This window comes from Chenopodium album, chromosome 5 (genome assembly GCF_948465745.1).
Source record: "Chenopodium album chromosome 5, dcCheAlbu1.1, whole genome shotgun sequence".
NCBI lineage: Eukaryota > Viridiplantae > Streptophyta > Magnoliopsida > Caryophyllales > Amaranthaceae > Chenopodium > Chenopodium album.
Genome location: NC_137838.1, coordinates 30924778 through 30996866, shown reverse-complemented (window position 1 = coordinate 30996866; position 72089 = coordinate 30924778). Strand labels below are relative to the sequence as shown.

The 72089-nt window shown below is 36.3% G+C and overlaps 1 protein-coding gene across 3 annotated transcripts; it reads right to left on the bottom strand.

Annotated features, from left to right (window-relative positions):
• Positions 1-36720: 36720 nt before the first annotated feature.
• LOC145632051 (anaphase-promoting complex subunit 7-like) lies at positions 36721-65106 on the bottom strand. Of its 3 annotated transcripts, none has more exons than XM_081684319.1 (18): positions 64957-65106; positions 64757-64825; positions 64617-64667; positions 62378-62515; positions 62172-62234; positions 61115-61230; positions 50182-50266; positions 49540-49599; positions 43034-43082; positions 42147-42220; positions 39519-39569; positions 39242-39442; positions 39082-39126; positions 38853-38946; positions 38558-38703; positions 37208-37437; positions 37016-37076; positions 36721-36908 (listed from the first exon to the last, which is right to left on the bottom strand). In XM_081684319.1, the coding sequence occupies exons 1-18, from the start codon at positions 65023-65025 to the stop codon at positions 36822-36824; spliced, it is 1689 nt and encodes a 562-aa protein (XP_081540445.1). In that variant the 5' UTR covers positions 65026-65106; the 3' UTR covers positions 36721-36821. The 3 variants fall into 3 exon arrangements, with proteins under 3 accessions (XP_081540445.1, XP_081540446.1, XP_081540447.1); XM_081684320.1 differs by having other exon boundaries at positions 43034-43079; XM_081684321.1 differs by lacking the exon at positions 39519-39569.
• Positions 65107-72089: the final 6983 nt, after the last annotated feature.

Sequence of the window (72089 nt, the reverse complement as noted above, 5' to 3'; positions counted from 1 at the left end):
TAACCTTCTAGAAGATTCTAGAAGGCTATAACCAATCCTAATCACATTAGGAATGATAAATCATAATAGGCCTTCCTCTAGATCATTGGGCCGCATATAAAGATCAAAACGGGCCTAGTTTAGTAATTTGGCCATAACTTCCTCATTATTCATCCAAATTGGGCTTATAATATATCGCTGAAAAGCTATTTTAGAACCCGATCCAACTACACCATTATTGGACCCTTTCCATGGACCAAACTAAACTATTGGCTATTTTCATAAAACAGGTTTTCGAAAACAGAGAGAAAGAAGAGAATTTTAATAAAAACTAACCGCAACACTAGACTTTCCACACTTTCACTTCATTCGATTATGATTTGACATGAAAGGTATTCACCACTGGGCTTGGTTTTGGGAAGACACAAATGGGTGTCTACAGAAGCCCCCACTTTGATTGAGTTTGGAGAAACGCAAGTTTCGAAAACAAAAGTCAAGTATCGATAGGGACGGAGAATGATTCTGAATGTTCTGCAATCCTAAATCATTCTTGTAACGCTGATACCTACAAACTAGCGTTTTCGAAAACAGAGAGAAAGAAGAGAATTTTAATAAAAACTAACCGCAACACTAGACTTTCCACACTTTCACTCCATTCGATTATGATTTGACATGAAAGGTATTCATCACTGGGCTTGGTTTTGGGGAGACACAAATGGGTGTCTACAGAAGCCCCCACTTTGATTGAGTTCAGAGAAATGCAAGTTTCGAAAACAAAAGTCAAAGTATCGATAGGGACGGAGAATGATTCTGAACGTCTGCAATCTTAAATCATTCTTATAACGCCGATACCTGCAAACTAGCGTTAGTTTAAATCAGATAAAAGATTTAAGAAACGCGTATCTTGCACAGTCGAGCACATGTTTCTTGGAGTAACTGATTTGTTGTTGCATTGTCGTTGTGACAACCTTCCACCAACTAGGAAACGTCATCTCGTTGTTTTGATGTTGATATGTCCACGCGTCTCTAAACAAAGAGCTTTTCTGGATATGTTCACGCGTCACTGAACAAAGAGCTTTATTCTTGAATCATAGTGACAACCTTCTCAATCATAGCAAAAGTCGTCGAAGACCGCCTCATCACGAACCGCTCTTCTAAAATCTTGGTGACAACCTCCACAATCTTAGCGAATGTCATCGAAGACCGCCCATCTCGTGCTACCTTAAGAAATCTTGGTGACAACCTCCACCACTACTAAAATTAGGCCAAATTGCAACCGTCTCTGACGGTCGTAAGAAATAGCCCCACCACCCATGCCCACTCTAAAACGCCACCACCCACCCCCGATAAACCACCCAACCACCTCAAAAACACTAGCACACCCCTTAATCTAACCTGGCCACCCCCATAAATGCACCCTATAAAAAAAAAAAAACTGAAAAAAAAAATCCTAGTAGAAATCAAACAAAATCAATAAAAACTATAATAACGAATTAAATCAAACGAAAACGAACTAGAAATCTAACAATAGCAAGCTTAAAATCAAATCACCCACAAAAATTAACTAAATAAAAAATTAAAACAAGCAAAAAAATCGAACAAGGAAATTCAAACCCATAAACAAAATCTAAGCTAGAAAACCAAGCACAAAAAAAATAAAAAAAAATAAAAAATAAAAAAAAAACCAGGAAATCAAGCAAAAAATCAAGAAAATCAAGCAAAAAAAATCCAGAAAATTAAACCCATAAACATCAAGCAAAACAAATTATACCAGAAAAAGAATTCGAACAAGGAAATTAAAAAAAAAACAAGAAAATCAAACCCACATAAATTAACCCAAAAAATTTCGAACAAAGAAAATCAAATAAAAAATGCAATAAACCACTTACCTTTCCCAATATTTCTTCCTTTTTGAGTTTATATGGTCAAATTAGACCATAAAAACATCAGATCTGAAATTCGTCGTTTGTTCAACAAAAACCGAACACCCAAAACCGTTTGGTAACAAAAACTCAAAGAAAAAAAATTGCGACTGTTTCAAAAACGGTCGCAGATTTCATATTTTGCAACCGTTTTCTTAACAGTCATAGAAAAACGGTAGCAATTTAACCGAATTTTAGTAGTGCACAATCTTAGCGAATGCTGTCGAAGACCGCCCATCTCATGCTATCTTCTCAAATCATAGTGACAACCTCCACAATATTAGCCAATGGTATTGAAGATAACTTCACTTGAAGCCATCCTCAGTTGTTGCGATAATATTCCAAAGGAAACTACTGAAGACCAATGCTTGTTGATACTTAATGCTAATTGAATGTTGCTATTGTAGATACTTGCTGAAATTGCTTCTGTGCCAGTATGTCGCCGCTTTTGCTTTTTGTGAACCATTACGTGGTGCCTGCGATGAGCCAACGCTTAGGCATTTTAAGCTAAGTGAGACGATCTTTTGTCAGGTAGATCACTTATTGCAATTATATTCAATCCAACTACTCAATCATGTCAAATTGCTTATAGGGGCTAAATGGCGTACCAAGAAACCCGAAAATTGTTGCACTAGGTCCGCATAATCTAATATGGGGGCCACGCATTGTGTCACTGTACCAGCGCTCGCTGGAACTATCTAGCGCCGCGCTTTTCTTCTGTCGCCAGGCGACAGCCTTCTCATTTTGCGCTAGAGTCGGGTCTTCCCTATTTTGCCCTTGCTACTACTATTCATTGCTCGGTTTCGCTCCGAACATTGAACTTGGTCGTTTCCTTTCAACCAAATTTGCTCAAATCTTTTGTAAATTAAAGCTCTTCATCTCTAATTTACTAATCCATGTAATTTTTCTCAAACTCCTCTCATCTTGGAGGAATCTCATGTGGTCATATTTGAGATTTTTCGAAAAAAAATCCGAGAATATTCTTACTCGTTTGCTCTTTGGAATGTACCTGCACTTATATTTTGGACTACAGGACTTTGCTCATTTTTCTTTAGGGTTGACCAAAGACTTAGTGTTGCTTGACTCGTTGACTTGACATGACTCAAGGTATGACGACTCACTTCATGTGACTCGTGTGTGCAGACTTATCTCGATGTGATAACAAGACATGACTCAATGTGTACATAACTCGTGTGTGCATTGTAATGTGATCATGCGACTCGAAAATGCAAAAAAGCAAAAATTTTCCGTGGGCAAAAATTTTCCGGCATTTTTGTGGAGGGTATCGACTTTCTCCCGAAAAGAAAGACGCAATAAAGAATCAAAGTGTTTGATGGTGCATGTTGAATGAGCTTAATTCGTTAACGTTGTCTCTCATAGTATAAGGATTGTAACATCTTAGACTATCCTAGTTGACTCGATAATGAAGTAGGTAACTTAGGTGCGGAGGCTAATTACTTCATACTTTGTGATGCAATGATGATTGATCTTGATATGACAAGGCATGCTTCAGCTTCGTGTTAAGATTTCATGACAAAGGGTTCCTAAGAGAAGTATATGTGGTCATGTATCTGTGATGTGTGTGATGGTGACACTAAAGTTAGGCCACAAGGGCTAAGTGTGTGAAAGATAAATTGAAATGAGTCAAATGGTGGTGACTTTTAGGCTGGGTAAGCTAATAATGTAAGGATCAAGCCCCCAAGTCTAGCTCTAAGTGAATAGGGATGAGCACAGGGGATCCCTTGATATGATCATGGTGTGAGTGTGTGAATGTGAATATGAATCCATTTTTATTACGTTCTCACCTCGATGTGACGTTGCCTACGTAACCGTTAGGAATCAGGCCGAACGTAGCTCTACTCGAACCTCGCACAAGTGTGTGTATACCTCAAAGAGGTTTTTTAAAGATTGTAACGTGGTTAGGATAAAGATTTGAAGAAGAAGGGGATAAAGGATCAAGACCCTAGATAAGCCCCTAAGGTGTGCAACCTTACATTTGAATCTCCCTATTTTTATTCTTGAGGCTTTTAACTCTTTTCTTTTAGCTCTCTTTTCTTTTTTTGCTTTTTCATTTTTTTTATTTTTATAAGTGTGGAAAATCCCGATCATGCGGTCTATCACTCACTTGGCATTCATGTTTCTCAGGCACGGTACCGAGCACTCGATAAGAAACGCAATCTGAGACGTGTTCATATCAAAGACATTTTCATATCAAAGACATTGGAACACTTGCCCTTTTGTACACTTTTATTATTTTTTTTTTGCTATTTAAAATTTTTTTGAAATCATCAAGCTTTTGAAACTTCATAAGTTACACACCATCCCATCCCAAGGTTAGGTAGATGTGGGTTGAAGAAAGAAAAGTCAATCGTTAGATCAGGCTCAAAGTGGTGTATGAAGAAAGGATTGTATATTTGAAAGGGTGAAAGGGGATATGATATGACTACAAAGGGGTGCCTCAAATCATTGATATACCTTGTACTCAGTTCGACGATTTTTTTTTTCTATGTAATGAAATGATTATATGCAATAAAATAAATGCTCATTTTATTATAGGGAAAGAAAGGATGATCCTACAAAATAAATCTAGGGGGAATAAAAAAAAAAGGTGTCTATGATAGACTTATTGGGGAAAGGATAAACAAAAGACAAAGAAAAAAGGAGGTCATGAAATCTCGTCGTTGAAGCTCGCTCTTGTCTTGTGTCGTTTGCTTTATCATCACTCGCTCTTCTTGCTAGCTGGAAGTATGGGAAGCTTGTTATTATCAATCAAATGTTGGATAGCCTCTTTTAGCTTCCAACAGCTCTCAGTAGTATGACCCCTGCCTTGATGGTATTTGCAATGTGCGTCTGCATTCCAACTAGGCAATCTCTTTTCAGGTGCGGGATCTTGAATAGGTCCAATGGGAGTAATGAGTTCCTTAGTATGGAGTCGATCGAAGGCAGTATCGTAGCTCATCCCAATGGGGATGAATTCTTTCCTTAGTTGCTTTTGAGATCCTTGGTTATCCATGGCTAAAACTTCACTGAGATCAAAGGTACTAATATTATTACTAGAGTGGGCGTTTTCAAAAGAAGAAGGATTGTCGTTCTTCTTTTCTTTCCAGCCACTGTGGTTATTATTGTTAGTAGCTTTTTGTTTTGCGAGGTCATCTTTGATCTCAATGCCTATGTCATAGACAGCCTTGAAAGTATTCAAGTTGTGTTGATATTTCAAGTGCTTTGAATACTTTTCTTGTAAGTTTTTTATGAACATCCTCACGGATTCTTTTTCAGTAGGGACTTTAATCATGTTAGCGGAATTTTCCCTCCATTTGTTGAAGAAGGAGGTGAACCCTTTGTTCTATTTTTGCTTTAGCATCTCAAGTTGTCTATGATCGGTTTCGATTTGAATATTACACTTGTATCTATCAATGAAAGCTTTTTTTTATTCCATCCCAAGTAGAGGTCTTCTCTTTATCAAGGGAGAAAAACCAATGTTGACAAATGGTTTCAAGAGATAGTGAGAATAAAGAGTGAAAAATATTCTTATCAATCCCTTTAATATTCATTACAGTTTCAAAGGCCCTTAAATGAAAATAAGGATTGTCAATTGGCTTAAACTTAGGGATTTCATTGGCATTGAACTTCTACGAAAGAAGCTCCTTGTCAATTGAGACCCTTTGTGAGCTAATGCCCTGGAATCTATAATCATTGGATATTTTGCTCGGATTTCTTGCATGAGCTCCATTTGTTTTGCTTCACAGGGTCGTTGATTTGGAGGGTTAAGGTCATTAGCAACTCAGTAACACCAGCCATTTGCTTCTTGAGCTCATTGACTTCTTCTTGACTTGTCATTATCTTCTTAGCTTTCCTTTTCCGACTGACTGGTTTATCAAAAAGTTGTATTTGAATAAAGGTGTTGTCCTTGATTAATCGCCCTTCTCTCCTTGACCAAGTACTGTGGAAAGGGAAATTAGGGATATTCATTGTTAATTATTTGACTTAAACTCTATTCAACATGTATGGATGGAACAAGGTAGGAAGAATGAAGGTTGTGATATGGAGAAAGGATGTAGAAAATGGAAAGATGATGTACATGGAAAAAATTAGGAAAAGAATGTACCCCCAACTCAAATGACGGAAAAAAACCGACTCATGCATGAACTTAAGACATGGTCACGGTGACATATACACAAAGTGTGTGCTACGACTAGTGAGTGTCTGTGACATTCTTTAACTCTTGTGTAAGACCATGGGACTAAGTGCTTAGACTCAATTAAGGACTAAACAAGGTTACTCTCATTAACAAAATAACCAACTGTTTAATTAGACTCGTCGTGATGACTCGAGCAAAAATATGAACTGCCGCCAAAGCAACAGGACTGTCGCCGAACACTGCAGTGCAGCGCCAAACGAAAGGGTTGTCGCTTGGCGTTGCACAGCAGCGTTAGGCGCTACAGCCCAAATTTTTGCGCCATTGCTGGAGCATTAATCTGGGACTGCCTTCAGTATTTTTACTCTACGGGACAGGCCTAAAGTCGTACTAAGTCAGTTTTAATTAATTTATTAGAATTTAAATACTCAAATTCATTAATTAATTAATTAGGAAAAGTCATTTTAGTCATTAATTAGTTTATTTAAGGCTTAAACACAAGTAAAAAAAACGGTTAGGAAAAACACATAGAGTATGCACAACAAATAATGCACAAATAGTCAAGTAGGCACAATATGATGCAATGAGTTTGTAACCTAACCATGGCTCTAGTTCTGTAAAGTTTGGGATATGGGTTAGTCAAAGAGGGTCCATGGTTATGAGTCCAGATGCAGCGCGCGGAAGCCTTACCTTTGGAAGGGTTGGCGAGAGTGGGTGGGACCCCGCGAGTTAAACTCGCTTCCATGGTTTGGTGAATTCAACATTCTCAATGTACCCTTTGTTGCTCAGAGCGTTCAATCAGGTAGATAGAGCATGAATTCCTAGAGGGTTATGTCCATATGAAGAACACATATGGGTTTCAGAAAAGTGAGAAAAACTCAATCAGGAAGTAGAATCGAGCAAATAGTGCTAGAACTGGTCGAAAAAAGAACGCATATTTCTAGCTCGGTATTGGAAGAACGCAGCGCTAGCAAACAGGGACTGTCGTCGCGATAAGAGCCCTGTCGCCTGGCTCTGTTTTCACGATGCAAGTTCCTACAACAAATTGTCGCTCAGCGACAGGCTCTGTTTTCTAGACGCAAGTTCCTACATGCCTCAGCAGCTTTCTGTATTTTTAAATTTTCCAGATTTTCGTAGCATTATTTCGATTCTAATTGTGAAAGATATTCCTCAAATTTCCTACGCGTAAAAATCCTATGTTTTTTACTCATTACAGATGGTCTTTCCAATGAGATTCTTTTTTATGCATATGACAATAGTGTTAATCAAAATTACGCACATGAAATACTTAGAACTTTTCGAGTCTCATCCACTCATTCTAAATCATTGCCGAAATAAATTTCAGGAATTAAAATAGAAATCTTCCCCGGTGGAGTCGCCAAAAACGGTAGGGAATATTCAACCATTACCCCAAACTTGAACCCTACTGTGATCATAAACTAAAGTACGGTGGCGTCCAAAGGGAAGGAAACAAGAGAAAAAGAGTCGCCACCAAGTTTTAGGAACTTGTAAATCGTTCACAGGGTGAAGGTTACATCCCTTAATGATCCATGAGATCGTTAACTCCAATAGGTTTTGAACCAAGACTAGAAGTTCGGGTATGAAGGTACAAATCCAATCTAAAAGAGAAAGAACCTGCCCTAATTACAACAATAATCAAATTAACCTGAAATCATGTGCTTTATTCTGCTCTTATTCATGTGCGCTTTCTGACTAACATGAAATCATTAGGTTAACCCTAAACCTGTTTAATCTATGCTGGTTGAATATTAATGCACAAACAAAACTATTATTGGCGATCACTTGAATTATAATCAAATTAACCCTAAATAAGATTATTAACTATCTTATTAAGCGTGATTACGAGTACCAATTCTCTTTAATCATGCATAAAAGGATTAATCAAGCAATAACAATAATAATCATTAAGCAACATAATTACAACAATAATCATCATCATAATAATAAATCATCATCATAAAATTATAATCATAATTAACATAATCATGTTAAAGCATTATAATAGCAAGATCCTAGGCATGATACTAACAAGATTAATAACAAACCCTAGCATGTCACTAAACAATAAAAATCAAAGCTTTAACCCTAACATGATACTAACATGCTATTAGGATAGAAAATAGGAAGCATAATAACAATCATACTTAATATTAGGAATTTTTAGTTATTACCCTAAACATGATACTAGGAAGCAATAAAACATCCTAACATAATACTAAGAATCAAAATAACAATCTAAGCATGATTTCTATATCATAATATCAATAAAACAATTAAAGTACTTACTTGGATGTCTCGTACCTCTTTCTAATAACAAAATACACACGTTAGTAACATCAAGGAAAATAATAAAATAAAAGAATTAAATTAAATAATCAAAAGAAAGAAGTTAAGAAAGTTTAGACCAGATTTGGGACCAAACCCTCAGAAATTATCAAACCTTTCACGTCTAGGGCGAAGATAACTTCGAACTTGGCTAGGTGTGTCTAGATCTTGTAAATGTGGAATTTTGTGTTTGAAAAGTTGGTTTAGAATAAGAGAGAGAAAGTATCAAGAAATTCTCTATGAGAGTTGGTAATTATAAACGGAGATTAAGAAGGCTATTTATAAAGAAAATAAGCCGGAATATGATAAAAAAGAATCGGAGTTTTAAGAAGAATAAAACACGACGTTCGCATCGCACATGCCTCTCTCGGCGCGCGACAGGGCCTATCACCATGCGACAACCTTTGGTGCGGCGCTGCAGGCAGTTTTTTCATACGTTTTCATATTTTTAATAAAATTAAGCGTACGAGGGGTAAAACTGTAATTTCATTTAAAACACTTCTTTTATTCTAAATAAAACTCAATTATCAATGCTAATCACATTAGGATTCAAAATAACCTTCTAGAAGATTCTAGAAGGCTATAATCAATCCTAATCGCATTAGGAAGTATAAATCATAATAGGTCCTCCTCTAGATCATTGGGCCGCATATAGAGATCAAACCGGGCCTAGTTTAGTAATTTGGCCATAACTTCCTCATTATTCATCGGAATTGGGCTTATAATATATCGTTGGAAATCTCTTTTCGAACCCGATCAAACTACACCATTATTGGACCCTTGCCATAGACAAAACTAAATTGGATTGGCTATTTTCATAAAATGGGTTGCGAAAACAAAGAGAAAGAAGAGAATTTTAATAAAAACTAACCGCAACACTAGACTTTCCACACTTTCACTTCATTCGATTATGATTCGACGTGAAAGGTATTCATCACTGGGTTTGGTTTTGGGGAGACACAAATGGGTGTCTACAAATACCCATTTGTCATCTTGCAACATGAGAATCTCTTCATCCGGAAGATGAGTGGATTCTGCATGACTTGTTTTAATAGGATGTGTGGCCAAAAAATTAGATATGACTTTCCCTTTTATTGATTTTTCAAGGTATATTTTAGTTCGAATTCAGCCAACATTACCAACCACTTGGATATTCTTCCTTGTATGGGTGGTAGTTCAAACAAATACGTTATCGAATTTTGTTGTGAAATCACATGAGTAATGTGTGGTAGCATATAATGTCGTTATTTTTTAGTTTCCCACACTAATGATAAACTTGTTTTTTCCAAGGTGCTATATTTTGTTTTATATTGAAAGAATTTTTTCCTTATGTAATATATTGCACACTCGACTTTTTCTACCTCTTATGCTAACATGGCCCCTGTGGCCTTGTCTGTGACTATGATATATAGCCTAAGAGGTAGTTTGGGTACTGGTGGTGCTAAAGCTGGCGGACTTTTGAGATAACATTTTACTTTCTCAAAGGCCTTTTGGCATTGATCGTCCCATTCATGCTTTTCATCTTTTTTCAATTTTTTAAATATAGGTCACAAGTCATAGTAAATTTGTCGATAAATCGACTTATGTACTGTAGTTTACAAAGGAACCCCCTGATTTCTTTTTCTGTTTGAGGGGGGGGGGTATATTAACAATTGCCTTTATTTTATAGGGATCGATCTCAATACCATGTGTGCTTACTATGTATCCGAGTAACTTGCCAGAAGTTTCTCCGAAGGCGCATTTTTGTGGATTCAATCGCATTTTATATTCTTTTATGCGAGTGAAGAATTTGCGTAAAGCTTTTATATGTCCTATTCTACCTTTGGACTTTATAATCATATTATCCACATACACTTCTATTTTTTTATGCATCATATCATGCAAGATAGTCGTAGCCATTCTTTGGTACGTAGCTCCTGCCTTTTTTACACCAAATGGCATGACTGTATAGCAATATGTACCCCAAGGGATGATTAAGCATGTCTTTTCTTTGTCTTCTTTTTCCATTAGAATTTTGTTTTAAATTGTGTATCCATCCATAAAGGATAGCATCTCATGTTCATCCGTGTTATCTACCAATATGTCAATATGAGGTAGAGGAAAATCGTCTTTAGGGATAGCATTGTTAAGGTCCCTAAATTCGACATACATGCGAATTCATCCATCCTTTTTAGGGATAGGGACGATGTTCGCTGCCCATTCATGGTAATTACATACGCGAATGAAACCTGAGTCTAATTACTTTTGTACTTCTACATTTTTTTTCAGAGCGATATTAGGTTTCATGCGTCGATGTTTTTGTTTTACTGGTTTAGAAGTAGGGTTCAAGGGAATGGTATGTTCCGTAATTTCCCTATCTATTCCAGGCATGTCCTTGTATGACCAAGGGAACTTGTCTTCGAATTCTTTGAGCGTCGATATGAGGATCGATCGCTCTTCTTTATTTAAAGTTAAGCCAATTTTTACTTCCCTTTTGTTCTCATTAGTTCTTATATTAATTGTTTCAGTTTCTTCAATTATAGGGTTCTTTTGATCTCGTTCATTCATTAATTAAACTAATTTGTTAACGTTATCATCTTCAATAGATTGATTATTATAGCATTCAAAAGATTCAAGAGAAGACATATACTCAAAAATAGAGCTTATATTATTGAAATCAAAAGAAAGTACAACAAGAGAAGAATCCTTTTTGGGATCTTCGTCCTTAGAACTAGAAAATAAAGACTCACTAATGACCACAAGGCCTAAATTTTCAGCTTCCTTAAAATCTAAAGTGGACTCATCCTCAGATTCTTCAAACATCTTCTCTTCGCCAGTTATGATTTCCAGTTTATCACCTTTATGATTGGTCCATTTGAAAGATTTCCTCCAACCATGCTCAAAGGTCTCATTAGAAGGGGTGATCGACAAGGTTGGGTCAAAGGCTTCATCTTGGATGGCGTTCTGATTAGTCATTGTAGCAACATGGTTTTGCTCTAGTCCAAATAATAAGTTGAATGCTTGCCTATCATAGCACCCTAGAGTTGGGTGTTTTTATTAAACCATTTCAAAATCGTCATTCAAGAAGTAGCGATCATGGAATATTTCGAATCTAGGCTTCTTGATACCTTCAAGAACTAGTGGTTCTAGAATGTCATAGCATGGTTAGTCTTCTCCCTCCCTAATGAATTGTTCATTAAGGGTTGATTATGGGATGGGAGTAGAGTGATTATCCCTGTTTTATTATTGTTTCTAAGTGATTTGATTTTAGCATCGTGAGATTCTAGTTCTTCTTTGGTTTGTTTGTATCCCTATCCAAAAGAGAACCTTTTCTTTGGGAAAGGAAGTAAAAGAGATTTCTTCAATCCTATTTCCAAAGGCATCACCGGAAAGTAACTACTCTTTAAAAAGATGTTGTTTACTATTGAGGTAGAGTATGGATCAAGCTTGAATGGTTCTTCAAGGCTTTCCTCCATTTTCAGTGTGCAAATTGCCTCCACAGCGAATCCCCACATGTCCTCTTCATCATTATCATGGTTTATTTCTAGAAGTGGTTGATCGTTTATTGCTATTTTTAGAGGAGAAGCATGTATAATCTTAGGAAGACCTTGATAGTTCAAGCTAATCATTTGTTGAAGTGATGATGGTATTGCACCAAGGTCATGTATCCAAGGACGTCCAAGAAGAAGATTGAAGGTAGGTTTAATTTCCATGACATGAAATTCAACCATCTTTTGAATTGGGCCTGTGGTAATTGGTAGCTTAATAGTTCCACACACCGATCAGCTCGAGTTGTCATAAACCCTAATGCTTTGTGTTGTTGATTGGAAGTCTTTTTCATGATTAAGGCCTAGATATTTTGCAGTTTGTAATGGGCACACATTTACAGCTGACCCATTGTCCACTAAAGTAGGAGGGATGTTGTATCCCTTGCACCCCACAGTTAAGTATAATGCATTGTTGTGGGTAGTGTCTTTTGAAGGCAAATCATCACTAGTAAAAATGATTAGTTTGTCGGATTTCTCGCTAGTAAGTAAGCTAATGAGATCTTGGGGAGTTGTGTCTGTACTTAAAGACAAAGCCGTTAGAGCGTTCATAAGAGAACTCCTATGTTCTTTAGAAGTACTTAGGAGTTCCTAAATGTTAACATTCGCCTTGGATTAGCAAAGTTGTTTGACCAATGGATCTTCCACCTCAAGTGGAGGTGGTATTGAATTTTGAGCTTGACCTTGAGTTTGATTTTGAGTGGTCGAATATCCATTTGGTGGTGCTTGATAAACACGCCTAGAACGGGTTAGATGATCTATCTCATTTGGGTTAGTTGTAGGACTCGTGAACCAACTTTCTTCTAGAGGCTTTGAGTGTGCCTCCATTTGAATATGTTCCATGAGTTGTGCTTCATGCCATTATTCATCCAAGGAGAGATTTGATAAATCTTGTGATTTTCCCAAGAAATGATCCCAATAAAGAGCTCTACTTGTCTCATTTTTTGGACAAGGTGGAGGTAGGACAGCGGCGTACTTAGAGACATATAAGTCTTGAAAGTCGTCATCCCATAATCCACATACTTCATTAGTTGCCCCTACGAGTGTTGCGGTTAGAGGCTTCCCTATTGGTGTGATATAGTCCAAAGGATTGAACGTATCACTTCCTATATGCTCCTCATCAATTTGAAATGCCCCTAATGGGGATACATTATTGTTGGGCTTAGAAATGGGAATTCTTCCATCGTCTACTAGAACTTTCACCTTATGCTTTAGGACATAGCAACGTTCAGTATCATGCCCAATACCTCTATGATAAGTATAATAAGCATTTCCACCCAATTGGGTGTATCATTTTTCTAGTGAAATGGGTGGCGTTGGCCCTGGTTGTGCAAGTAAACCTTTCTTGCTTAATTTTTCTAGCAATTCTTTGTAACTCACAGGGAATTGTGTAAATTTTCTTTCTTTTGTCCATCTTCTTCGAGGATCATTACTGTGATATTGAGTCGTGCTATTATATTGCGTAGAAGTCGCAAATACATAAATAGAGAATGAAGTGTTATCGTTCCCCTTTTTATAGTGATGAGGCTTATTTGCTCTTTCTTTAGCAAGATCAGCTTCAATCCTAATAGCCACATAATAGTCCTTTTGGAAAGTGTCTAAACCAAGGTAACGTAGATATTTGTTGTACTTTTCATGAAAATTGTCAATGAACGTTTGTACTAACTCGAGTTCAGATGGCCTTTGGGCAAGGTAAGCCGCATTTTCTCGCCATCTACTTTAGAAAGCAAGGAAACCTTCATCGTCGCCTTACTTAAGCATTTTGAGTTCACGTAGATTTGATTTGAACTCTACGTTACTCTCATATTGGGTAATAAAAGCCGAGACTACATCTTTCCATGTTGTTTTGAATTTTGGACCTAGCCCACGGTACCACTCTCTTGCGGTTGGGTCTAGAGATAAAGGGAAAGTCAAAGCATAAAGTTTTGGATCAACTCCCTTTAATGCCATAGTGCCAGTAAAACACATTAAATGGTTTTGTGGATTATTGGTCACCTTGACTATTGACATGTCCGTAGCTACGAACGTTTCTGGTAAAGTAAGTCCTATAAGAGGAGCAACCTTTTCTGCGTCGAAGTACTTGTTCCCCATTGTAGAACGAAGAACAAGCTTCTCCAACGACTTTTCTTTGATGGATAGTTGTTCCATTTTTTGTTGCAAGGCTAGAGCTTTGTCATTTTTCTTTTCAGTCTTTTTAAGTTTCTTAATTCTTCTCTCCTCGACCTCTTTAGCCTTTTCTTCTCTCAAACGAGCGATCTCTTCTTGGAGTTTCTCTATGGTTAACATTGTTGTTGGACTAGAACTTATCGAGGGAAGGTGGTTTGAAAGGGGTGGATTGTTTGATGGTAAACGTAGAATGAGAGCGCTCAGGAGACTTCTTTCCCAATCTTGAAAACCTAAAAGAAGTACGAAATGATAAGTAAATCAATACGCTTGTTTAGGAGAGAAAAAGAAGAGGAAAGAACGCAAGATATAGTCGAATGGATAACATCACCTTTAAACAATTTTCCAATGAAGATATTGTTTGAACGAGCCAATTTGTTTTTCGAAAAATTAAAAAGGCTCGTAACAGTTGGCGCGCACAAGTAACTAGGCTGCGCGAAGAAGGTGCGCGCATCCTAAGCTCCTGCGCTGTTTGTGGTCGCGCAACTTAATGAGTTGAGCACGCCACCTTCTCGTGCAACTGTTTTTTTTTAAGTTCAAGCAGTTTTTTTTTTTTTTTTTTTTTTTGTATTTCATCATTTATTGATTTTTTTTCTTGAGGTTTTTTTTACCCCTCGAATACAACTCAAAATTATGAAGGGACAACCTCGTAATTGGGAACCTAAACCAAGTTAAAAGGAAGAAAAATAAAACTATCCTAAACACGTCACACATAGTCATAATCATGTAAGCATACAATGCCAAAGTTCACACAATGTCGTTATAAGGTCATAAGATTTGGTGTTTAAAGGTACCATATCTTAAGCAACTATGTATAAGTCAATCACTCAACGTGTTGACTCGTGACATAGCCCTCCTAATATTTTGTTAGCGATATGGGTGGGATGATTATTATTGATTTCGGGATAGAAGCCTAGAGTTGGCAACCCCTAGTCAATGAGCCAATCCCCAAAGGTTAAAGTGTGCTACGATTATGCATGATTGATCAAGGGGTGAACTAGGTCGTTGATACTAATCCTCCCTCGGTCAAACAAAATTTGTAATCACTCAACACACCCTTATAACTATCATAGGAGTAAGTCAAAGTCGAACCACTAGGAATGGGAGGTGAATGTTAATGCTAAAGCTAAGCTATTTCGAAGTAATGAAGTAAGGTATGTAAATTCTAAGACAATCAAACAATCAAGATGAAATCAAATATATCAAACACTAGGGTTTAACATCCACATATACATGCAATGGATACAACAAATTGGGATTGGAATTGACTAAGTCGAGTGTTGCGAGGGAAAATCAATTAAGCAATCAAGAGAGTATGGTAGTCTAATCTCCTAGAGGTCAAATAGCGCCAAATACGAAAGACTCTAGCTAGGAACTTTGCAAACCAACTCAATCAACAAATGTAAGCCACAAATCAATTGTCCGTATCAATGTGAACTTACAATGCAATCAAGTGCAACAATCAAAGATAGCTACTCTTACATTAATCACACACATGTACTTAATCAATAAACCAATTTAATCACTACATAAAATCCATCAATTTCCCCTAATTAGCATCAATATATTACTCATATATGCTTCACCATTCCCCTAGCAAAAAAACTACTCACAATCCATGGAAATCAAGGTCAAAACTAAGCTAAATAGTGAAAGGAGGGTGATCCCATCGTAAGGGGGTCCTTCCTTAGATGCCCATGGGCCCTTTAAAAGCCTAAGACTTTACACTTATTAAGGTGTAGTAGGATTTGAATTACTGGCTGTTTAGGGGACCTTGAATTAGAATTGATTCTATCATTACGCTTTTTTTATAAGAAACAAGTAGGAGTCGCTAATGAGTTTTAGGAAAACTCATAAACCTCGTTCATGCCTTTATTCCATGTGGAGTTCATGGAATAATTAGCACAAATCTTAAGTTTACCCATGCCCAAATTGGTCTACATAAACCAAAAATGAGTTTGGGAGCAAGGGTACTAAAATAATGTTCCCTTTAGGGGGGAAACGCTACCCTAGCCCTAGTACGGCCTCTACTAGCTCTTCCTTTTTTACAATTTCATCACCAAACAATATATTCAACCCAATACCTAAATTTAAGTTAGTTGATTTTATTTACACACATCAATTCACGTAGGAATTACATTGCAACGTCGTTATTCTTTATTTAATCAAATTCGTGAATATGACATGAAATAAACAATATTCGCCTTGGCTTTAGTGATCAATTAACAATTAATTATTCAATTCTAATCTTATTTAACGCAAGATATTATGTAGAATTAATTAATTAAACCTTTTAAAGTGATCAAGCAACACTAATTAATTAATTAAAGTACTTTTAAACAAGAAAATAAAAGTGATTTATCTAAGTGCTCGGGAATTTAATACTTCTCTTTTCTAGATCTCTATTTAGAACACTTATGGACTCCTTCTTGTTCGAGAACCTCCACCGTAGTAACAAAATATCAAAAGGGTGAGTGTTTGGGACAAGAGGGGTTAAGTAGCACAAGTTCACAAGTTTTCCGCCAGAGTTTAGGGTTAATTTTCTGTTTGTATAAACCTCGGATTAAGCCTCTATTTATTAGGAATGGGTAGGATTAGGGTTTTGAACATTCTGCCACACCTGGTGTCGCGCGCATTTGGATGAGTTGCGCGAGGCAACCCAGCGCAAGTGATTGAGCTGCGCTGCTATAGGCAGCGCAACTAATTGTCTTGCGCGCGGCTTTATGGCAAGATTCGATTTTCCAATTTTTTTAAATTCTGAATCTTTCACGAGTGCAACTCTGGCAGTTGTGCTGAGTGTCACGCGTAACTGAATTTGTTGCGCGCGCCATCCCAGAGCGACTCCTTGAGATGCGCGCGTTATTTTCTGCGGCAACGCTTATTTTAACCTAGGCGCTCCTAAATCCGTCATTATTGGGTTTTAAGCACGGGCTTAAGCCTAATTATGATCGAATTTAGTTAATTGGACTTTGTTTAGCTCTGTTTCTTGATTTGGGCTAGTCTTTTGTGTTTTGTGGTTTAACTAGTTATCCATAAGTATTCTTCACTACGATCCAACACGAAGATGGTTTTATTTATCGTCATTGCACTTCCTATTGGGACAGGAGGCTAAAATTAGATGTCTACAGTTAGTCCCAACTTTGATCGAGTCTAGAATAGACGAGAATCAAAGTAGTCAAGGAAATAGTTCCGAGACTCATTCTGCGAAGTTCTCAAAGAATAGAGAATCTTGTAGAAATGTTAAGGATGTAAAAATGATCCTCAATTCGCTAAGTGTATGAAACAAGTAGCAATTAAGGCTAGAAAAATTTATTTCTAGTCTTAACTCGCAAAAGAATCTAGATTACTCCTTTGCTTTTGTAGAACGCTTTTACAAGTAAAGGTGTTCTGGGTGATGTCAAATCATGAGAAGAGATCGGTTTAAAAAAACAGTAAGGGGGGTGATTTCCTCTCAATCATGTCATCATTGGTCTAAAGTCCCTCGATATGTCATTGAAACTTTAGCCTGACTTTAACAAAGTAAAAAAAACAGATGAAAAAAGGTGTTTTCAGCATTCGAGCCTAGACGTTTTCGGCATTTGAGCCTAAATGTTTCAGCATTCGAGCCTTAATATATCGGTATTCGAACCGGATGTCCACAAGATAGAAATACATGTCTCTGGACTGGAGGCACATATCCAAATCCAGTGAGAGAGAAGAAATTCAGCAACTCTCTCAGCAGTTTTGTCCACCAAATGAGTACACGTGTCTCAGGACTGGGGGCATGTTACTACATAGGCGCGACATCGTATCGTCGCTCTTTATACAGGGGGTGGACGGACACCCTAACTGTCCGGTAAGCCATTAAGCTCACTAACTACCGTATTTGCTTCTAATTAAGAAGTGTCTGTTCCTGGTGGTTCGGCGCGCCTGTCGACTCATGAGCTAACGCCTAAAGTAATCCTCTACCTTTTAGTTCTGAGAGGTAGATCTCGCAAAGCTCTAGGTGAAGTGAAATTTTACGCAACACCTACGCCATACAATTTTACGATGTACGATACGCCTTGCATTTTTACTGTGCATGATGACGCCTTCCTTTTTGCTTTGGGCGTGAAAAAAGAAGAAAAGTCGGACATTTATAACGTCTATACATTAAAATGACAAACCTCTCTATGGGAGATTTTACGTAAAGCACCACTACGGAACGTCTTAAGACACATTTATGAAAAACGTTCAAAACGTATGCTTAGGAAGGCACAAAGCACGGTGCGCATGCGAATATGATGAAAAAAACTAACAAAGAAGAAAATAAAATACAAAATGCAAAGCAATTAAAACATTTTGATAATGTGCGCGCCATTATGTCTAATAACGTGCAAAACCGTTGAAAAATGATCTAACGAATCAAAATCTTGATACCGGTTATTTTAGTAACCAGTATCCATGCGCTATTCAGTAGGTCACGCTGGCCAGGAGTGCACACCATTCTGAGTTGAGCTGGTTTGTCATGCACAACTGATTGAGTTGCGCGCGACATTTAAATTAGCAAAAGGAAAATCGCTTAGCGCAATTTTTCATTTCGCTCTCTCTCTCCTTCCTTCACGATTTTCGCTTCTTTTTCTCCCTGAAAAGCTCGGATTTTCTTGTTTTTCAAAGCTAAAGGAAGTAGATCTCTCCCCTTATTCATATTTTCCATAATCCAATGTAAGTTTTTTACTAAATTTCGTTCATTTTTTGCTAAATTTAGGCGATTTTCGAATCGTTAAACCCCAAATTTTGAATTTGGGGGTTTTTGATTCGGTCCATCATTCTTAAAATTGTTTGTTTCATGTTTTTATGCTATGCTTAAGGAGTGTTTTGCAACAAATTTCATGAAAAATAGTTAAGTATTGAACCTTGTATGAGCATTTCTTTGTTTAAGTTCGTTCTTGCTCTTTTTCTTCGAATTATGCTTGAATCTGTTGCTTTTTCTTGCTCATTTTGGTTGCATTTACTGATTATGAAGTAGATTATAGTATTGGAACTAGTGTTACTTTCATAATTCACATTTTGCAAATTTTGAAATTGAAAAATGGCGCAAAGTATACTCTTAGCTCATTTTTTTGCCATGTTTAAACCTTTAAATTGTTTAGTAGACGATAATTATGTTTGTATTACTGTTATTCGTCTAGGAGTAGTTGACTATTTGAGATTTTGAAATACAATCCCTTGAATGCTTAATTGAAACTGGTATAGGATGGCTTTAGTGGGTGTTAGAAGCCCCCATTTACTATGTTCAACTGCAGGTATCGTAGCCCCCAAGTATGGGTGGCATTCGATTTTTGTGTTTTGCCCTATCGACAATCGTTATGCTGCCGAAATGGGTCTAGAACACGTATATTAGCTTAGTTTTAGAAAGAAAATAAACTAATAAAGAAACCTTATACAATCATAGCATGGACTCGCCTCTATTCGTCGATGCTGAGGAGATTCTAGAAGGTCCTAACGAGGTGGTCCGCCCTCGAAAGAGGGTAACCCGTCCTCATGAGGAGGTTCGAGAGCGAGGCGTCGCAGCTGATCGACGTCGCCAAGAGGATATGGTTTTGGAGGCTCCTCCCAACTGGGACCCTAGTGTCCCTAAGTGGGACCTAGACCATCATGTCTCGATCAGAGGGTGGCGCGGCATCGTGAGTTCTTTGTGCCTTCGTTTTTCATATTTTTTTTTCTCCTTTACAAACCATAACCGTTTTTTTATTCTTTTTACTTTTCCTTATACTGAGCCTAGTATTCGTCTATACGCGGCTCCGGTGCTTGCGGGCCCATTTTGAGAGTTTGCTCGAGGTGGCAAAGAAGTTTGTGGAGCTTTTAGGGATCAACCCCCAGCTGGCGGCTCAACAGGATATATCGAGTCAGCCTGCGTCGTCAGCTTTCCTCCGTGGATTGCTGGAGTTTTGGTGGGATTCCACCAACACTTTCAACTTTCGATGGGGAGAGATGACGGTAACCCCTTTCAATTTCTCTATGATTATGGGTTTTTCTTTTAGAGGCGAGCCCGTAGCCATAGATATTGTTAAGGGGTCAGACAAGAGACTGCGCGACCTTGAAGAGGACCGTCTTGCGGCGGCCCTTCATGTGTACGCGCAGTCTTGTCCGTACTCGGTTCTTGCCAATGGGTTGTCGGCTGACGAGGTTGATCGGCAGTATACACCTGAGCAGCTGGCTTAGATATACATTGCTCACGTTCTTTCCATCACTATCTTGAGTGATCGGGGAGAACGTTTCGCTATTGGGTTACCTATTTGTCTCAGTGATTTGGGGCAAGTAGGTAACCTGAGCTGGGCAGAGGTGTCGTATGCCCGTATGCTTACAGCTATGGGCAAGGTGACCCGGGTGATGGATCCCGCGGCAGCAAATGAGGTGCCTCGGATCTCCCTTACGTGGCATGGTCCTATCCTTGAGGTACATAGTTTAAAGTTCTTTCAATCATTATTTTTTCTTTTTTCCTTTAAGCTTATCATTTTTCTTTTAGGATTTGGAATACTCGTACCTGCCTTTCTTAGTCCCCAGGATGCTTGGGGCTGCTTGTTTTCCTATCGGCCATCAACTGGTTGCGATTAGGAACAGACGAGCCACTTCAGCCGGCGACAGAGGATCCTTTCGACGACTCGTGCCTTGGTGAGTATTTCAACCACATGTGCATCTTTTGATTGATTTTTTTGTTTATTTCTTGACGATTTTTCATGTGGCTGTGTTTATAAATTGACCTCCATCCTTGGAGTTTGATCGCGGAGTCTCTGAGGCTGTCCGGTCTGACATGATTCGTTGCCATATCTGGGCCCATTACCAAGGACTTCCAGTCCTCTAGAGGAAAGACGCTTGGTTTTTGGGCGAGCGTGTTCTTTGGCAGTCTGCATTCGAGGAGCCTAGGGTTCCTGCGGATCCTGCGATTCGGATGTTACGTCCGGACTTGCTGTCTACCGGTTATTCAGCAGAGCAGCTGATGCTGCCTGATGCATCTTATCCAAATTTCACTGCATCTAGGCTGAATCCTTTCCCAACTTTTGTTCTGGTTAGTGTTTTAACTTTCTCTTTTTTATTTATATTTATTTTTTTTGGAACCTTGATCCTTTTATTATAATTTTAGCGGGTGGAGCTAGGTGGTTGGGTGCCTCCTACAGCGGAGATCACGTATACCGATGTTGTTGGATCGGTAATTCGTGAGATCCTTCCAGCAGTTGAGGATGAGGAGGGGATACCGTTTGTTCCAGAGACGGTTGAGTCAGTATGTTCTTTATGTATATGTACTTATATATTTTTTTTTCATATACATTTGTTTGCTAACTGTCCTGTATTTTGGAACAGGTTCCGTGAGAGACCGTGAACGGCATGGTGAGGACTTTACGTGCTTTCCGAGCTGCTTATCGGTGAGCCCTCATTACTTTGTCATGTCTTGATCATCGGATGGTCGCGGTAAGTTTATTTTTCTCTCTTTTTTTTAACGAAGTTATCACATCTTTTATGTATTAATCTACGTTTGGATTTCGCAGGATGTGCAGCAGCCGTCTAGGAGTCGCCGAGCATCCTAACCTCCTTTGTACACATTTTTTTTGTTTAGGAAACAGATGTACATTGTATATTATTTTTATTATTTTTTTTTGTACATATGACACATTTTTTGTATATATATGTCAGATCCTCTTATGATCGGAGTGAAAAAAACCATCCATACATACATTTTAATTATATATAAAAAAATTATAAAAAAAATCCGAGAGAGGGAAGAGTTCCCGACTTACCCCTCTCGAAAAAAAAACAAGAAGAGAAACAGGAAAGAGAAAAGGAAAAAGGAAAGCGAAGCGGAAAGAGAAAGGAAAAAGAAGAGAAATAAAATAAAATAAAATAAAATAAAAAAAGGAAAATAATAAAGAGAAATAAGAGACACAAGAGTTAGCAAAAGGTAAGCGTATAATTAGTCTTAAGATTTCGTCATTATGTAGTCCAAAATACGAAAATAAATCTAGCTCACATGCCGCGACAGGGCAGGCGCGCGCAACCGGATGAGTTGCGCGCGGCTATCGCGCGCATGTAAATTGGTTGCGCGCGGATGGCGTGCGCAACACATGAGTTTCTTGAGCCACCTGCTGGTGAACTTTCCTTTGAGCAAAAATTGCCAAAATTTTGCCCTTTTTGGGTCTATTTAAACATGGTTTCGTGTAGGCTTTAGATCATCTCGCATTCATTCGCTTAGTGATATCATAAGAAACTAAAAAGAATTAATCTCTCTAAATTCTCTCTTCTTCTTTTTTTTTTTTTGAATTGAACAATGGTGAAAACCTTTAAACAACATTTGAACCAATGGGTCATTTCCCTCTCAACCGAGGACAAACTGGCTTTCAAAATTTAACACCTAAACCCTCTATTGAGTTACATGCAACTAGTGTTTAATTTTGATTTCCTTCATGCCGCCATCAATCATTGGGACTCTAATCACCGTCTTTTCTTGTGTTAAAGGGGAAAAAATTGTCCCACAACCTGGTGAGTTTGAGGCCTTGCTAGACTTCCCTGCAATACTCTCCCTGTGACCTATGCGCTTACCTTGTTGGATCCTAAACCTATATTCCAAAGATTTTTTGGTTTGTTTGACAATGATATGACTAACATTGGAACTGAAGAAGGCATGAATTTGTTCCAATTTATTAAACACTTCGTCGCCCCTCTTGACAACATGACTAAACAATGCTTTAAAATTCGTGCTTTATGTTATTGTCTAGTGGTTAATTGTTTACTTAGGACAGGTAAAGTGTATGGAGATTATTTCATGGTCTCCAGAGTAGAGCAAATAGAGGGATGTCATTCACCCGCTCCATTAGCTTTAGCGGAAACCATTCTATGCTTGAATCGCCTTAGAGGAGACCCTAACGAAAACGGTTTCACGGGAAGTCCACTCCTATTACACGTACGGTTTTTTATTTTTATTTTTTTTCGTCGTATAGCAGCGCAAGCTATGAAGTTGCGCTAGCTTGACCAGCGTAATCATTTGCCATGCGCGCGGATGGCGCGCGCAACAAATTTTGATGCGCGTGCCACCTGCTTGTGTAAAATCGCAATTATTTTTTTCTTTTTTTCAGATTTGGCTCATGGAGCTTTTGCGAAATGTTGATCAGCCACAAAACCTTGAGGCTAATGGATTAAGGACATTACCTGGACGTCGAATTCTCTACAAGCACAAGAATGAGGAAGAATGGACGACGTCGTTTTCTGTCACGGGGATCCTAACATACACTTTGTGATTCCTTGGTGGAGCATAAGTAGTATGGTTGGCAAAAGTTTTAATTACCCTTATATTAGGCCTCTAGGCCTATCTAGTACTACTTATATCTTTCCTTGCAGGGTGATGAGACAATACGGGATGAAACAAATTATTCCCCCATAAGATTATGATGCCCCTAAAGATGTGATCTTTAAACCCAAACGAATTTCTCGTTGGATGAAATATTGGTCAAGTCTCCCTAGGTGGGTAGTTAAAAATCCTACTGCGAGTATTGTATTATCTTCCTTTTACAAGGCTTGGATGAATGCGGCGGATAAGGGCAAATTAAACAAGGCACGATCACAACATCAAGCCACCACGGCTCGCAGTCCACCTAAGTCTTTTATGCATTCGTCCACCACTACTCCTCCTAGTGGCCAAAACAAAGGAGTGAGAAGAAAATTAGACTTCTCATCTCCTATGGCTCGTTTGAAGGAACCAAAGAGAAAGGCTCCTCCTAAACATGCGCAACAAGGGGTAAAGAATAAAGAACCTTCACCAAATATTCGCAAGAAGGCTCCAATTGTTAAAGGAAAAGGAAAACAGGTTGTAAAGGCCCCAATCCCTAAATTGAAGAACAATGTTTGGGTCAAAAAGAAGTGTGAAGGGGAAAGCTCTAAGGGTTCTGAAAATACTGCGATGGAAACTACTCCTCCATCATCTGTGATAATCGAGGACATAGTAAAACCTTAGAGTGTTACACAATTTTGTCATTAGCTTAATTTGAATAAAGTGTAATCACTACTATGTTTTTTTTTATTTATCATCTAGTTCAATAATGTCTCCTATTTTGAATTTTGAATGAAATAAAATGAGATTTATATTTTTTTCTTTTGATATGACCGAATCATAGAGATTGCCTATGTATTCGTATTACGAAATCAGGTCTTTGCGTAGTTCTTTTGCAATGTTTATTATTTTTTTTCTTTAATCTCTTATGTAGAAATTAAATGAAAAATTAATCAAACTTTGTTTAGACAAAGCTTAAATAAAAGTTTAATTTTTTTTATTTTCCAAGTATATGTTATTTTCGAGAAACACCCTCTTTTTATCGCAAGTAAAAGTCGTAACTTTAATCAAGCGTAAAAAAAATTCTAGGTTCGCAGTTCGGCATCAAGTGGCGCGCGCAACTGGATTTGCTGCAAGTGACATCCGCGCGCAACCAGTTCGGTTGTGCGCGACACCTTTACTACGAGTGTTAAAATTTTTTATTTTATTTTCTGCATTATTACCCCCCCCCCCCCATGTGTGTAGAGTTTTTCGTGATGTTCGAAAAAATGTGAACACTTAGAATAGTCTATTATTTTTGAATTACCCCCCCCAAGTGTTATTGACGGGGTAAAGTCGTATCCCCTAATCAAAAATAATTACCTAAATCTCTAACTAAAGTAGATAGGGAAGTAGGGTCGAACTCCACATGGAAATAGGTCTTTTTAATTCTAATTAATTATTATAATCTAAATTATCTAAGTAACCAAAAATTTTAGGTATGAATTCTATACTACGAAGAATAAGTTTAGGGAGAAAAGAAACAATAATAAGGAAGCCTAGGGTCACAGGTTCACCAATAATTAATATTCCGGGATAGAACGAAGTAATTAATAATTAACAATGCACAGATAACATGATTAACAGGCTCTCGCAATTTATTAATCAACATAGATCTAACAGGCTCTCGCAATTTACTAGACCTAAGTTCCTATTTAAAAATAGCCTTTAATATTAAATTAACATCTGCTCGATTCATCAATTCAATATTGCTAAACATTCACAATCAAATTACATCTGCTCGATTCATAATCTAATTGCAAAGAATTAAAACAATTCAATAGGAAATTATCATGCAAGATCAATAATCAATAATAACAAACTATCCCTTCATATTAATTATGGATCCCCATAAACCCTAGAATAGAACTACTCACTAATCATCATAACTAACCCAATCAAGTAAATAATTAAAAGCATAATCAAGAAAGCAATTAAAATAGCTGAAATTAAAAGGGAAGAAATTGTACCAAGAATAAATCTGGAATTAAAGGAAGTATTAAGAACAAAAGTTTAGAGAGAATTTAAGAGAGAGAAAAATACTAAGTAGAAAGAGAAAGTCTAAGAAAGAAGGTAAGCTAATAATTCCGTACATAATCGTATTTAAACCTTTCCTAAAACAAGAATTAAAACTAAACTAATCAGCTACTAAGAAAAACACGCGCCCGATCGGGCGAAGGGCCCCCCGATCGGGCCCGCCTTTTCACTCTTCCCTTGCTTGGTATGCTGTGCCCGATCGAGCCTACGCTCACCCGATCGGGCGCGCTTCTTCCTGAGGCTTGCTTTTGCGTGCACTCGCCCGATCGGGCGTATGCTTGCCCGATCGGGCCCGGCTTCTTCTCTGAGGCTTGGATTTCGATTGGGCTCGATTCCTCGGCCCAATCTGGATTTCCTCATTGGGTCTTGATTGATTGATCCAATAGCCCCGGTATCACATATCGAGTCCTTAATCACCGGCTCTCACCGATCCTGGGCTTCAAGAGTGGTCGTGTCCTTCTAGCTTCCGTAGTCGATCCATAAAGCCCGGGAAAATGCTCCAAGAGTGCAATTTCCTGTAAAATACAACTAAAACTACGAAAACACTAGAACACACAAATTAGTAATAAAAGTGGCCCGAAAAAGCCAAAAACACTACTAATAACGACCAAGGGACGGGGGTAAAACACTATATAAAATGGACATATCAGTTATGTATTTTATCGTGTTATTCGGTAAAGTGCATAACACTTAGAATCTTTCAATTGAATGCTAAAAATGATTTGTTTAATGAATGAACGATTTTATCCGGATTTCATATGTAATATTTTTTAATTCGATCAATGTTTATTAATTGGAAAATTTCATCACCTCCAATATCCACGAATCTGATGGCTCCTCCTGATAGGATTTCAATTATGCGGTAGGGACCTTTCCAATTAGGCTTGAATTTCCCTCTTGGATCGGTTGGTGGACCCCTTACTTCCTTTATTACAAAGTCACCTTCTTCGATATTTCTGGCTCGTACCCTTTTGTTAAAATGATGCGCAAAGCATCGTTGGTTGACTTGTACATGATGCAAAGCTCTTAATCGTCGTTCATCGAGTAATAAAAGCTCTTCATACCTCACTCTTACCCATTCAGAATCCGGTAGTTTACTTTCGAGTACGATGCGTATGGATGGTATTTCTATTTGAACTGCGTCCACTCCAAAAACTAAGGAGTATGGTGTTACTACTATTGATTTTCGTATGGACATTCTATAACCCCATAGTGCAAAGTGTAGTTTATTCGTCCAATCCTTATAATTTTCTGCCATTTTCTTAATAATGATTGTTATGTTTTTATTTGCCTATTCTAAAGCTCCATTCATTTGAGGTCTATAAGGAGATGAGTGAGGATGTTTTACTTTATAACGAGTTAAGAGGGTCTCGACTTCAGCGTTGAATTGACATCCCTGATCACTAATTAGTTCATGTGGGACTCCTTATCTACAAAATATGTTTCGTTCGAGAAACTTTGCGACATGTTTAGAAGAGATATTCACGTAAGAAGCAGCCTCAATCCACTTGGTAAAGTAATCGATGGCTACTAATATGTACTCGTGTGCTCCTGCTCCTGTTGGAGAAATTTTACCAATTTTGTCAATTCCCCAAGTTGAAAAAGGCCAAGGGGAAGTGAGATTGTATAGTTCAGATGGTGGAAGGTGTTGTAAATTAGCGAACATTTGGCATTGTAAACATTTTTTAAAATATTGTATGCAATCATGTTCCATAATGGACCAATAATACCCTTGTCGCGAAATTATTTTTGCAAGCATTTTACCATTCATTTGAGGTCCACAAACACCTTTATGAGTATTCTCCATAAGGCGTGTGGTTTCAGGTTGGTTTATACACAATAAACTTTGACCATGAGGTCCTTTTCTGCATAATTGATCATTTAATAGACCGTATTGGGCCGCAAGTGTTCTCAAGGTTCGTCGGTCATTCGATGAAGTATTTTCAGGATATGTGCTATGGGTAATATATTGGAGGATATGATCATACCAAAGATTGTCTCCTTCAATGTCATGTATTTCCTCTATTGTGTTGCGATATGCTGGTTCTTCTCTCTTATCAACGCATAATGGCATCATAATTAAGTGATATGGAATGTTGATCATTGAGCCTAATTTTCCTAACGCATCGGCAAATTGATTATCATCCCTTAGGAGATATTTAAAATCAATATGTTCAAAATGCTCGATGAGTTGCTCTAGGTGTGCTTGGTATAATATCATTGTGGAGTTCTTTATTTTCCATTTTTTCAGTAAATTATTTATAATCAAACTAGAATCACCATATACCTCTAATTTTTTCACACCTATGCTAGCTGCTACTTCTAATCCAATAATGCACGCTTCACATTCCGCGGCATTATTAGTAACCTCAAAGTCTAATTTGAAAGAGATTGGAGTATGTGCTCCCTCTGGACTTATGAGTAACACTTTTACGCCACATCCTTTTTTATTGGACGAACTGTCGAAGTACATTACCCATTTGTCATCTTATGTCATGAGAATCTCTTCATCCGGAAGATGAGTAGTTTCTGCATAACTTGTTTGAATTGGATGTTGGTCTAGAAAATTGGAAATTACTTTCCCTTTTATTGATTTTACAGTAATATATTTTAGCTCAAATTCGGCTAACATTACCAACCAATTGGATATTCTTCCTTGTATAGGTTGTTGTTCGAACAAATACTTTATCGGATTTTGTTGAGAAATCAGATGAGTAGTGTGTGGTAGCATATAATGTCGTAGTTTTTTAGTTGCCCACACTAATGCTAAACTTGTTTTTTCCAAGGTGCTATATTTTGTTTCATATTGAATGAATTTTTTTTCTTATGTAATATATTGTACGCTCGAATTTTTCTACCTCTTGTGCTAATATGGCACCTGTGGCCATGTCTGTAACTATGATGTACATCCTAAGAGGTAGTTTGGGTACTGTTGGTGCTAAAATTGGTGGACTTTTGAGATAATCTTTGATTTTCTCAAAGGCCTTTTGGCATTGATCGTCCCATTCATGTTTTACTTCTTTTTTCAATTTTTGAAACATTGGCTCACAAGTCGTAGTCAATTTTTTAATAAACAGACTAATGTACTGTAGCTTGCCAAGGAACCCCCTAATTTTTTTTCTGTTTAAGGGGGAGGCATATCAACGATTGCCTTTATTTTAGAGGGATCAATCTCAATACCACGTGTGCTTACTAGGTATCCGTGTAACTTGCCGAAAGTTACTCCGACGGCGCATTTTGTGGATTCAATCGCATTATGTATTCTTTTATGCGAGTGAAAATTTTGCGTAAAGCTTTTATATGTCCCATTCTATCTTTAGACTTTACGATCATATCATCCACATACACTTATATTTCTTTATGTATCATATCATGCAAGAGAGTCGTAGCCGTTCTTTGGTACGTAGCTCCTGCATTTTTTAAACCAAATGGCATGACGGTGTAGCAATATATACCCCAATGGGTGATAAAGCATGTCTTTTCTTCGTCTTCTTTTTCCATTAAAATTTGGTTGTAACCTACGTATCCATCCATAACATTGCATGTTAAGCCGTGTTATCTACTAATATATCAATATGAGGTAGAGGAAAATCGTCTTTAGGGCTAACCTTGTTAAGGTCCTTAAAGTCGACACACATGCAAACTCGTCCATCCTTTTTAGGGACTGGGACGATGTTCTCTACCCATTCTGGGTAATTACATACGCGAATGAAACCTGCGTCTAATTGCTTTTGTACTTCTACTTTTATTTTCAAAGCGACATCAGGTTTCATTCATCGAAGTTTTTGTTTTACTGGTTTAGAGGTAGGGTTCAAGGGAATAGTATGTTCCGCAATTTCCCTATCTATTCCAGGCATGTCCTTATATGACCAAGAGAACACATCTTCGAATTCTTTAAGCGTCGATATGAGGGTCGAACGCTCTTCCGGATCTACAGATAAGCCAATTTTGACTTCTCTTTTGTTTTCATTAGTTCCTATATTGACTGTTTTGGTTTCTTCAATTATAGGGTTCTTTTGTTCTCGTTCATTCATTAGTTAAACCAATTAATTAATATTATCATCTTCATTAGATTGATTATTATAGCATTCAAAAGACTCAAGAGAAGGAATACACTCGGAAATAGAGCTCATATTATTAAATTCAAAATAGATTACATCAAGAGAATAATCCTTTTTTGGGTCTTCGTCCTTAGAACTAGAAAATAAAGATTCAGTAATGGCCACAAGGCCTAGATTTTGATCTTCGCTAGAGTCTATACTAGATTCGTCGTCCGATTCTTCAAACATCATCCCTTCGCCTGTGACGATTTCCAGCTTATCGCCTTTGTGATTGGTCCATTTGAAAGACTTCTTCCATCCATGCTCTAGTTCGGAACCACGAAAGGAGGATTTGGGATGATAGTACGAAGTGAGTCATGGAGTCACATTCGCCCGTATTTGCCTCTACTCGATTCTTATTATGAAAAGTGATTCCTGCGATCTCAAAGGCACACAAACAAGATATTCAATTTTCTCCAAACTATTTTTAAGCTAAATTGGTTGAATATTAATGCAACACATATTTCTAAATATTGGTGATCACTTGATTAAACAATAAAATTAAAAAGAAACCTAAACCGGTTGTCCAAATTATCTTATTCGGTGTGATTTTCAATTACATATTCCCTTTAACATGCAATATGGTGATCATAATAATAATAGAATACACATTAATATTGGAAGCAATTTAACAATAAATTGTTAGTCAAATCAAATCATAAATTAACCTAATCATGATACTAGCAACAAGAATAAAAATAAGAGTAATTAAGTGATTAATTACTCACTTTCCGCGTTTCCTTGAATTGATACATCATGAATAAATTGTTAGTAACTTCAATAAACATAAATCAAATCGAAATTAAATTAAAGTAGAGTTGATTTGATCGGTCCAAACCCTCAGTTATTTATACCTTTCACACCTTAGTTTAAGGACGGAACCTCGGGTTAAGTATGGACTCCTTGGAGTGCTTAAGGGAAGAATTATGTAATTAAGAATATAGGTTTAAGGCTTAGAATATGAGAGAGAGAGAGAGAAGAGATTGATTTTTGGTTTAAAAGAGAAGAAGAGAAAATGATTTGGTGCCCCGAACTGCAGAAAGGAAGGGGTATTTATAAGGAAAATGAGAATGGGAAACACCGGAACCCTAAAAATATAAAAACCCTAAAAAAAAGTTTGCCGGGACACGCAAAGTATGCCGCGATACGGAAAAGAATACCGTGACTCGGGAGAAATTGGTGTGATGCGGGACAGAAAATAAGCTACAAAAGATTAAAAACGCGTGAAGGGTTTACGCGGAGAAAACACGTGAAAATTTCTTGACACGGCACACGTACCGTGACACGGAAGTGTCTACCATGGCACAGTACAGTACATTGTGTCACGGTAAAAAAGTGCATGAGAAAACGCGAAAAATACACGGAAAAAGCACCGTGACACGGTGAGAAATACCATGTTACGGCAACAGGTACCGTGCCACGGTTGATTTTCACGCTTACAACCATGAAAAATAGCATCGTGACACGCTGTAAATTATCGTGACATGGCACCAAGCACCGTGCCATGTCATCAGGCGCCGTGACACGGTGCTTTTACACTGTGCGTGGTAATTTCAGTTTTTTATGCCTTTTTAACTTTTGATCCATAACTCGGAATAAGGAAAATAATATATCATTGGAACGCTTATCAAGTCTAATTTCCAACCCAATTAAAATTAGGTCAAAATCATTTGTAGATTCTACGATATGGCTGTTTTAAAAGAAGGGTGTCGGTTTTGGGTCGAGTTTAGTGTTTGGCTGATATCTTCTTCGTTTTAAATCGAAATTGGGCTTATGATATATTGTTGGAAAGCTTATTTCAAGACCTATCCATTAAAATAATAATTAGATCAAAATTATAAGACCAAAAAATCAGTTTCTCTCTGTTTTGCGATGTGGACACGAAAAGGGGAAAACAAGTTATGGTGTCGGGAAATGAGCTAGGAAATGGATTGGTTTATGAAATGTATTGAATGGAAACATGGATTTAAGCACTCCAAATATTAAATACTCAACCCGAACAATAATAGCGATGAAAGGTTGTTCATCGTCGGGTTTGGTTTTGGGGAGACATTTTTAGTATCTACACCTACATGCTTCGACAGCTTTCTATTCTTGAATTTTCCAGTTTTTCGCAGCGTTATTTCGATTTTAGTTGAGAAAGATATTTCCCTAATTTCCTACGTGTAAAAATCCTATGTTTTTTACGCATTACGGATGGTCTTTCCAATGCGGACTTTTTTATGCTTATGCCAATAATACTAATCAAAATTACGCACATGAAATACTTAGAACTTTTCGAGTCTCATCCACTCATTCTAAATTATTACCAAAATAAATTTTAGGAATTAAAAAAGAAATCCTTCCCGGTGGAGTCGCCAAAAACTATAGGGAATATTTCAAGCATCCCACACTTGAGCCCCACTGTGATCATACACTTAAGCATGGTGACGTCCCAAGGGAAGGAGGCTAGAGTAAAAGAATTGCCAACAAGTTTTAGAAACTTGTAAACCGTTCACAAGGTGAAGGTTACACCCCATCACAATCCATGAGATCTCTAACTCCATTGTGGTCTGAAACCATGACTGGGTATTTAGGGATGAAGGTACAAATCCAAACTAAAAGAGATTGAACCTGCCCTAATAATAGGTCTCTACTTTATTCTTCTCGTATTCATGTGCGCTTTCTGACTAACATACAATCAATATATTAACCCTAAACATGTTTAATCTATGTTGGTTGAATATTAATGCACAAACAAAACAATTATTGGCGATTATAGGCGTCGCTCGAAGTGCGCCTACGTTAAAAGCATGTGTGAATATGCTTGGAACTCATAGGAAGTGGGAATTGACATAATACGATTAGGGACAAATAAAGTAGGGAGCCGCCAAAAAGTTTTTAAGGAACTTGTAAACCGTTCATGGATCATAAAAAGGCAACCACGATAAGGGACAACGATAGGCAACAACGATTGACCCGTGAAGGTTACACCCCATTCATAATCTATGAGATTACTAACTCCGTATGGTTCAGAACCACGAAAGGAGGATCGGGGATGATGGTACGAAGTGAGTCATGGAGTCACATTCGCCCGTATTGGCCTCTACTCGATTCTTATAGTGAAAAGTGATTCCTGCGATCTCAAAGGCATACAAACAAATATTCAATTTGTTCCAAACTATTATTATGCTAAATTGGTTGAATATTAATGCAACATAAAATTATAACATATTAGTGATCACTTGAATTAATAACAAGGTTAACTAAACCGGTTGTCCAAATTATCTTATTAGGCATGATTTTCAATTACATATTCCCTTTAAACATGCAATATGGTGATCATAATAACAATAGAATAAATATTAATATTGGAAGCAATTCAACAATAATAGCGTTAGTCAAATCAAATATAAAATTAACCTAATCATGATACTAGAAATATTAAAATAAAATAAGAGTAATTAAATTAATTAATTACTCACATTTCGCGCGTTCCTTTAAATTGCTACATCATGAATAAACTGTTAGTAACTTCAATAAAAAATATAAATCAAATGGAAATTAAATGAAATAAAAATTAGATTTTATTTGGTCCAAACCCTCAGTCAATTATACCTTTCACGCCTTGGTTAAAGATTAGAACTTCATAGTAAGGACTCCTTGGAGTGCTTAGGGGAAGGAATGAAACAATAGGGAGGCTAGTGTTTAGGCTAAAGAGGGAGAAGAGAATTATTTGATGATCAAGCTTGTTGATCATTGAAAAAGGAGTAATATGACCTCTATTTATAGAGAAAAAAAGAAGGGTCGAAGAATTAAGATAAGATCCGAATTAAATCGGAATAAAACTCGATAGACTGCAGTTTTTGCGGTTTTTGTTTTTATCATATCTTTTGATTTAGAAATTGGAATAAGATAAATAAGATATCGTTCGAAAGCTCTTGAAGTCTACTTTCTAACTCAATTAGAATCAGATTAAAATATTTTATAGAATAAAAGATATGGCCGAAATAGTGTGACGGTGTCAATTTTGGATAGAGTTTGATATTTTATTCATATCTTTTCCGTTATAGCTCGGAATTGATATTAAAATATATCATTAGAAAGATAATTTCAAGGGCTATCCAACCATATAAAATTTGGATAAAACATATGAGGCACGAAAACAATATCTGTCTATCTTTGAATGTCTTTCAATTAGAAAAAAAAAAAAAAAAAAAAAAAAAAAAAAAAGGTTTATTCAATTTCAAACTCTTTAATCTTATCTTTTTAAAAAGGATAATTAGGATCTTTTAGAAACTTATAGAAATTTCTAATTAATCCTAATTGGTTTAGGAATTGGATTAAATCATTTGGACCCTCCACATGATCATTGGGTCGTAGGTAAGATGGGGTTAGGTTCGGTTTGGGCTCAGTTTTATATTTTGGCCATAACTTATTCGTTATAACTCGGATTTGGGCTTATAATATATTATTGGAAAGCTCTTTTAAAGCCCCATCCAAATATTCAATCATTAGACCTAGATTATGGACCAAAATAAAATGGGCTAAACGTTTTTATAAAAAGGACACGAAATGAATGATTTTAAAGGACACGAAATGAATTATTTTGGGGTTAAAGGCACGAAAAGAGGAAAATAAGTTATGGTTTGGGGATATGGGCTAGAATTTGGGTTGGTTTATGAAATCGAAATATGGATTTAAGCTCTCCAAGATTAAATACTCAACCCGACCAATAATGGCGGTGAAAGGTTGTTCATCATTGGGTTTGGTTGTGGGGAGACATTTTTAGGTGTCTACAGTAATCACTTGAATTATAATCATATTAGCCTAAACAAGATTATTAATTATCTTATTAAACGTGATTACAAGTACAAATTCCCTTTAAACATGCATAAAAGACGTGATCAAGCAATAACAATATATAATAATATCAAGCAACATAATAATATTGATAACAACAAATCACTATCATCATAATCATAATAATCTCAATAAAGCATAATAATATTAGCTAGATCCTAGCATGATACTAACAAGATTAATAACAAATCCTAGCATGTCACTAAACAATAAAGATCAAAGCTTTAATCCTAACATGATACTAACATGATATTAGGAAAGAAATAAGAAGCATCATACATGATATTAGAAATATTAATTAACACCCTAAACATGATACTAGGAAGCATAAAGACATCCTAACATGACACTAGGAATTAAAATAATTATAGCATGATTTCTATATCAAGATAATAATAAATTAAATTACATTCTTGGATGTCTTGTATTTCTTTCTAATAACAAAATACATGCGTTAGTAACTTCTAGGAAAATAATAAATCAAACAATTAATTGAAATAGAGATTTTGGACCAAACCCTCAACCTTTCACGTCTAGGGCGAAGGCAACTTCCAACTTGGCTAGGTGTGTCTAGAACTTTTTTTTTTTTTTTGAAGAGAGGTATGTCTAGAATTTGTGAATGAGGAATATTGTATTTTGAAAACGGCTAGGCTTAAAAAAAGAATAGAGAGAGAATAAACTTTAGCTTAGAGAGAGAAGAGAGATGACTGGTGATTGTTGTGAATGAATGAAAACGGAGAGATACGACCCCTATTTATAGAAAAAAATTGTACGGAGAGATATCAAGTCCTTCAGAATAAAATATCTCATGTCGCCAACGACAGGAGTTAGCGCCAAACGACAGGCTTAGCGCCAGACGATAAGCATAGCCCCTTGCGCTAAGTCAGAAATCAAACGCGCTTTGTACTCTGTATAACTATTGTCAACAACCACTCTACAGCAATTGCAGGTTTGAGGTTGTAAGGTTTCACCATGAACATCAATGCCAGCAGATGCACCCGCGTACCCAATATGAGGTGGAGATCTACTCATCACACTCTGGTGAATGGACTATTGAAACAGTATTGAGGTGGTCCTCAAATATAAATGACTTTCAGTCTATACTTCACGATAGACGTCTTCATTGGCCTTTTGGGAATAACATTGTTGTTTACGATCCCTATGAAAAGGTGTTCCTCGGTGTCATTCACCCTCCATCACGACAAGAAGTTTGCTGAAATTCTAGTATGGAAGGTTTAAGTGTATGAAATGGCTCCTTGTGGATCAGTCAATATGCAGGCTTATCCCTAGATCTTCGATTTTGGCAACTTAAAGGATACGATATGCATACCCGTAATCTTAATGGTTACTACTGGAAACCAATATGTAAAATCAACGTTTTGGACCTCACAAGGGGACCTAAATGGGGACCAAAATCCTATAGTTGTAGCGTGGTTGGTATGCATCCTGGTGACCCTCATATTGCTTATTTGAAGCTGCAAGTTAGCTCTCATCTTAGTAGCCAAAACGGGACATATCTTGTTGGATGCAACTTAAAGACCAAGACCCTTGCTCAACTAAGGTTCTGGAATCTTCAATACCAACGTGCGGGACATCTAGTTGTTCTTGCTTTCCCTGATCCCATAGCTTCGATTCAATCTTCCTCACATGCTATTGCTTCAGATGATCATTCATAGTGTATGATTGTACCAGCTTATATAATGCTTAGAAAATATTTGCTTCACTTTAAATTTTTCATCAACGTTTTGTTCTGAGTAATCGATTAATATTTGCTTTCATTTATTTTTTATATTTATTGAAGACCACCTTGTTTATTACTGTCTTTACAAAGTTTCTGTTGTAGGGCATTCATACTAGTTAGTATAGCTAATACAAGGTATAAATATAACTTGTGCAACTTCTCATTAAGAGTTAAATTAGACTAGTTGCCTGTTCAAGTCTTCAAGATACATTTTTGTTGTTGATTTTATTGTTTGGGTCTTATCATTAATTGAGCGGTTGTAATAGAGGTTGGGAAGCAATATTTTTCTTGTTTTTTTAACAAAGTAAATTACAAGAAAGCATCAGTAACATCATTAAGAACTTCCTAATACCAAACTCTTATCTCTTTGAGCCAATTTATGTGCAACTCAATTGCCCTTTCTGCCTATAAAACATTACAAAAATGTAGCGCTACATTGGACATTCACATAAATGTCTAATTTATCAAAATAATTGGGTACTAAAATTTATCTACCTACTCAATTCCTAGATTTAATATATATATATATATATATATATATATATATATATATATATATATATATATATATATATATATATATATATATATATATATATATATATATATATATATATATATAAGTTACAACAGACAATTATGGTACACCACTCAAGAAAGTGAAGGACCAACCTTCTTCACTTAACTCAATAAAAATCTTCATAAGCTTACAAATCTCACAAAAGCTCAGTTTCTTCCTGGTCCCCTTCAACATCATCAACCTCATTGTCTTCATCTTCCTCGGGTGCATCCGGATCAACTCCCTACGATATTATGGGATCACCATGTTAAATTTTAGTTAATCTACCAACAAGATTGAGAAAATGATGAAGCATGGAAAACTCCAAAACAAATTAAATGATTGGCAAACCTTCATCAACTTCTCCAAACGGTCCAACCCTTTTTTTGCGGCTTCACTTTGGGAGTTTATTCTGATATTTGTAATGAGTTAAATTAAGAACCATATAAGTCACTAACTAAGTGTCAAAGAATAAATGATTTCACAATACCATTTGTACGTTCAGAATACAAAGAATTAAAAAAAGTTGGCTAACATTTGTACCTCAAAGCAGCTTGATAATGAGACAGTGCCTCTTGCAACATGTTTGTGGCAGCAAATACTTGTGCAAGTTTCACATGGAGAGAGTCATCCGCCCAATCTTTAAGGTACCGTTCAAGAAGAGACACAGCCTCACCATTTCGGCCCTCAACGACATGAAGTTCAGCGAGTGCTAACGCAGCCCCAAGATAACCAGGTTCCAATCTTAGAGCAGACTCATAAAACTTTTTTGCCTAGAAAGTATAGCAATGCAAAAGTCAAAGCACAACAAAACAGGATATAGACATTTGGTGTAGCCATTAATTTCCTCAAAAGCACTTATGTAGCCTACTTAGCCTTGATATGATTTACAGTGAAATCAGTAGAAACTGTAACTGTGTTTATGTGAATAAAACAAAGTGAAAAGTAAACATTAAATGTTAGCTTCATCTTAATAACTAGTAACCAAAGAGAAACAAAAAAGCTAGGTTAAAGGAACTCTAAAGACTAAGGCATCAGGTCAATTTATTAATTACAACAAGCCAAAAATGTTATATTCAAAGATGAATCCTGAGACCCTTTTGTACACACAAAAAAAAAAAAAAAAAATATAGTTTAATAGAGGGGAATAACAAAACTCCATAATCAAATTATCAACAGCATTTCAAGGATAGAGGAATGAATATGGAAGGTAGTTAATAATATTAATATGGAAGTTTGGCTATGGATAGAGAAATAAAATATGTATGTTTGAGAAAGATTTAATTGCATATGGAAAGCAGAAGGAACATTAATAATACTTCCTCCGTTTTTTTAATATTGCAACACTTGACTGTTAAGGAAATTTCACAAATATTGCACCACATTCATTTAAGGAATCACACTGCAAATACCTGATATATCCTAAAGTTTGAACACTAGACTTTCTGGTTCATGTGTACGATGCATGGGCAATTATGTACTTCTACCTTTCTCTCTCATCCTTTGTTCCACTACCAAAACATTTGTGTCCATCCCTTATGGTGCAATAATAAAAGAACGAAGGAAGTAAAGTAAATAATAATCCATTTCCGGAAGTATAGCAATTTAAAAAAAGTGGTCATTTATAGGAAGTGTTGCAATTACAGAAAAGGAGAGAGTATTTATATCCTAATACGAAAGAAATAATTGCAGTTAAATGGGATCATGTTTGATTCAACTAAATGTTTACTTTATTGTAATCTAATTTTTATATTTTTTCACCAAAACGCCAAAGATATTAGTAGTTTAAATTGTGCATTGCCAAGCATAAAACTCTTAGTCGAAAAAGAATATATGAGAGCAAATTCGCATAATGATCAAAGTCAAAATCAATAGAAGAAACAATAATCACACCTTCTCCCTCCCACTAGAACTTTTAGCGTGCACATCTCCAACTAATTTCAAGGCTTTTGCAGATTGAGGCATTGTCTTCATTGCCTCTCTTGCTATATACAAAGCCTCTTTAACCTTAGATATTGCCAAATAAGAATGCACCAACCCTAAAAAAAAATCATTAATTAGTTACGAATAATCAGAAGACATTGTAACCACTCAAAATGTGTCATCCAAATTTAAGACTTCAGTAACAGCTTTTGGATTTTTATTTTTTGTTTGTTTGTTATATTATTTTTTTGATATGTAAATAAACCTTGATATGACCGCAAATCAGGATTTAGCTCCTGCGCATTTCTGAATGCAACAGCTGCTGCATCAGGTCGATTCAATGACAAAAGCAAGTTTCCCTGCATTAATACTTAGCCAAATATTACCAGCCAATACAATAGTAAAAAGGTAGTGTATAGATGCATTATGGGTGAGATGTTCAGACAAACCAGAATCCAATCATAATTTTTAAAGTATGTGATTTTGGGGCATACCTTCATGATATAGCCTGATACATGCCTTTCATCAATTTGAATACTCTGGTTGCCAAAACGAGGTACATAGTTAGAGAATGCATAAAATAACTCTAGTAGGTTCCATAAACCAGGAAAAAGGAAGAGCGACAACAATTATAAACCAGGAAATCAGATTAACCTTCTCTGCATAAGACAGTGCTCCCCTCTCATCTTTTCTTTCCCAGAACACTGACAAAGCAACAAACACTTCTGGCTTGGTAGCATCAATGTTCAACAAGTCATGCACTAACTTGTTTAGTTTTGGATATTCAGACTTCTTCTTAAGAAGCATTGCATACTCATCCATGTAAGTAACTACATAGGGATCCAGAGAACGAGCCTGTCATGATCATCAGAATATCAAAATGTGGATAAGATTATTTGTAACTTCACATCCATTACAGGTCTGCAACCACCTTTTCAAAATTCATTATGGCTTCGTCATTCTTCCCAACTATGGCTTCAACCTTCACCCAGAGTTTAAAAAAAAATGTAAGTTAGATGCTGATACCAAGGCTACAATGGCAACTTTTAGTTGTCAATCAAACTCAATTAAGATAGACTCAAAAAACTTGTTCTTTTTTTTTTTTTTTTTTTTTTTTTTTTTTTTTTTTTTTTTTTTTTTTTTTTATTATTATTTATTTTGAGGTGAGAGAGGGATGTTGATATATGTCAATTGAACCAACATTGCAAATGGTATCATCAAATATTTATCATTAGCTAGATTTGTGAGGACAAATTTGTGCCACATGGTCAAATGCTTCTCACCCAAGGAAACAAAGGTTTTATTTTAGCATCTTCATTGATTTGCCCTCATAAAGGTAAAATTAAACAATCAGTAGATGAAATTCAAATAAAATGCTCCCAACCATCAACCCTTCCCCCTCTCTCTCTCAAAAAAAAAAAAAAAGAAAAAAAAAACCATCATACAAGAACCTTGACAATTGACTCAGGCACTGCATCATAGGTAAGTCAGCAAACCTACTGTGTCATCATATTATTATGTGCATTAAGTCATAGGCTCATAGCATAAGGTACAATTTGATAGCATGAAAATCAATTAACTGATATTAAAACAAGGAAAAAAAAAAAAAAAAAAACCAGCCTCAGCATTGTGAGCACAGATAAGGGTACAGGTATGAGCAATACATCAGCAAAAGTCTTAAAATGTTAAAATATATAACTTGACGAAACAAAATTACACGAGATGCTATCAGGCAAAAAGTGTCAAAAGGTGTTACCTTACAAAAAAAATCTTAATCTAAATTCTCACATGTGCTATTCACTTTCTCCTCTCCATTTTACTTGCAACACTAGTAGTTTCATGCTTGTCAATGCACAATTTAAACATTAATATCTTTTGTTGCATTTTGGTAAAAAAATGTAAAATTAGATTTTATAAAGGTACAAAATTAGACATATCCAACAAGATCCCATGCCTTTTTTTTTTCTACTGTGTAAATTACAATATTAAAAAAAAAAAAAAAGGAGAGAATGTGAAAATTGCCAAAATCCTAATGTTGCAACTAAAATGGAGTAGTGGAAGTACATTACAAAGTTATGCACAAACATTTGAAGTGAAATTGTTTCAAGTTCTTGTTAAAATTATGTTATTCTTTTAGCATATACTTCCCTCATTCTTTTTTAGTTGATACATTTATTTTATCACATTTACCAACACACATATTGAATGATTAATATCACTAGCTATAGATAATTAAAAGTTACAAAAGTTGATTTTATATTTGACAAAATACAATGACACGATTCTAACAAGATCTCACATGATTGTTTTATGATAACTATACGTCACAAAAGCTAGTCAAATTGGACTTTGTGATTAGTGTCAAAAGTAAAAATGTATCAACTAAAAAAAAATAAAAAATAAAAAAACAGAGAAAGTATTTGTTTTCTTTCCCTCATTTTGATTCCCTTTCTATTACTTTTCTACATATATAGGCATCAAAATATTTAGTGATAGGACGAAAATTGAACTGTGGGGTAAGAATTTCATTCCCATGTCCAAGTGTCAGGTATTCGAGAAGGGTGTCTTATATAAAATGAAGAGTTGGAGTAACATAGGTTTTAGGGATTCAAGAAGTGGATTAAAATGAAACCTAGCATATTACATTCCGTACTCTCCCTTATATTAATAAAAGCTGGGGTAGGGTTGTAGGGGTTAAACATATTGTTCAAAATGCAGCAAAAAAATGTATTAATCACATCAAATAACACAACCATGAATTTACTATAAGGGAACAAAAGAAGACTCACACAAGTATGATATCTACACAAATGTCGTGAAGAGGGAAAAGAAAGCAGATGACTGTAATTGCACATTAAGGATGCAATTACAGGTATTGTACGTAATAAATAGGAATCATAATACAAATCAAGTTTGGTTCATTTGTTAATGAGCCGTGCTTGAACTAATATCATTAATTCAAATATTAAAATTAATTAACTCAAACTCCATGGTATCTGGCATTTAGCTTAAGTAAAAAAGAAAAACATATTTTTTTCTGATATAGATTCTTTAATTCAAAGAGAAAAAACTTTCACCACAAGTATTTATCAATTTATCTAATAATAAAAATACTCGTGTAAAATCTTTTGCTAGCTTTACCTTGATGTGTAGTTTCAATATATGAACTTTTTGTAATTTTTTTTAAATCACAAATTATAAGATACTTGGGTTCAAATGTGTGCTATGAAAACTGCTGAAGACTCAGCAAAACAGAGGTAGTACTTCACAAAGATGCATTGTTTTTTTAGCATTAATTACCCATAAGGTCACAACAAATAATATTATGAAGGGGAAAAACAATTCTAGTTTTTATTTAATTATATATTTGGAACAAGGTTCTTCAAGCTAATCAGAATCAGTCTGAATCGAACTCAAATTATTTTTCCCAAGCCAAGCTACAACATAATTCTTAAATTCGAAGAGAAATATGTAATCAAAACAATGTAGCCACAGCAAGAGATTGACATAAACTAAAATGTTAATTAATTAATGACCAGAATATGGTAGCTTTACCAACCTTTGCAACTTCAAGTAGTATATGCACATTATTTTGGAATCGTTGCAGAATATCTGAAAATATTTCCAAGCCACCTGCAGATCAACAAAGACTTTAAAACTAACTACAAAAACAAAAACTAAAAAAAGAGAGAGTGGGGAAGGGGAGGGTTTAAAAGGATAGGAACCACAACAAAATTCGGTGGAAGCAAGATCCAACAAACAAACTTTCAATTGCTTATTCCGGACTGTCTCATCAAGTGCTTTAAGGATAACAATAATTATTCTCATCATATTAATTCAAACACAATCTTCTGTAAGAATGCCTTTTGAATGCTACGATACTCAGTTGTGCAAGTCAGACACGAGTATTACTTTTGCCCTAAAACGAAGTATTTGACTGGTTATTTTGTAAAAATATCCTTCATCAAATATCTAAGTGTCCAAACCATATCAACTGTCAAAGATTTGTGAAATGAAGAGTCCTAGTAACATAGCTGCCCCTTAAAATAATGTGCATCTTAATTGTTTTTATAGTTTTTTTTATAAAGAGACGACAGTTGAAAACAGGTTTCAAACTAACAATATAAAGTAGGTTGGAATTAGGAAAATATGAAACAGATAGTGATGTACTCCATCCTACAAAATTAAAAAATTCATTATTGAACTCCTAATTATATTTATACTGTTATCCCACCTTATTAAAAAAAACTTACTTTGTGTCACTTATTTATTGTACTTATTACTTATAATTGAAATTGTACTTATAATTCAAATAAATAGCGCAATTTGGATAAATGATAACTTTTAAAAGACATCTAATAATAATTGTAAGCACGAAAAAAAGTTAAAGTAGGCATCATTTGTGGAATAGAAGAAAGAGTTTAATGTCAATCCTAAGAATCATACCTTTATAATCATTTGAAGCAATGCAACACTGGGCCTCAACATAACGCTGCTTAAAGTTGACAAATAAGGAGTTAAGATTTTAGATAAATTGAAGGAATCAATATGTAATGTAACTAGCTACATTGACATTACTAACACATAAAGTGACAATATTTACTTGCTCCCAAAAAATATAAAATAAAGTTACATTAAGTCATCATTACTAACAATTAGACATCAAGTTGTTGTTTTTTACCTATGCAGTCAACTGAAGTCTTAAAGATCATGGCAAATTGCCTCAATGCAGTATATTTAATTACTTGTTAGGTATTTCTACATCAAAAACTACAAATTGGAACAAAATGTCATACTAAAAATAAAGTCGTCGGCCCTCTCTCCACCCCTCCCTCCCTCGCTCTCACCCTCACTCTCTCCCTCCCCCTCCATCCACCCCCCCCCCCCTCTTCTCTCTCTCTCTCTCTCTCTCTCTCTCTCTCTCTCTCTCTCTCTCTCTCTCTCTCATACACACACACACATATACTCTTTATATCGCAACAGTTACATATACTCTTTATAGCCCAACAGCCGCCTTACCAAAGTTTCTAGTATACAAGGGAATGCATGTAAGAATCCTTAATTAATTAACCAAGCACAAGTTCTGCTTTCGTCAAATGCGGTTGTAAAGGATAAATTCATTAAGTTATCCTAATCTCAACATTGGTTATGTCTCATCATCAGTGGCATCATCTTCCATCTTCAACTGCTAAGCAGGCATGGAGAAGATACCTTTAGTTTAGGAAGAATATCATATATTGTTTTATAAAATTTTGACTGATTGTTGAAGCAAGGCTGAACATAACAAGGGTGGGAGAAACTATTCTAATATTGTCTTCCAATCAAAACAAACAATTCTTGAAAATGAGTGAGGCGCTAGAATTGGATTCATGAGCACCACTTGACACAAGATACAAGCTAGCACGTGACAACCAGCACCACATTCAAGTCAACACAAGATGTGCAAACAATAAATAGGTTCTCAAGCATAGGAACATCCATTTTGAAAAAGTCTACTTAGTACAGCAAAACATTTGTTTTAGTCCAAGGTTTCATGTCCTTTTGTCGTGACACAATTCCCTGTGTATAAGACCCCTTTACATCTATAGATATCACTCCATAAATACCCAACAAATCTCTCAATTTTTTTCAGCGATTTTCATAGACAATGCTAAAATAAAAAATAATTCCATATATATGTCAGTTTTAAAACTATTTCCCGTGATACCGTACACATATGCATAGTGAAGGTTTATGGCTATAAACCGCTAATAACAATAGCGGATTTTTAAAAAGAACCGCTAATGTCATTAGCGGTTCTTTTATTAAAACCGCTAAAGTTATAAGCGGTTTATACTTAAAATACTCACTGACTTATTGGGCAATTTAAAAATATTAAGTCTTCATCTTCCTCCAAAGCAAAAGAAAAAAAAAGGCACAACACCACTCCATTGCATTTCTTCAGTGATAAAATTACAACTCCATACACCAAAGCTACCCACAACTCCGACTTGCCGCCGGAACCACCTACCACTTGTTATTGCCTCCGTCGCCGTCGACCGAACCTCTATGTGCGGGAACTCAATTCACCCCTCTTTCTCCTGATTTAAAGGTTAGCCCTAATTTTGATTTATTTATTTTTACAAAAGTTTCGAGTATACAATTCTAATTATTTACTTATTCTATTAAGTCCTAATCAAAATTTGATCAAAAGTAGTTGCAAACTTGCAATTTCTAATTCATAACCCTTAATTAATTCCGTAATTCATAAAAACCCCAAATTGATAGTTATAGATATTCTAATTTGTTACATGCAATGTTTCGTGTTGGCTACGTTATCGGATTATCACATTATATATATATATATATATATATATATATATATTTTCTTTGTAAATTATATAATTGTTTTGCTAATAGAATTTATCTAGAATGGTATTATATCTATTTGATTGCAAGATCATTGTTAGATGGAAACCTATGAAATCATACTGTATGCTATTAAATGGGTAGCTTGTAAGGCTTTTTTTTTTTTTTTGTTTTAAACAAATGGGAAATTTGATATCACTAGAGCTAGTATGTATTCCTCTGTTAGGAGTGGATTTTTGGATTGTCTCTATAGGTGTGAATTTTTGGATTGTCTCCATACCATTGAATTACCAATCCATACCATTGGAAATTTGATTTCAGTGCTTTAATATATAGTCTACTATGATCACGATCAATGCACTTAGTTTGTAGATATAAAATAGTTTTATACTTTTTACTAATGCACTAAAGTTTATACTAATAGGTAGTGTTTTGGCAATTTTTATTGTATCATGTTCAATGCATTTTATATGTCATATATTAACTAATCTATTATTTATATGACTTACTTACTACCTACTCATTGAAGTTGGTTTTTTAGTTTATGGAGTTCTCAAATTTCCCTCTTCTATGTTATAAGGGTGGGGACCTTGTTGAAAAAGGAGGTGATATTTCATACATAGGCGAAGAGACTAAGTTTGCATTTATAAGTTCTACTATGAAATTTGTGGATGTTTTAGATAAAATATATGAAGTTGTGGGTTGTAATCCAGAGCATATGGAGTTGAAAATTAGAATGAGGTATTCGATTCACGGTTCGCATGTAGCTATTCCGTTGAACGATGACAATTCATTAGTAGCTATGTGGGATACTGTGAGACAGAATACAATGTCAAATATGCAGTTGTATACCAAGTGTGGTGACTAACTTGGGTTCTTTTCCTATCACAGATTCATGGTCAAATATGAAAATGACCATGAATTTGACAAATTCAAGTGCAGTAATAGGATCGTTCACAAGAATGCTCATAGATGGTCAATACATTAGTGAGCACTTGTCAGATTTTGGATCACAACATCCCTCACAACACATTGAAACTACCTTTTTAGGTGATTATGACTCAAACTCAACCCGAGATTAATGTGCAAGGCATTGATGATGTTGGGGTAGATACTAATGATGGTGAAGATGACGATGTAAGAGTGGCTAACGAAGTTGTTATCAAAGTAAGTGCACCTTTACATGAATTCAACAATTTTCCTGAGTTTGACTAAAAGTTAATTGATGCTTAGAGAACATGGTTATGCTGGTAATGGTGAGTTTGTTGTTGGCCAAAAATTTGATTCTTTACAGCAATTGAAAGATCCATTGAAATTGTACTCCGCAACAAGAAATCAAACATATAAAATGAAGGAGGTGGAGTCGGACAAATATGTTGTTTAGTGCAAAAGAAAGAAGGAATGCAATTGTCCTTGGAGGCTACGTGCGATAAAAAAACTAGCCTTTCCTACCGTTACAGTTGTCAAATATGGGGGACATCAACAAAGTTGACCACCCTCTTATCACTTCTGATTTTATTTGTAGTATCATATTAGATCTCATACGAGCCGATCCTTCTTTCAAAGTACATGCTATAGTACAAGTCATCAAGGACCGCTTTCACTATTCCATAACATTTAAGAAGGCTTGGTTAGGGAAGCAAAAGGAAATTGCAAGCATTTTTGGCGATTGGGAGCAATCATATGAAGAGTTGCCAAAGTATATGCAAGCACTTCAAGAGGCAAACATTTTGGTGCACGATACAAACATTAGATCCTTCTGTTCACGTGTTTAAGAGAGTACTTTGGCGCATAAGCCATCCATTGATGACCTCTTGTCACCATTGATGGCACTCATCTTTATGGAAAGTACAAAGGAACACTTCTCATTGCTATGGCTACGGATGCAAATTTTCAATTGCTTCCTCTTGCCTTTGCTGTTGAAGGAGAGACTGATGAGGCTAGGGAGTGGTTTATGGCATGCATAAGACAATTTGTTACACAGAGACAAGGTATTTGTGTAAAATCTGATAGGCATAAGTCAATTTTGAAAACAATGACTGAGGTAGGCAGTGGATGGGAGGAGCCTCATGCTCATCATAGGTTTTGCATCCCCCATCTTGCTTCCAATTTCAATTCTGAATTCAAAAATGCTCACTTGAAGAAATTGTTCGGTCGTGCAGCTGATGCACACCAACAAAATAAGTTCAACTATTACTTTAATAGGATTGGTGAGATAAAGTTGGAAGCTCGTGAATGGTTAGCATATAAACCATTACATCAACGGTCACTTCTACATGATGAGGGCTTCGGATATGGCATAAAAACCACAAATATGTCTGAGGCTTTTAACGGCGTGATGAAAGGAGCTCGGTGTTTACGATTATAGCTGAATTTCAGCACATCATAAAAATAAAAGAAACGTGGATTATAGCTGAATTTAAGATTATTTTGTATGTGTAAATATTTATCATTTTGACTAATTAACATTTTTATATGTACTTAGGCTTTTTTACTATATGTAATGCAAATGGTGGTTTGGTATTGATTTTGATGAATTTTATTTACATTATAAATGTATTTGTTGAATTATGAAGTAAAATTTAAAACTGCACCAGGTGCAGGGGTGTAGGTTACATAAAAAGCTTTATGTTTAGGTTCCATCTAGAACCTCTAACGTTTTTCAAATAGAACCCGCTAATACCATTAGAGGTTTTATTTAAAGAACCTTTAACCATTACAGGTTCTATAATGGTATTAGAGGTTTTTCAAATAGAACCGCTAATACCATTAGAGGTTCTATTTTAAAGAACCAATAACCATTACAGGTTCTTCAAATAGAACCCCGCTTATGGTATTAGAGGTTCTTTAAAAGAACCTCTAATACCATTAGCGATTCTAATTTGTGTATAACCGCAATCTTAAGTAGCGGTTTAGTACTAGCAAAAAACGAACCAAAAACTCAAGCCTACGTGGACGGTATGGTAAGAAATATTTTTTACAGCAACGTATACACGGAATTATTTTTTATTTTAGCATTATCTACGGAAATCGCTCAATTTTTTTTTCAGTTTTTTTCATACCTAATGCTACATAAATATACAAAATCAAGCTCTGTTTAAATTATTGTATATGTAATGTTGAATTCCCTTTTCATTTTTTCTTCCCTTTACTTAGTTCTATAAAACAATTTAATTACTTCATCTGGTTTTTTTTAGTTGCATCACTTTTCTAAAAAGGAAATTTTAAATTAGTTGCATCACTTTTTTTTTAACTAATAAATTATCTCTATCCCTCTCCTACCACATGGGCCCTATTTTTTTCTCTACCACTCTCTACTCCAAAAATTGCCTAGAAGTCCGTGAAAACATAAGTGATACAAATAAAAGAACGGAGGAAGTATAAAGAATTAAAAGGTTATAAAACTACGGTCAAACTGAACATAAATCATTCTATCAATATTTTAAAAGGTACGGCCTACTTAATACTTCCTCCATTCCTCTAATATTTGCAATGAACCCACATGTCGTTGCAATTTTGCAACATGGGGAGGGTACATAGATTTTAAAAAGAGGAGAGAGATAGAGAGGAATAATAATAGGGACTCGTGTGATGAAGAGAGAGAACGAGAGAAAACATATGTAAATAGTGAAATGTTGCAACATTTGTAAAATTTCCTAGAATAGTAGTTGTTGCAATATTTGTGGAACGGAGGAAGTAACAAATATGATCATTAAAATATGACCCTTACTAAAAAAAATTTAAGGGTTTAACAAGATTATTTTATGGTTTAAATTATACTATATAATTAAGTAGAACAAGGGTTGTATTTCAACAATTTGGACAATGGTGCATAACAATGCTCCTTATCATGGTTTATGTGATTATCTAAAACTCATTGATGACTCCTAGAATTGACCCTTTCAAGTCAATTCTCACCTTAATAATTATTTCCACCTCTAATCCTAATAAGTTGGTGGGGATAAAAACAAGAGGAGATATTGCCCTTAAAATAAAAAGAAGTCTTTATCTTTCAACTAAAAGAAGCTAGCACATATACACATGAACCACAGAGACATCATCGACCAAAACTCAAAACATGCTTATAGGATGTAAGTTTTCCCTCATATCATTACCCAATCACATGTAGAATACTCAAATTAGCAAGTCCATAATAAATTTTTTAAAAATATATATATGTAAATTAAATTACAAAGACAATGTCTAATTTGATGATCAATTTTTGGCATTAGTGTTGAAGATTTCACCCTCTCTATTAATTACTTTACTTTTTAAGACATTTTATTCATAAGACAATGAATTGGCAAGAGCTGAATGTTCATTAAAATAGCATGCAACCAAAAAATCTCTTGGACATTAAGACAGAATATAGCATCATAGGGACCAGAAACTCATGATCTAATTTTACAGGACACAGCCTATCCTATCCAGAAAAATTAGGCAGCCTTAAACCATGCAGCAGTTTTTCTCCATCTAGTGCTTAGAATCTACATTGTTGACATGTAAAGCACTTACTAGGGCAATCTAGGATTGCTCAAAAGATAAATTTGAGACACTTCTATACAACAAAAAAGAGAGAAAAGTAACATAGGTTTGTTGCATACCTGCAGCCAGCGTCCAGATTCAAGATGATCAGAGAGAGCCCTCCCACTTCTACTTGGGGACTAAAATGATACCAATAGTAATGTAAGTAAAAAAAAAAAAAAAATTGGGGACCACCTTTTAGATCAATCTAGGACATCAGTCAAAGATATAACACATGTACCTAGGTCATTCTACACATACAAGTCCATTGTGAAGCAAATGTTTTAAAATTTATAAACAAACTAGAACAAAAAAAATTGTGAGTTGTGACTATCAATACATATACAGGAAAGTCATATCACGTAAATTCTCATGTTGAGGTTACAAGCAGTCAAGCACAACATTTGGCAAGATAAAAAGAATGATTGATATAAAAAGAAAAAGCGAAAGAGAGACTAGACATCAGGAATGGTCAGTCCATAAGACATGACATGAAATAAAAGTACCAGGGTAAACAAATTTAGGGCAAATAAGCTTCATGTACAACAACCACTATGAGAACTGCAATTAATAAGTTCTTAAATAGTTTAAGCATACACATAGCAGCAAAATAAACAGTGAATTCATAATGATTTCACCACAACTTGTTACCAACAATAACATGCACCATTCTTTGTCCAAAAACAGATTTTACAATTAATAAATATGCTTGAAGTAATAACCTGAGGAAGCAAAGAAATAATCTCTTTAGCAGAAGATCCAAGCTCAGCCATAGCTGTTATGGCTTCAAGGGCATAAGGACAATGTCTGCAGATTAAAAATATAAAAAATAAAAAATAAAAAAATTACCACATAATACACTAAGAGTCAAACCAGTCAATAAAAAAGGGATCAAAATGAAGAACATATAAAAATCTGTTAATTTTGAAAAGTCTGTCTGCAGGTTGTGGAACTCCTTTTATGAATGTTAAATAGTATAATTATGGAACTCCTTTTAGATGTTTGTAGTATATATGCTCTGAACAATCTTCGAGTTATTCGGTTTCTATTATACACTATTACCCTGTATAAGTCTAGGCACAAAACTCAGATTTGGGTGTCATGTTTGACATGGTGTCGGATCCTACAACACCCCAGATTTTTTAAAATTTCATAGAAGTATCAGAGGATTCGACACCAGACACTCGATGTACAACTAGATGTCAGATTAACATAGTCCCCTGATGTTTGCACCAGCAAGTTGCTGTTCCCAGCTCATGTAAGGGTTAATTTAGGCCATTGATATAAAATACTTCATTATGTGTTAGAAAAAAAATTAAAATAAAAAAATTGTCTGCAGGTCACAGTAGATGATAAATTTGACATGAAATACTTTCATTTTGAATAATACCACACCAAATCTCAAACAACAATGCCAGCTCAAAGATTATCTTACAAGTAAAAACTCTTTTGGTTTCTTACAGCCTTACAGGACCAGATTTTACTCTCCCAATCCCAACAAGTTGCCGCTGTTGCCGGTGAGCGTGTCATGACCTTTATTATTGGTATAATCCTAATACTGTACAACAGCTGATCAAATTAAATCTGTCTCTCATATTGACAAATTGCCTTCTCTTTTAAAGTTGGAAATTTAAAACCTTGAATTCCCCCTTGTGTTATTTTGTTAATATTTCTATTGTTTTTTGGTAGATTTGGTTAAGGGCTTATATTCCATATGCTCTTAAGATTCAAGTTTGGTTAACAGTTTAAATTGTACAGCGATTTTGAGGTTGATATCTTAACCTAAAATGAGGTGTTTAGGTCTGGATTTATTAAGGTGTGGTCTGATTTGGTCTGAATATTCTGGTCTAGTCAAGTCTGATTTCATGTAACTAAATTTTGACCGGATTTTTACCCTAATATATTTAAATTAAAAATTATAAAAAAATTATTTTAAAAAAAAAACGTAATCAAGTAGGATGTTTATGTACTCGGGTTGCACACGACACTAATATGAATAATTTCCACTAATTTAATAAGGAAAGCTTGATGATTGATTACTAATTAATTGGAATTACAAACTAATGGGGAATAATTATAGCTTTAGGCTATAAATCTCTCAAGTAGCTTGAGGCTACAAATCTCTCAATGAGTTCACTCAAATTTCTGGATGATTCTCCCTTCTTGCTACTACTACTTAATTATACTAAGAGCTTACTAATGGTTAATGATAACCTTAAGACCAATACATGTGATACTTGGCTTAAATGGCAAAATCAAACATAAACATCAAAGAGACTTGGTTGCTTGCTTTGCTTCTCTTCCTTTTAATTAATTTTGTCATGATGCAAAGTAATGCTTCCCAAGGCTGCTGGTTGTTCCCCTTTCTTGCGCCTTGTGTAGACCTTCATGGGCTGATTTGGGTCATTGACCCGATCCATGACATCAATCCCCCCTTTGAGTTTCACTTTGTCCTCAAGGTGGAAGGAGGGAAATAGTAAATTAACCGCCTCAAAGTCCTCCCACGTGGCTTCAAAAGCCTACAATCCTTTCCACGTAAGAAGCACTTCCAATATGAAAATAAAGCCTTTCTTTCTCCGACGCACATCCAGCAAGTCCTCTGGTTCTACCACCAATTCTAAGTCTGAAGATAGTTGTTGCGGAATGGTGGGATTGCTTGGAATGTCTCCAAGCGCCTTCTTCAATTGGGAGATATGGAATACCGGGTGCAATTTGCAATCGAATGGCAATCGCAGCTTATAGGCTACCCTTCCAATTTTTTCGACCACCTCGAAAGGGCCATAGAACCTCGTTGCTAGCTTTTCAAAGAGCCTCCGGGCTAGAGACTTTTGGCGATAAGGTTGCAGCTTTAATAATACCTTATCCCCAATGCAAAAACTTTCTTCTCGCCTTTGTTTATCCGCGTTAGTCTTCATAATTTGCTGAGCGCGATTCAAATTTACTCTTAATTCTTCCAGGATGCAGTCCCTCTCCTTCAATCCTTCTTCCAATGATCGTACCATCGTTTGGCCTTCCCCTAATCGCCACAATTTTGGGGGATCTCTCCCATACACAACCTTGAATGGAGTCAACTTGGTCGAAGTATGAGAAGTGTTGTAGGAATACTCTGCCCAAGGAAGCCATCGTGCCCACTGTGTCGGTTGATCAGCGATGAAGCAACGGAGATACGTCTCAAGACTCTTGTTTCAGTTTGTGGGTAGTGCGTCGTGCTCTGTTTGAGGTTCGTCCCTTGCAATCAAAAAAGCTCTCTCCGAAAAGTACTCATAAATACTGTGAGGGCTCCACTCCCGACTCCTGGCCTCTCTCTGCCGGAAAGCAGCCTAGGAAAGATTTCTCCAGGTAGGATTGTTGGTCGATCACCTGTCGAAGGATGCCTTAGTAAAGTAAAGCCAATGAGCGATTCAAAGCGTTAGTAGCGGGCCGAAGCCTCGCAACCCGCCAAACCACCTTTTTTTATTTTCTTTGCTGATTCCTCTCAGAAATAATGAAGGTGGGGAAACCGTGAAGCCGCACGATCTCCTTAACAAAGGCATCGGCCACCTTAAGGGCGTTGAAAGGATGCTTCAAGCCTATGAAGTGACTGTATTTCAAGAGGCGGTCCACCACCATGAGGACAGTGTTGACCCCGCGAGACAGGGAAGCCCTTCACAAAATCCATGGAAAGATCTTCCCAAATTACTTCGGGAATGGGGAGGGGTTGCAAAAGCCTTAAAGGACTTTTGCTCACCATTTTGCTACGCTTACAGATGTCACATTCTCGGACAAATTTTCCGACATCCTTCCTCATTCCCGGCCAAAACCAATCAGCGGTAAGCCGGAGATAAGTCTTGATTTCGTTGTCGTGCCCTCCAATTTGTTAAAACAGAGCAATAAACTTTGATGAGTTAGATTGGACAAGCCATCCTTTATAAAAAAACCCGATCACCTTTTAAATAAAAGCCTTTGAGCCCCTCCTTGCCATCCTTGAGGCCCTTAACTATCTGGCCTAACCACCTATCTTCCACTAACTCCCTCTCTAATTCGGCCCAGTTCACATAGTGAGAGTGGATCAAGGCCCCAAACTCAACCAGACTCCCTTTCTTCTTCTTCGCAGGTTGTTCCGCCATTTCTCATCTCGATGTGAGAGGGCGTCAGCCATAGAATAAAAATGCGGTATCGGTCGCGATTGCGGAAACGGTCGCGGTATCACGGTATCGGAGTTGATGTGTTAGTCGCGGGTTGTGTCGTGGTTGTAACGGCAGAATTTTGTTTTAAATTTATTAAACCAAAAATTATATTTTATTTTCAAATCTAAATTTTATACTTAATAAACCCTATAGAATTCGAATTTCACAAAAAAAAAATACGAAATAGTCCATGTTAAGTATGGAGTTGTACACTATGGAGTAAAATACAATAAAAACTTGGCAAGTAGAGGGTCCACAAAAGTACTCACATGGGGATGTTTGGTTTAGAAAATAATGAAGTCTGCCCCACTATCACCAACATCCACTTTAGGGAGTTTATTTAAATAAAAAACCTTGCCAGCTCACACTCTCTCACCTCACCTACAAGTACTTTCTTTCTTCTAAAGAACTCTCTCGACTTTAATGGAGGTTTCTCCATTATTTTTTTATTTTTTCCCCTACTTTCCCTTTAAAAAGCAAGCACAAAAAACACCGCATCAAAGCGGCAAATCTCGGATCGGTAGCTTTGAAATCTGATACATATCGGCCGAATCACGACATCCCGGCCGCATTTTTATACCATGGCGTCAGCCACTCTGTTAGTGGTTCCCGGCTTATATTGGATGACGAAATCGAACCCAACAAGCTTCCGAAGCCACCTCTGATACTCTGTTGAACAGTAAGGATCACAAACGGCCGACCCAAAAAATAACGCCGCCACTTCAACACGGCCAAGGAAATTGCCATTAATTCCTTTTCATAGATAAATTTTTTGCGAGCTCTCACCCCTAATAGTTTACTGTAAAATGCAATAGGCCGCCCGTTTTGCATCTTCACCGCCTCAAACCGAACCCCGAGGCGTCGGTTTCTATCACAAACCCTTCCCGGAAATTCGGGACGGTCAACTGGCGGTGGTGATGGTTGTCTTCGGCTCTTGGAAGGATGTCGTCGTCGCCTCCGACCACCCGAAGCTCTCCATTTTCAATTGTGAAGTGAGCGGTCCGGCAATTTGAGCGTAACAAACGATGAACTTCCGGTAATACCCGGTTAAGCCTACGAAACCCCGCAACTCCATGAGGTTTCGTGGGATTTCCCACTCGAGAATGGCTCGAATTTTTTCACCATCCATAGACACTCCTTTAGCCGAAATGACATGCCCCAAGTAGGCTATTTCCGTTTTGCCAAACTCGCATATTTTAAAGTTGGCGTAGAGGTGATGCTCTTCCAATTTTTCAAGCACCAACCTTAAATGACTCTTGTGTTCTTCGATTGCCTTACGGTAAACCAATATATCATCAAAAAAGACTAAGACAAATTTCCTCGAGTAAGGTCGGAAAACGTCATTCATGAGCAATTGAAAGGTAGCCGGTGCATTACTAGGAATTCATGGTGACCCTCATGCGTTCGGAAGGTCTTGTGAGTGTCCTCCGGCTTTACCCGGATTTGATGATTTCCGATTTCAAATCGAACTTTGAAATATCGAAGCCCCATGAATCTCATCTAATAACTTGTCTATGACGGTGATGGGATATTTATCGGGCACCGTCTCCTTGTTAAGAGCCCGATAAATCGATAATCCACACAAAAAGGCCACGACCCATCTTTCTTCTTTACAAGTAATACCGGGCTAGAGAAAGGACTTGGCGACGGTTTGATAATCCTGGCTTCAAGCATCTTGTGAAAAAGCTTTTCGATTTCATCTTTTTGCACTTGAGGATATCGATAGGGGCGAACGCTAATCGGGTTCATTCCTTCCTTGAGGGTGATAGAATGCTCATGGCCTCTATTTGGAGGAAGGTCATTCGGCATATTGAACACCCAATGGAAGGTGGGCCTAATGTCTTTGGCCTAACTTAGTGGACTCCAATTTAATCAAAACTCCATTAGTAGGCCTTATTTCTCTTTTTTAAGCACCCTTAGCATAGCCTACAACGTGACTTGAGTTTTCTCAAGTAGGGTAACCGGTCAAAGTAACCGGAACACCGACAACGGAGAACTTCATGACATGGGTCCGCCAATTGGTAACCACGGACCCTAACTTCACGAGCCATTGTATCCCAAGGATCACCTCGACACTTCCCAATGAGAGTGTTAGAAAGTCTTCAGTGATGGTCACTCCACCACTCAACTCTACCTTAACACCTTTACATATCCCACTTCAATGAATAGTGTCCCCATTTCCTAAGACAACCGCGAACTCTCCTCCTTGCACCATCGAAATGGCCGCTTGTACCACCACCGAAAGAGCCAGGCGGGTCTATCATTATCACCACTCCTTGGCCCTTAATCACTCCGCGTAATTTCATAGTCTTTGGGTTATGGATCCCAATCACAGAGCAAAGTGAAACTTGGCCATGTTCTTTGGAGGGGTTTTCCTCCAATATTTCCGGCGTCCCCTTCTACTTCCTCCACGTCCTCCGCTACCATAAGCACACTAAGCTCCTTCCTTTTGCAACGATGGCCCACACCCCACCTCTCATCACATTGAAAACACAACCCTTTTGCCCTACGTTCTTGTGATTCATAGTTTCATACTCGGTCAACCGTCTTGTTCCCCCCATCGAACCCTGGGCTAAATTGTGGGTGACTCGACTTATATTGACTTCAGGGGATTTTGGACCAACTTTTGGGCAGCCTACTTGGCAGCCCATAAGTTTGTATCAATCCCCCTTTACTCATAGTTTGGGCACTCTAGACGTTCGGAGCTGTGCTTGAGTTTGTCAACCCAAAACTCGACCTACTCTTCCAGCCCCTCAAGACTCGTTTCCCTTGCTGGACCCGATTCTTCTCCTTAATACAGCCTGCCATCTCCATGGCCTTCTCTTAACTTTGGGGATTAAGAAGCCTGAGTTTAATCTTAATTTCTCCCTTCAGTCCATTAACAAATTGGCCTAACAAGAGCCTTTCAGGTATGTACTCCAATGGTGCTGCCATTTCTATATATCTCCGGCGATACTCAGCTACCGTACCCACCTGCTCAACCGCTAACCATTGTTCATGCAATTTTCCGGTGTGGAATGGCCGGAATTCGCTGAGAACCCATTTTTTGAGGTCCAGCCAACCGTAGAACGAACTACCTTTTTGTTCCCATTAGAACCATTTAAGTGTGTCCCCATCCATAGTCATCACCGTGGCCTCAATCTTTTCCCTCTCTGTCAACCGATAAAACTCGAAAAACATCTCCACAAGTGTCGTCCAGTTTTCCGAGTGTGTTCCTTCGAAGACGGGCATTTCTAATTTGCGGTGTTTCCACTGACCGCCGTTACCACCTCCACCGTCGTCACCACCTCTCCCGCCCCCCTCAGTTATCAGGCGGGTGCCACCCTGGCCGTCGTAGGGTCTCCCTCTGACGAGCGTTTGTACCCTTTTGCATCTCCGATTGTGAGTTGTTATCCCCAATTCCGGGCATCTCAAGCGGCTGATTGGGTGGATGTCGCTATTGGGCCTGTTTCGTTTTCTCCATTTCCTCCTGTAGCTTTGTGATCTTTTCGCAGTCTATTGCGGCTTGGGTGTCCACGGTGCTTCGAAATCGGTCAAGCCGATCTTCCAAGCGATTGACGGTGGCAGCGACCACCTCCTCCATTTTCTTTCGCTCTTCCTCTATTTTCTTGCGTTCCTCCTCCATGGCTACCACTCAGGTCAAGTTGTTGCCCAGTGGCTACAGCTTTTCCTCTATGGCCTTCATAAAAAGAGTGGTCAGGCCGACGAGAGCCTCTTCTACCACGTTTATTATAAAGGAAAAATTGTCAAAAATAATACAAACTTTGAGAGGTCTGCCAAAAACAAGCCAATTTTTAAATTATTTCTAAATAATACAAACTTTGAGGAGTATCCGTTAAACCGGTTGGTGACTTGATTAGTAGGTATATGAAACACGTCTTGTTATTCTATTAGTTTGACATTTTAAATAATTTTTTATATTCTATTAAGTTATTAACATAATTATTTTTCATAAATAAAAACAGCCCTCTCCCCTACCAACATCCAAATTCCCAGGCGCCCGAACCTCTGCCGCAACCTAGCCCCCTCCCTCTCGCCAAGCCCGATCCCTGGCATCCCTAACCCCTCCCTCTCCCTTCCCCGACTCCTACCCGCCACGTATTAATCAACCGAGCCACTGCCGCACGACGATGATGATTTCTTCAGCGACGATGATGATTTTTCCCCTTAAAATCACGATAATCAATCGCCAATACTACGACTAGTGAAAATTCTAACTCCGACAACGCATCAATCACCATCAATTTGGGTTTTAACGGCATCATTAATTTCGTGGGAGGGGGATTTCGTTGGCCTGGTTGTTCGAGGGGAGGGGAATGTGGTTTCGATGATGGTGGTTCGAGGGAGGGGAGGGCAACGGCGGCAGAAGGTAATGATGGTCGGCGGACCGGCGAGGTAGCTGGAATGGCGTCGCAAGGTGATCTTGGAAGGGAGATCTTGGTGGTGGAAGAGGAGGTGGTTGGTGGTGAGGGATTAAGGGAGGGGTGGTTTTTTTTTGTATAATTATTTTAATAATTTAATTGTTAATTAATTATAATCAATTTTTTTAGTAAAACTATAATTAAAGCTTTAATTAGGTGTTAATTAAATTCTTAAATGAATTTATCAAAGAAATAAAAATGTTGTTAACCAGTTATTTAGGTTTTAGGTGAAATGTCTCGTTTAAAGTGGATACTCTCTAAAGTTTGCATTATTCAAAAATAATTAAAAGATTGACTTGTTTTTTGTGGACCACTTAAAGTTTGTATTATTTTTGACAATTTTTCCTAATATAAAACCCCCTTGTTCCTCCACTATTGGCCAAAGGACATGGAATGCTCCTTAAATGATGAGAAAAAGGAGTAAAAGCCATAATTATTTCTAAGAGCTACTTGTAGTAACACAAAAAAAGCTAAAAAGAGAAATTAAATCTACAACACTTCATACCTTCACAAAAACTATATTATAACAAAACTTCCTTAAGAAAATTCCTAAAAAAAATAAAATATTTGCTAGTGGGGAAGAAATAAATTGTATATATACTAATTCACAACTATTGAAGGATGATAGAAAAACCTTTTCCAAGAGAACGAGAGCTTATATTAGCAAACAAGCAACATTAGTGGATATTTGAATGATCATAGTAGTTCCTTAAGCTTGGAGATGTCAACACCAACTCCAAGTGTTCCAAGTTGATTATTACAAAATAAATAAGGAAAAATTGTTAGGAATAATACGACCTTTGGCCGGTCTTCCATAAATAAAAACGACATTTTGTTTAGTCCCCAATAAAAACCTTTGATACCGATCCACTATAAATAGGATAAAAAAACTGGTAACCGGTCTCATAGGTAAGAGAATGACACGTGTCACATTACGATTGGTTAGAAATTTTGAATTTTAATTTTAACATATTTCTTTTAAAAAAATGATATTAATTTATAAAAAAAAAAATAAAAAAATTAAAAAAAACACTTAAAAAAACCTCCCCCCGCCTTCCCCATTTAGCACCCCCACAAACATTTCTCTTGCCACACCACAGTCCCCCTTCCCTGTTTAGCCTCTCTTTCAACATGATAGCACCACCCCATCATTTAGCCCCCTCAGCGCCCTTAGCCCCTCCAACCCTCTCTTTCCGCGCTAGACTGCATCCCTTCGCCAGTTCGCGAAGCCCACCCCCTCTCCGACCCTCACTAGACCATACAACCCTCCCCACTCCGACCCTCAATCACATCCCTGACTTAGTTTTAAAAGGCGCAAGGCGCAAATGGTCCTTGCAGCCTAGGCGCAAGGCGAAGGCGCGCGCCTTTTGTATGCAAGGCGCATGTATTTACATATTTATTTCAAATTATTTTTTACTTTGATTGTACTAAATACCAATTAAAAAGATTCATAATAAATTAAATAATAATATATGTAAAGCTAAGATAGTGTAATTTGAAAAAGTGTCCATCATTCTTCAATTTATAACTTATATCTTAGTTATTTTCCTTTGAGGCGCAAAGGCACACCTTACCAAAGGCGCTTTGAGGCGCGCCTTCCGTAGGTGACTGAGCCTCGCCTAGCTAAAGCCCATTTCCTAGAGCCTGGGAGTGAGGCGCGCCCGAGGCGCGCTTTTTAAAACCAAGATCCCTTACCCTCAATAATCCTAACCCCATCCTCTCAGGAATTTCAATTGTGGGGAAGGTTTTTCAGCTAGTGGTGGCCTAGGATGGAAGTTTCGGGTTGGTGGGGGCAGGGCGTGGCGGCCGACTAATGGGTTCTGGTGAAGGGTTGCCGGTCTGATGGTAGGTAGGGTGGGGTAGCTGTTGACGGAGTGGGCTTTTGGGGTTTTTTTTTTTTTTACATTAAAAATCTATTTTATTAATAAGAAAATCGTTTTAAAAAAAACCTACCAATTACAAAGTGACACGTGTCACACTTAACTTATTAAACAAGTTACCAACCGGTTACGTTCTATTTATGACAGATCAATGCCAAAAGTCGTTTTATTAGGGAATAATAAGAAGGTCGTTTTATTTTTGGAAAACCGGCCAAATGTTATATTATTCCCGACAATTTTTCCAATAAATAATTAAGCATTGTGCTACAAATGACTAGCTCGAGGAACAACAAAAATAAAATAATCATTATAGTAAAAAAAAAAATACCCTCGGTAAAAGTTTTTGACACTTCAAAATTGCGGAAAATTGTTGAAGAATTACATAAAATGATGATTTTTTCATTCAGAAAATCACTCATCACATTTCATCCAAGCGTAATATTTATAGAGATATAGGATACAATTAGCTATCAATATGCCCCAAAACCTTACATATAGCTATGTACAAATGAGTCTTATAAGGTAGTTTAACACTCCATCCACTATCTTTTATTTCATATAAGAGGAGGAAAAATGGAGTAGTTACCCTAATAAAAGTGAAGTCGTATGAAATTAAGAAAAATTATGAAGAAACCCTAAGAAAACAAAAGTGAAGTCGTATGAAATTAGGAAGAAAAGAAATGAAGAAACTCTAAATTTACACCATTTGAATGTGTTTCAATTAACACTTGCCCAATTTCAATTCTTGTGGGTTAAAATGTATCACTAATGAATTTTATAACTATGATAATTAACCCTACAAATAGAGAGGGTACCTTGTACTCCATACAATATATTGCATTTCATAAAAGAGAAAAAGGCAAGGTATTTAACATGAGAAATGTGATGTTGTATGAAAATATAAAGCAACACTAAATTTGTACTTTTTTTTCCAATGACCACTAGGAATTTATACTCTAATAAGTTAAAGTATATCTCCAATAATTTTTACAACTATAATCATTTCAGAACTATAAAAACCAATCTACCTTTACAAGAAGCAACACGCATATATAGTCAGTTGGTCAAAGGAGTAGAATTACTTGCCACAATCACTAAAGCCATATCCTTATGACACATACATAGTCGGTTGGTCAAGGGAGTAGAATTACTTGCCACAATCACCAAAGCCATATCCTTAAAACATACCTTATGCACTCTTTATAACAATTTACAGCTGCACGAGTGTGTCTAGTATTTCGATAAAGCTTTCCCATCAATAGATGCATGGGCAAGTTTCTTGCCTTGCTGGGAATTCCCTCCATCTGTCAAAGAAGAAAAGGAATATATTTTACATTTGATCATGAGCCTAAATCCATAAAAGTGAGTAATAGGTACTTTCTCAGACCCAAAGTATATGTCACACTTGCATCATGTCGTAGAGTATTTCTTAAGAGTTAAGAGTGAAATTTATTCAAATTTGTATCAGTATAATGGGAAGTGAAAACTAATGGGAAGAGTATGCATGTATATTCATCAAAGGGTGCAATAAATTGGTACAAACACTTTGGGTAGAGAAATATAATTTATCCACAACCACAAGCTGCTTGAAGCACTAATTCAAGGATGTGGCATAAGAGGAAAAGTGAAAAGCCATTTAGATAGTTATCTAGTTAAAAAAAAGGTTGACAATTACGAGATAGATACCATTTCCATCCCATCACGAACAGCTTTTACAATGCTGTAGTTTGCATTAAAAAAAATATATATATATAAAAAAAAAAAAAAAAAAAAAAAAAAAAAAAAAAGAGGAGAGTGCTACAAACATATTCTTTTAAATGAAAACTGCACTTCAATAGTAATAATATAGAGTGTTGACCTTCAATTCTAGGTCATCTTCTTGGTTTACCATCCCATTTTTCACAATGAACTCTGGCAGAACCTTAAGGTCTACCCAGATTAAACTCAAATTCAGGCTTAAGCAAACTTTTCTCGCTGAATTAGAAAACAATAACTTAAATAATATAAGTTTAGCAATATAATCTTCTGCTTTGGTAGCTGCGCTTGAATGCCTTTTCAATCAATTGAATAGAATATGTTATCATACCATCGAAGAATCATATATCCATTAATCCGTCTTTTTCATATTAAACTAATTAAAAGAAAAAGTCTCCCTTTCTATTACATCATTTAAGGCATTGTCAGCAACTCAAAATTATGCTACTTAAGAAAAATATATATATTATATACAAGCATAGAGCAAGACCTCCAGGAGTGCAACTTTATTCTCATTCAATGCAGCGTGACAAGATGCTATTTTGAACTTGACCTGTCACAAAAAAAAAAAAAAAAAAAAAAAAAAAAAAAAAAAAGGGAATTAGGAAGAAAATAAGTATATTCTAAATATATTTTGTAAATTTGGAGTAGGCTAGAAAAGAAGAAAAATGGGGAAGAGAAAATAATAGTTTCTACCTCATATTCATTAAATGTTGAAATATTAAGTAGACTTGGAGAAGAAGACCTGTTTGGTGCGGATAACGAACTTCTGAGAGTGTAAGCGTTTTGCTTGGGGGTGATCTTGTGATGTTGCAATGCTTGCTTATATGTATTCTGTCCCACAATAAAATCAATAAATTAACAACAATAAGAGGACCTTATGCTGTAAACAAAGTATGATCAACATATTTACATTTAAGAGCACATAATATACTAGAGAAAACAACAATATAAACCATTTCTTTTTCCTTTTTTTTTTTTATCTCAATGTAATTTTTCTTTGTCACAGAATTAAACAGCATAGATTAAACAAAAGGCCATTAAAGTTAGTATGAGATGAGCACAATATAATTGATGTTGGAAGGCTAGCGCAAAGTGGTTAGTAGTAGGAAAATAGAATTAAAAAGTAAGAGTGAATCAGCTTCTATGTCCAGAAAAGTGGTAATTAATGGAGTTTTCAGAATTGAACAACTGATTCTTGATGCTGGAAGGCTTACCCAACAGGCCAACACCATAAATCTGCTTATGACTGAGCATTATTAAAACAACTTCAAAACCATATAAAGCATCATAAAGGGTCAATTTGTGGATAGAAATGATCCTTAGATATTTATTGGCAATAAGGCTGAAGTAATGGATCATAAACATAATTAGTCTTTCAGAACCAGGATGATTGCTTTTTGCTCAAATAAAGTAAAAGAACTCTTTTCATCAGAGGTAGGCCAACAATAAGTGAATAAACCAATGCTGAAATATAATAATAAACTCATTTGTTCTTCATCAGTTGATCTACATCATAATTTTTCATAAGTCTTATAAATATAGAAGATAAGAAAAGGCCCCTTTTATATCTAACAGCAAGTTTTAAAACTTCTAAGTTACTATTGGGGAAATTAGGTAAGAGTACAAGTTTCTAGTTTTCCACCATAATATTCACACAGAAATGTAGCTTGTCCCCGTTACAACTACATTTTAAAAGCTTCATCTGATAGCAGGTAAAAATAGAGCTCATTGTAGAGCAAGACACCAAAACGGCTATAAATTGAATCAAATAGCATTAATGCAAGTTTTTGGTTCAAAATCTGTTAAATCTAACATTAATAAACCGTTTAAACCACTAACTCTCCTCACCCCCTTCTCCTTGCCCTAGAATATTAACCATTATATACCGAACATTTCCTGTTGCTCCTCACCCTTGCAACTGCACCACCGCAGCACCTCCGTCTCTGACAACTGTTGCCATCCTACCAACTTTCTTCAACCACAAGTCCATCACATCTCTCTTTCTCTCTTGCTTTCTCTCTCTTGCCCTCACACATCCCTTCAGCCACCACTACAAACCCCATCCCCTTCTACCGACCTTCCAAACACCTAAGCAACATTGCCCACCTACAGCCAAACCCTAGACAATTGCAATTTTTTCCACCAGTTCTTCACACTTGAAAACTGCCTCAAATTCATAGATTCATCCATGATTCCCGCCCTACAATTTCTCTCTCCTCACAATCTTTCCTTTTATTCGGTGGTTGCTGCTCCTTCGCTCACCATTAATGTCTAAATCCTTTTAAGAAGACAACTGTTAAAGAGAATAATGGGGATGGAGGAGGAGAGAGAAAAAAGTATAGATGGGTTTATCTCTTATCAAACTGATAAAGTTAACCTTTGATACAAAAGGTTAGATTCAACTGAAATATTAACAAAATAAACTAACACTAATGTCACGCTTGATAAAGTAGAAGTTCAAGGCTACCATTGATAATCGGTAAAAAGTTTGGCAACCACTGATAAAAGTCAATAGTATATGGCTACTATTGAGGATTTCCCAAGAATCAACCATAAGCATTTACTTGCTGAAATCAGCAAATAACAATTAACAACAAAAACAATATTAAGTAAGTAAACAATATCTTAAGTCTTTTAGTCAAGCAGTCTCAAAAACACCAACAATTACATACTTTTAAGCAATGTAACCTTACACAATATGCGCTTTTAACCTTGGAAACAATAATTTTACAGGAAATTACACATATACAGGTAAAAGGTTTAGACTTTGGTTTGACATAATTTATGCGTCATAGGTGCCCATTTTTGAATCAGGATTTCTCACTAATCAAATGTAATCTACACAGTATTATAGATAAGAGCTAATAAGTTGAATTAAGTGAATAAGAAAAATAACATAAAAATTAAAAAAATTTATGTTCCAGTAACTTACAATTGCTCTTCGATATTCCCTTTCACGATAAAATGAGTCACCAAGAAAAAGCTAAAACAAAAAATGTAGGGTAATAATTAGTGCATCAATCATACTAAAAAATAAAGTACATAAATCCAAATTAAGAGTAAAATCAATACCAAATTCTCAGCCTTAACATTTGAATTAGTTTCAGTATTTCCAGATGGCGAAGTAACAAGGAATTGACCCTGAAAATTAAAACAACAAAACAAAAACACAAAATCAGTAAATATTGGGATGAAATTACGAACAGTAACGCCTGATTATGAGTCAAATTACAGAAATAAATATTAATTAGAGAGAGAAAGAGAAGATATACAAGAAGTTGAGCAGAGTTGTAGAGGCCATGATCAAGAAGGCAGGCCATATGATCTTTTGGAGCATCCATGGGAGAGATGAGAGTGGCGAAATGGGGAAATAGGAAAACTAAGGGAAACTCAACACTGAGGAGAGAAAGGGACAGAGGGTTGCGGACTGAAATTTAAATTATGCGTGAGTACACATATCAACTTTTGTATTTACACCAATTAAGTGGGTGTTTGGTTCAAGCATATTAGGTATAACGTATAAGTAGGGGTGTTCAAAAATACCCGACCTGGTTGACCCGGTCCATTGACCCGCTGACCCGTTTCATTTAGGCGGGTTTTTTTCCATTTTTCCCAAAATTTATGGGTCCGGTACCCGATCTAGTAAAACAGACAAGTATCGGGTCGAGTCATTGGCTGCTCCTGGCAGTTGGCGGGTACCCGTTGACCCGCTAACTTTTTCTTTAGAATTTTTTTTATCTACTTGGAAACTCTCACAAACCAACTGAAAAAGGTAGAATACACATATCTACCTAGAGAGGAAAATCAATTTGCTGATACCTTGGCAAGACTATCCTCAATGGTTAGGATTCCTACGGAAATTGAGCAAATGCCCTTAACAATAGAAAAGAGGCATAAACCGGCTTATATCCAAGCAATAGAGGATGATGAGGTAACTCAGGAAGAAGAAGAAGAGTAAGAACCTTGGTATACAGACATCCTCAATTATGTCACAAATTAGGGAGAATATCCACCTCATGCTGACAAAAGAGCAAAACGAGCCTTAAGACTTTAAACTTCCTAATATGTGCTCATTAATGACAAGTTACACAAAAGGGTGTAGACTTTAAACCTCTTGCAACCATTGTCATCTAGAACATAACGAAATCCTAGTAGGTTGTTTAATTAAATATTTAAGATAGTATTTGGTAAGTATCGTTACTCCTGTGGAAGCATATAACATCATTTGTTTACCCCTCAGGTGTTCTTGAAGTAATAACTCTTCATCGTCTTCTTCTTCAGAGGAGGATTCATCCATTACATCATCATAAGCACTTCCATTTGAACTAATCTGATTAAAAAAAACAAGGAACCAATTAACGAGTTCCTAACATATAAAGCTCACTTCCTATTTCGACCCTTGGTGTTGTGGCTAGCAATGTTAGACACTCTCCAATGCTACAACTTGAAAGGTCAGTTCCTTTTGAAGTTACAGTAGCACTAGATTGAGAGAAATTCTCCATCGCACCAACAATGCGTTTTAGCTCATTTTGCATGAGCTTAGCTGTGCTAACTTTATATTTCTTTCCTTTTTGTGTTTTTTTCCTCTTTCTTCCGATGTTGTATTGACTTTGGTCTTGTCAATACTTTCACTTTCAAGTTGTAGAGATATCGTTTCATTGATACTGTCATCCATAGTAATGTCCACTTGTTCCTCATCTTCTATTTCTTCGTTTCCTATGGTAGACGAGTCTTCTATTTCAGTATCATCTTGTGAATAAGGATTCCATGAAGTTATAGCAGAAACAATTATTTTAGCAAACATGATCTCTAACTCTGTTAAATTTTGGATTCCAGCTTCACGAAATTTGACAACACCCGGATTGGCCTATATAAATAAATAAATGTAATTAGTTAAAACTAACTACTTGAAAAAGGCAATGTAGAAATCAGATTATTATTATGTGCACCTGTTCTTTGAGTGCCCACCACTAATCAAATGCAACAATTGTATTTTTCTCATGATCCCATCCTAATCCTATCTCCTTTTCTATGAGATTCTTCCATGTACTGTACTCCGTTTTTAACTTCTCACACTTGTTTTTTAATTGTTTCTGGTCATACATTTTAACAGACCTTTGTTGGAACTTTATAACCACATTATTCTAACCAATTTTGCTAAAATGAGTGTGTGGTCTATTCCCTGCATGGACCTCTTCAGCATAAACCTCACAAAAAATCTTAGTTGTTTCATCAGACCAAGTTGCCTTTGACCTCTTTACTTGTTCGTTTAAAGACAAACAAAGCCATGAAACGTTGTGCATTACGGATAAGCTTCACCAACCATACCCACAACATAACAATGTAATCTGCCTCCCAAGGTCACGCTTTATAAATTCTACCAGCATTATATTAACAAACCTTACAACATACAAGCATTTCTCAATAATTTACCTTACAAGCATCTGAGAGAATGAACAACGGTTAAATTATAACAAGAGGTGCATCATTTTTTATGTACTCTTATCAATCTCTACTCTGACTAATATCATAAGGCTATAGTTTATAAGCTGGACTTGGATGATAGATTATGTGATTCATTTATCTCCTTATGCTTATATATACATTTATGTATAAAGCCCATTCATAACATGTTCATTAATTTGTTGATGCATAATGTATAGCCAGACTTTATTACTCACCTTTAAGAAAAGGTTAGGTGATGGTTCCCTGTGTATCAGTTCTTATAATAAGAATATGATACTATATGACATCATAACCTCAATACCTCATAACTATATTTCAATCATTCCACTATCACCATCCAGAGTAATTTGGCACCAACACAAGCAATGAATTTAATTAAATAAACATCCAACTACGTACATATACAACTACACCATTGTCAAATCATATTCTTATCAATGAATTCATGTCTGACTAAAACATTCTCATTCTTTCTAGTAAACTATTAATATTAAATTCAATTGGTTCAAACAACCCAAATGTACTATTATACATATGTTTAATTACAACCAATTGTAAGGAGGGTGATCCCATCGTAAGGGGGTCCTTCCTGAGATCCCCATGGCCATTTAAAAGCCTAGGACTTTACACTTGTTAGGGTGTATTAGGATTTGAATTTTTAATTGTTTGGGAGACCTTGAGTTAGAAATGATACTCATCACGCTTTTTTGTAAGAAACAAGTAGGAGTCGTTAATGAGTTTTAGGAAAACTCATAAACCTCGTTCATGCCTTTCTTCCATGTGGAGTTCATGGAATAATTAGCATGAATCATAAATTTACCCATATCCAAATTGGTCTACATAAACCAAAAATGAGTTCGGGAGCGAGGGTACTAAGATAACGTTCCCTTTAGAGGGGAATCGCTATCTTAGCCCTAGTACGACCTCTACTAGCTCTTCCTTTTTCACAATTTCATTACCAAACAATATATGCAACGTGATACGTAAAGACTAAGTTAGTTGATTTTATTTACAAGCATTAATCACGTAGGAATTACATTGCAAAAGTCGTTATTCTTTGTTTAATCAATATTCTTGAAAAGAACAAAATAAACAATATTTGCCTTGTCTTAAGTGATAAAACAACAATTAGTTATCCAATTCTAGTCTTGATTAACGAAAGAATACTATATGAATTAATTAATTAATTAAAAGTTTGTTTAAAGTGATCAAACAACACTATTTATTCTATTAAAGTTATTTAAACAATAAAGGAAAAGTGATTTATCTAAGTGCTCAGGAAACTAATCGTTCTTCTTTTATGTTAAATCTCCGTTTAATGTGTTTATGGACTTTCTTTCTTCTTCGTACCTTCAAGAGCTTCAATGGATGGATTAGGGTTGAAGATTAGTTGGGAATAAAGAAGGAAAAGTAGTATGATAGTAAGAGAAGTAGAGAGATTAGGGTTTTGAAATAGGGTTTTTATTCTGATTTTTCCGGTCCCCGTAATGCTGAACGAAGACCCCTATTTATAGGCGTAGGGATCTAGGTTTAGGGTTTTAGAGCCGCGCCGTCAGGTGGCGCGCGCAACTCTCTGAGTCGCGCTGGGTGCCATGCGCATCTCAATGAGTTGCGCTGGTTTGCGGTTTGCCTTATACGAAAGCGCGTTTTTAAAACTTCTATAACTTTTGATTGCAAAGTTGGATTAAGGCGTGTGAGTTATCATTGGAAAGCTCTGAATGTCTAATTTCCAATTCCGCTAAAATTAGGTTAAAATATGTTATGGATCAAAAGTTATGTCCGTTGGAGTGCAAGGGTGTTGGTTTTAGGGCCCGGTTTAGTGTTTTGATCATAACTTCTTCGTTTTGGCTCGGAATCGGGCTTATAATATACTGTAAGAAAGCTCTTTGAAAAATCTATCCATGTTTATAGGCCTTGCAAGGGAATTTGATGGTTGATTTGTCTGTTTGGCTCGGTTTTCAACAATTTAGGTTCCATTGAATCCAATCATTGCATTTGACGCATTTGGGTCCGTTATTAATCAAGTTTAAACATGTATGAACATGATTTAGGCCTAATTAGTAATCAGAATAGGCTCTAAGATGAATTGGTCTCAAATATGGGTTTCAAATTACTTCATAATTCTTTTCATAGTCCATAAACATTTCAACTTTGATCTGACATGAAGAACGGATTTTTGTAACATCATCGCACTTCCTTTCGGGACAAGAGGCCAAAATTAGGTGTCTACAGTTAACCCCCCCTTTGATCGAGTCTAGAATATACGATGATGAAAGTAGTCAAGGAAATAAATCCGAGACTCATTCTGTGAAGTTCCCTAAGAATAGAGAATCTTTCAGAAATATTAAGGATGTCGAAACGATCCTTGGTTCGCAAAGTGTTTGAAACAAGTAGCTATTAAGGCTAGAAAAAGTTTTTCCTAGTCTTAACGCACTAAAGAATCTAGATTGATCCTTTGCAATTGTAGAACGCTTTTACAAGTAAAGGTATTCTGGGTGATGTCATGAGAAGATATCGGTTTTAAAAGGATAAAAGGGGATGATTTCCTCTCAATCGTGTCATCGTTGGTCTAAAGTCCCTTGATATTTCATTGAAACATTAGCCTGACTTTAACAAAGTAAAAAAACATGAAAAGGGGTTTTCGGGATTTGAGCCGAAATGGTCCGGTATTCGAGCCGATGTCCACAAGATAGAAATAAATGTCTCAAGACTGGAGGCATATATCCAAATCCAGTGAGAGGGAAGAAAGTCATCAACTCTCTCAGCAGTTTTGTCCACAAGATGAGTACACGTGTCTCAGGACTGGGGGCATGTTACTACATAGGCGCGACATCGTATCGTCTCTTCTTTATACTGGGGGTGGTCTGTAACACCCTAGAAATTCCTTTATTTTAAAATACCTGTTTTGCCCTGTATAAAACTTTGAATAGGAATATCTAAGACATTACCGCCACCGTGAAAACGGTTAAGGCAAATATCAAAGATACACAGCGGAAGACTAATTTTAAAAACCTTTCCAAAACAAACCAACTTGAAAAGCTAACCAAACGAAAGTAAGTTAAAACCAAAATGAGCGAAGTAAAATGAAAATCAACCTACAACTTGGAACCATTAAAGGCCCTTATTAAAAACCAAACCAAATCCAAACTTGATGTTAGCTTCACATATGAATATTAGCATAAATAATTAAAGTAGAAACACATTGTAACTAATATAAACTAGCATGATTCGCTCTTCACTCGTGCCCCATCATGAATATGCCTCAATACCTGAAAAGCTTATCTCTACTTGTCTCCACTACTCTCCATTAAAAATGGGTCATCATAGGGCCAAGATAAAGACATGGCCAAAACACACAAACACACACAATCAACAAAGCTGAGTACATAAGCGTAATTAAACACACTAACATGCTTTCACCTATCAACACACACTTACCTCATTGCACCTGTTCACAAGCACACACACCAATCAACAAGACACAATGACTAGACACTAATTAATTCATTTTGCATTGATTACGCATCGAACGGGTTTCCACCTATTAACCTCCCCCAAATAAATTTGAGGTTAACTGGCACGGGAGCTAACCGTGCCAGCGACAAAACCACACAAAGGTGGCGGAATTCCTGCGCATAATAATAAATAATAAAAAAGGAATATACAACGTCCTGTACTCCATTGGAAGTTATGGTTAAATATAAAACCCCATAACTCCCCCCATTGTTCATACTCAAGGTATATACGTTCCAAGAGTTTTGGTGCGTAATCTCTTTCACTTTACGTTATTTACATATTATTAGACTTGGTGATGACTCTCAAAGCATAATAAGTCAATCAACAATAATTATACAATCAAACAAACATACCAATTTAATTCTTGAATAATTAGTGACCACATATTATTTATTGTTGAACCCTTTTTAATTCTACCTCAGTGTCAAAGACACCTTAAACGCATAATGCGTCAAAAATCCTATCCCTCGGTGTTAAAAACACCTTAAGTGCACAAAGGCACCAACATACAATTTATTCCTTGTGTACATAGACACTTATATAGCTCCTTTCTCATGCTTAAAGCATCAATAAAAATTATTTGAACCATAATAAAATTCCTTTTCAATATTCCAAACATAATTAAACATGTAGTTTAATTAATCATGCCTTCTAACATGCCATAAATAAAAATGTGGTTCAAACACAACATGCCCAAAATATAATCTTCCAATCTATAACCATCACAAATAATTCATGCTTCCCAATTCAATCACAAACATCATAAATTCACAATTCCATACATAAACCTTAGCATGATACTACTTGTAATTGATTGAAATCAAGCCTAACATGATTCTACATCATCAAAATATGCTAAGTACGCGAACGTACCTCAATTAAGCTCTTAAAATGGTCAATTACACTACAACACCTCTCGAACCAAGTCTCCTACATAAAGGGACAATAAACCTATATTAATTACCCTTGTATACATAATTTCCAGCAACTTAAAATCACTTTAAATAACTTATAATAATCTGAAAATTATTTAAAAACCCCTAATTAAACCCCTTTTTAATGGATAATCACACCCTTTTATTAAAAATCACAATTATACTACTTTAAATAAAATTCCAACATTTTAAACTAATTAAAAATCCTTTAAAACTTCATCAAAATACATCTTTATACTTAAATTATCCATAGAAACATTAAATTATCTCTTACCCCTTTTAAACTCAAGGATTAAATTTAAAGCATAAAAAAAAATTCGTTAAAAATCAAAAACTGCCCAAAAATCATATTTAGAGACTGAATTTGGCCACGAGAGGGTGGTGCATACTACCAAAGGTAGTGAGTCTTCCTTAAAACATTGTTTCCACACGAAAAACACTAATTTTTTTTTATCAAAATCGGACGAGTTCAGAACCTGATCGGGATT

Coding starts and splice junctions, on each gene's coding strand:
- LOC145632051 (XM_081684319.1), bottom strand. CDS start 65,025: ATGGATGCTCCAAAAGATCATATGGCCTGCCTTCTTGATCATGGCCTC. Junction 49,600..50,181: donor TTATTTCTTTGCTTCCTCAG/GTTATTACTTCA, acceptor GTATCATTTTAG/TCCCCAAGTAGAAGTGGGAG. Junction 38,947..39,081: donor TATCAGGCTATATCATGAAG/GTATGCCCCAAA, acceptor GTATTAATGCAG/GGAAACTTGCTTTTGTCATT.